The 72,089-nt window shown below is 39.2% G+C and overlaps 5 protein-coding genes across 10 annotated transcripts in view; 4 read left to right on the top strand and 1 right to left on the bottom strand.

The window, feature by feature from the left end:
* LOC311061786 (myelin-oligodendrocyte glycoprotein-like) overlaps positions 1-1,618 on the top strand; it is a gene marked incomplete at its 3' end in the record, with an annotated part of 3,449 nt that extends 1,831 nt beyond the window's left edge. The window contains exon 3 of the mRNA XM_084080483.1: positions 1,278-1,618. Within this exon, the coding sequence (XP_083936609.1) occupies positions 1,278-1,618 (341 nt within the window). The remainder of the gene's footprint in view (positions 1-1,277) is intronic.
* A 10,849-nt stretch (positions 1,619-12,467) lies between these two features.
* Positions 12,468-19,679, top strand: LOC311061937 (uncharacterized protein). Of its 2 annotated transcripts, none has more exons than XM_084080645.1 (7): positions 12,468-12,701; positions 14,124-15,278; positions 15,382-15,447; positions 15,557-15,628; positions 15,742-15,804; positions 17,209-17,286; positions 17,952-19,679. In XM_084080645.1, exons 2-7 carry the CDS (start codon positions 14,138-14,140, stop codon positions 19,277-19,279), a joined length of 2,748 nt encoding a protein of 915 aa, XP_083936771.1. In that variant the 5' UTR covers positions 12,468-12,701; positions 14,124-14,137; the 3' UTR covers positions 19,280-19,679. The 2 variants fall into 2 exon arrangements, with proteins under 2 accessions (XP_083936771.1, XP_083936770.1); XM_084080644.1 differs by having other exon boundaries at positions 15,730-15,804.
* A 3,768-nt stretch (positions 19,680-23,447) lies between these two features.
* LOC311061942 (chemerin-like receptor 1) lies at positions 23,448-32,061 on the top strand. Its single transcript, XM_084080657.1, has 3 exons — positions 23,448-23,561; positions 28,623-28,803; positions 30,180-32,061. The coding sequence occupies exons 2-3, from the start codon at positions 28,624-28,626 to the stop codon at positions 31,020-31,022; spliced, it is 1,023 nt and encodes a 340-aa protein (XP_083936783.1). The 5' UTR covers positions 23,448-23,561; position 28,623; the 3' UTR covers positions 31,023-32,061.
* Positions 32,062-36,582: 4,521 nt separating this feature from the next.
* Positions 36,583-43,158, bottom strand: LOC311061785 (uncharacterized protein; the record flags this gene model as incomplete). The annotated part of the gene is made up of 4 exons (XM_084080482.1): positions 36,583-37,532; positions 38,058-38,193; positions 41,338-41,587; positions 42,411-43,158. 4 exons carry the CDS (start codon positions 43,156-43,158, stop codon positions 36,684-36,686), a joined length of 1,983 nt encoding a protein of 660 aa, XP_083936608.1. The 3' UTR covers positions 36,583-36,683.
* A 4,012-nt stretch (positions 43,159-47,170) lies between these two features.
* LOC311061939 (B-cell receptor CD22) lies at positions 47,171-64,009 on the top strand. 5 transcript variants are annotated; one of them, XM_084080653.1, is made up of 12 exons: positions 47,171-47,279; positions 47,792-47,867; positions 48,468-48,676; positions 49,304-49,460; positions 49,945-50,111; positions 50,624-50,768; positions 52,445-52,581; positions 53,883-54,021; positions 54,690-54,789; positions 56,688-56,706; positions 59,618-59,701; positions 62,385-64,009. In XM_084080653.1, the coding sequence occupies exons 2-12, from the start codon at positions 47,819-47,821 to the stop codon at positions 62,460-62,462; spliced, it is 1,284 nt and encodes a 427-aa protein (XP_083936779.1). In that variant the 5' UTR covers positions 47,171-47,279; positions 47,792-47,818; the 3' UTR covers positions 62,463-64,009. The 5 variants fall into 5 exon arrangements, with proteins under 5 accessions (XP_083936779.1, XP_083936778.1, XP_083936777.1 ...); XM_084080652.1 differs by having other exon boundaries at positions 48,468-48,718; positions 49,304-49,430; XM_084080651.1 differs by having other exon boundaries at positions 48,468-48,718; positions 62,395-64,009.
* Positions 64,010-72,089: the final 8,080 nt, after the last annotated feature.

Here is a 72,089-nt window from a genome sequence, read left to right as displayed (position 1 = left end):
TGTACTCAGCCAATAATGAATTGCTGTAATTGGAGGTCATGTCATATAGTATCAAATCCCTTGAAGGTTTTGGCAGAAAACGTGTTAAATATATCCACTTTTCCAAAACATTCTCTGTGTGTGACAGGATGTCATTCATTAGTAGCACTCAACACATATAACCTTCCTTGAATGAGTGCAAGTCATTATAATTAACAGATGTTATTACAATTAACCCTGAACCAACACACACACACACACACACACACACACACACACACACACACACACACACACACACACACACACACACACCTGTCAGAAGCTTGATGTTGAATGATTTGCAAGATGTTGTTTATTTGTATCATTGCAATGTTATGAGAATGGAAAAACAAATGAAAAGGAAAAAAAACTCAGGCTTTCAGGACAAACAGGATATAATTTGGTATTTGGGACAACTGCTTGAAAATCGTGACTGTCCTGAATTTTCCATGATGTCTGGCCACCCTAAGTTCCAGTTGTGTGCACATCTTGTACCTGTATTTAGGCCAGGCGCTGGATAAAAAAAAAAAAAAAAAAAAAAGAAGAAATTAAAGAGAGGTCAAATATAATAAATAATAAAACACTGAGTTAAAGCTCCCAAACAAATTTAGAATAAGGGTAATGTTTTGAGCATGTAGGTCTTCATCAGGCAAATGGATTAAATGAGCACCCTAACGTCCATTAATATATCATCCCTGTTAAGTCAGAAACCTTGTATCTCCATATTTAAATTTTTTATGTTTTTTTCATAAATCAATGCCATACTTTGTCATACTACAGTGTCACACAAAGGTAGCAAAAATAATTGATGATTTACAAGCTCACAACGCGGTGCATTGTGAGCTTGTAAATCTTCTATTTTTAAGAGGGAAAGTGGTTATGTGTGTATTAACAAGAGCTTCTGACTGAATAACCACTATATTGGATTCATTGGAACACAGGTTCTTGTTTCTATTTCCTGCAAAATAACAGTTTTGGACATACAAGGTTTCTGTCCGACAGCAACAATATGAGAAGGTGCTGAGCTCCATTAGTAACTATAGCATAACTTGGTTCAAGTGTGTGTGTGTGTGTGTGTGTGTGTGTGTGTGTGTGTGTGTGTGTGTGTGTGTGTGTGTGTGTGTGTGTGTGTGTTTTGGGGGTGTCGTTGTAAAGTCTTGGTTACATCACTGCATGTCTTCTTAATTATGATTAATATGTTTAAATGAACAGTAATTATTTCATATTTCACTAACTGTGTCTTTTCTTTACTCCAGGTGACTTTAAACTCATCACTGAAGGCTGGGCTGAGGGTAGTACAGGTGGTAATGTCACCCTCCCCTGTCACCTCTCTCCTGAGACCAGCACGTCTTCCATGACAATCAGTTGGTTTAAGGAGTCAGAGTGTATTTACCTGTATAAGAATGGTCAGGTGATAGAGGGGAGGGGCTACGAGGGCAGACTGAGCCTGAACATCCAGAGGCTGGAGGAAGGCAATGTGTCTCTGACACTGAGAGACTGCACACTGAGAGATAAGGGAGTTTACATCTGTCAGGTCAAACAGGGAGAACAGGAGGAGGAGATTGCTGTGGGATTAAGAATAATACCATGTAAGTGACCTAACTGTCACTGTGCATTATCATTAACTGTGATATTGTCGCTGTCGGGTGGAAACCTTGTATGTCCAAAACTGTGAATGGAAAAAAAGTTCTAATGGATCTAATGTAGTTATTATTTAGTCACAAGCTCTTTATAATATTTTGCATTGGTTAAACATTTATAAAACCCACGGATACACATATCCACTAAAGATTAGTAAAAAAACGGAGTTAATTGGCTCTGTACTTGGACCGCTTTTTTCCCCCTCTACACAAAATGTCTTCACCAAAAATAGCTATTTTTTGAAAATAGCCGATCTACAAGCTCGTAGATCCACTATTTTGCTACTTTTGTGTAAATGTGACACTTACTATGATGAAGTAAGGCATTCATTTACGCAAAAAAAACATAAAAAGTTAAAATACGGAGATACAAGGTTTAAACCCCACAGCATATGTATATTAAGTATAATTATGTGATCATGTTTATCTCTTCATGTATAAATTACACTGTGCTTTCATATAATGGCTATAAGTGTTTACACTAATCTGAGCCTTCATTATTTTCCATATAATCAATTTCTGATATCTTATTGGTCTTTCTGATTTGATTTGAGGCATTTTGATCATAAACATAATGATCACAGTGTGATTTGGCTCCAGTTACACCTGATGATGACTTAATTGATAACATGTCATCCAATCATATTAGGAGGATGAATTAAAGCTGCACTCTGTAACTTTCATGTCTTTACATATTGCACTAACATGCGCTCCCCTTAACATATTGTATACAGAAACAAAATAGTATAGATAGTGTAGAATTGTATCTCTAAGCTTATGTTTAGTCATTTCACAAATGGAATTAGAACGTTGTAGAATGCTGAATCATTATGATTAATGAAGCAAGCTATTATTTGATATAATAATTGAGAGAGTCGATTAATTTAACTCATTCTATGAATGCATTCCATGTTTCAGGTTCCTTAACAATTAGCAAATTATTAGTAATCTTTCTGTTTGTGAAGTATCAGTTTTCTAACCATTCCAACCATGTGTTTTCTCTCTTCATGAATGATGAATGTGAACGTGAACTAGCATGTGAGTATCAAATCAATTCTACTTCATGTTCACCAATGAGTTTTAAACAATTAAACCCTCTATACTTAGTGAAACAGACCTGAGTTAACTCTGTACTTGGACCACTTTTTCCCTCTACTCCAAATCTCTTTGTTAAAAATAGCCAATCTACAAGCTCTCCGCCACTATTGTGGGCTTGCAGATCGGCTATTTGTCTACATTTTGAGTGACATTCTAGTATGAAGAAGATAGGCTTTCATTATTGACATAAAGTTAAAATACGGAGATACAAGGTTTCTGCCCGACAGCAACGATATGTATATAATTATGTGATCATGTTTATCTCTTCATGTATAAATTACACTGTGCTTTCATATAATGGCTATAAGTGTTTACTGTAATCTGAGTCTTCATTATTTTCCATATAGTCACTTTCTGATAGCTTATTGGTTTTTCTGATTAATTTGAGGCATTTTGATCATAAACATAATGATCACGGTGTGATTTGGCTCCATTTACACCTGATGATGACTTTATTGATAACACGTCATCCAATCATATTAGGAGGATGAATTAAAGCTGCACTCTGTAACTTTCATGTCTTTACATATTGCACTAACATGCGCTCTCCCTTAACATACTGTATACAGAAACAGAATAGTATAGATAGTGATAGTGTAGAATTGTATCTCTAAGTCTACGTTAAGTCACTTCACAAATGGAATTAGAACGTTGTAGAATGATGAATCATTATGATTGATGAATTATTTTCCAAGCTATTATTTTACATAATAATTGAGATAGTCAATTAATTTAACTCATTCTATTAATGCATTCCATGTTTGGGGTTCCTTAACAATTAGCAAATTATTAGTAATCTTTCTGTTTGTGAAGTATCATTTTTCTAACCATTCCAACCATGTGTTTTCTCTCTTCATGAATGATCAATGTGAACGTGAACTAGCGAGTGAGTATCAAATCAATTCTACTTCATGGCCTCCAATGAGTCTAAAACAATTAAACCCTCTATACTTAGTGAAACAGACCTGAGTTAACTCTGTACTACATTTTGAGTGACATTATAGTATGATAAAGTAAGGCATTCATTATTAACATAAAGTTAAAATACGGAGTTACAAGGTTTCTGCCCGACAGCAACAATAAGTATATAATTATGTGATCATGTTTATCTCTCCATGTATAAATTACACTGTACTTTCAAGGCTATAAGTGTTTACTGTAATCCGAGTCTTCATTATTTTCCATATAGTCACTTTCTGATAGCTTATTGGTCTTTCTGATTAATTTGAGGCATTTTGATCATAAACATAATGATCACAGTGTGATTTGTCTCTCCCTTAAATTACTATATACAGAAACAGAATAGTATAGATTGTGTAGAATTATATCTCTAAGCTTACGTTTAGTCCTTTCACAAATGAATTTAGAACGTTGTAGAATGCTGAATCATTATGATTGATGAAGCAAGCTATTATTTGATATAATAACTGAGAGAGTCGATTAATTTAACTCATTCTATGAATGCAGTCCATGTTTCAGGTTCCTTAACAATTAGCAAATTATTAGTAATCTTTCTGTTTGTGAAGTATCAGTTTTCTAACCATTCCAACCATGTGTCTTCTCTCTTCATGAATGATGAATGTGAACGTGAACTAGGGAGTGAGTATCAAATCAATTCTACTTCATGTCCACCAATGAGTTTTAAACAATTAAACCAATTTTACAATTTTACATAATAATTGAGATAGTTGATTAGTTTAACCCATTCTAATATTGCATACCATATTTCTGGTTCCTTAACAATTTGCAAATTATTAGAAATCTTTCTGTTTGTGAAATATCAGTCTTCTAACTGTGTTTTCTCTTTTCATGATTGATGAACGTGAACATGAACTAGTTGAGAGTGAGTATCAAATCAATTCTACTTCATGGCCTGCAATGTGTTTTCAGTTTTAAATCAAGTTTTCACCATAGCAGAATACAAACTGAAGGAGTCTTAACCAATTACACCCTCTATACTTAGTGAAACGGATCTGAGTTAACTCTGTTCTTGGACCCCTTTTCCATCTACATAAAATCTCTTTGTTAAAAATAGCCAATCTACAAGCTCACCGCGATGCGTTGTGAGCGTCGAGATCAGCTACTTTTCTACATGTTGAGTGACATTATAGTATGATAAAGTAAGGCATTCATTATTAACATAAAGTTAAAATACGGAGATACAAGGTTTCTGCCCGACAGCAACGATGTGTATATAATTATGTGATCATGTTTATCTCTTCATGTATAAATTACACTGTGCTTTCATATAATGGCTATAAGTGTTTACTGTAATCTGAGTCTTCATTATTTTCCATATAGTCACTTTCTGATATCTTATTGGTCTTTCTGATTAATTTGAGGCATTTTGATCATAAACATAATGATCACAGTGTGATTTGGCTCCAGTTACACCTGATGATGACTTTATTGATAACACGTCATCCAATCATATTAGGAGGATGAATTAAAGCTGCACTCTGTAACTTTCATGTCTTTACATATTGCACTAACATGCGCTCTACCTTAACATACTGTATACAGAAACAGAATAGTATAGATAGTGATAGTGTAGAATTGTATCTCTAAGTCTACGTTAAGTCACTTCACAAATGGAATTAGAACGTTGTAGAATGATGAATCATTATGATTGAGGAATTATTTTCCAAGCTATTATTTTACATAATAATTGAGATAGTCAATTCATTTAACTCATTCTATTAATGCATTCCATGTTTCGGGTTCCTTAACAATTAGCAAATTATTAGTAATCTTTCTGTTTGTGAAGTATCAGTTTTCTAACCATTCCAACCATGTGTTTTCTCTCTTCATGAATGATCAATGTGAACGTGAACTAGTGGGTGAGTATCAAATCAATTCTACTTCATGGCCTCCAATGAGTCTAAAACAATTAAACCCTCTATACTTAGTGAAAAAAAACCTGAGTTAACTCTGTACTACATTTTGAGTGACATTATAGTATGATAAAGTAAGGCATTCATTATTAACATAAAGTTAAAATACAGAGTTACAAGGTTTCTGCCCGACAGCAACAATAAGTATATAATTATGTGATCATGTTTATCTCTCCATGTATAAATTACACTGTACTTTCAAGGCTATAAGTGTTTACTGTAATCTGAGTCTGATTCTGTAAAACTGATTCTGATTCTGATTCAGATTCTGAGTCTTCATTATTTTCCATATAGTCACTTTCTGATAGCTTATTGGTCTTTCTGATTAATTTGAGGCATTTTGATCATAAACATAATTATCACAGTGTGATTTGGCTCTCCTTAAATTACTATATACAGAAACAGAATAGTATAGATTGTGTAGAATTATATCTCTAAGCTTACGTTTAGTCCTTTCACAAATGAATTTAGAACGTTGTAGAATGCTGAATCATTATGATTGATGAAGCAAGCTATTATTTTATATAATAATTGAGATAGTTGATTAATTTAACTCATTATTACTGCATTTCATGTTTCAGGTTCTTTAACAATTAGAACATTATTAGTAATATTTCTGTTTGTGAAATATCAGTTTTCTAACCATTCCAACCATGTGTTTTCTCTCTTTATGAATGATCAATGTGAACGTGAACTAGGGAGTGAGTACCAAATCAATTCTACTTCATGTCCACCAATGAGTTTTAAACAATTAAACCCTCTATACTTAGTGAAACAGACCTGAGTTAACTCTGTACTTGGACCACTTTTTCCCTCTACTCCAAATCTCTTCGTTAAAAACAGCCAATCTACAAGCTCACCACGACGCGTTGTGAGCTTGTATATCGGCTATTTTTCTAGATTTTGAGTGACATTATAGTATGATAAAGTAAGGCATTCATTATTAACATAAAGTTAAAATACGGAGTTACAAGGTTTCTGCCGGACAGCAACGATATGTATATAATTATGTGATCATGTTTATCTCTTCATGTATAAATTACACTGTGCTTTCATATCATGGCTATAAGTGTTTACTGTAATCTAAGTCTTCATTATGTTCCATATAGTCACTTTCTGATAGCTTATTGGTCTTTCTGATTTGATTTGAGGCATTTTGATCATAAACATAATGATCACGGTGTGATTTGGCTCCAGTTACACCTGATGATGACTTTATTGATAACACGTCATCCAATTAGGAGGATGCATTAAAGCTGCACTCTGTAACTTTCATGTCTTTACATATTGCACTAACATGCACTCTCCCTTAACATACTGTATACAGAAACAGAATAGTATAGATAGTGATAGTGTAGAATTGTATCTCTAAGTCTACGTTAAGTCACTTCACAAATGGAATTAGAACGTTGTAGAATGATGAATCATTATGATTGATGAATTCTTTTCCAAGCTATTATTTTACATAATAATTGAGATTAATTTAACTCATTCTATTAATGCATTCCATGTTTCGGGTTCCTTAACAATTAGCAAATTATTAGTAATCTTTCTGTTTGTGAAGTATAATTTTTCTAACCATTCCAACCATGTGTTTTCTCTCTTCATGAATGATCAATGTGAACGTGAACTAGTGAGTGACAGTGTGTATCAAATCAATTCTACTTCATGGCCTCCAATGAGTCTAAAACAATTAAACCCTCTATACTTAGTGAAACAGACCTGAGTTAACTCTGTACTACATTTTGAGTGACATTATAGTATGATAAAGTAAAGCATTCATTATTAACATAAAGTTAAAATACGGAGTTACAAGGTTTCTGCCCGACAGCAACAACAAGTATATAATTATGTGATCATGTTTATCTCTCCATGTATAAATTACACTGTACTTTCAAGGCTATAAGTGTTTACTGTAATCTGAGTCTTCATTATTTTCCATATAGTCACTTTCTGATAGCTTTTTGGTCTTTCTGATTAATTTGAGGCATTTTGATCATAAGCATAATGATCACAGTGTGATTTCATTGATAACAAGTCATCCAATCATATTAGGAGGATGCATTAAAGCTGCACTCTGTAACTTTCATGTCTTTACATATTGCACTAACATGCGCTCTACCTTAACATACTGTATATAGAAACAAAATAGAATAGTTAGTGTAGAATTGTATCTCTAAGCTAACTAAATCACTTCACAAATGGATTTAGAACGTTGTAGAATGATGAATCATTATGATTGATGAAGCAATCATTTTATATAGTAATTGAGAGATTTGATTAATTTAACTCATTCTATTAATGCATTCCATGTTTCAGGTTCCTTAACAATTAGCAAATTATTAGTAATCTTTCTGTTTGTGAAGTATCAGTTTTCTAACCATTCCAACCATGTGTTTTCTCTCTTCATGAATGATCAATGTGAACGTGAACTAGTGAAGAGTTTCTGTGAGTATCAAATCAATTCTACTTCATGGCCTCCAGACAGTGTGTTTTCAGTTTTAAATCAAGTTTTCACCATAGCAGCAGAATACAAACTGAAGGAGTCTTAACCAATTAAAACCCTCTATACTTAGTGAAACGGACCTGAGTTAGCTCTGTTCTTGGACCCCTTTTCCCATCTACATAAAATCTCTTAATTCAAAATGAGCCAATCTACAACCTCACAACGCGTCACACCACGACGCGTTGTGAGGTTATAGATTGGCTAATTTAGCAAATCATTAGTGACATTGTAGTATGATGTGGTAAGGCATTAATTTATGGGTAAAAACGTAAAAAGTTCAGATATGGAGATACAAGGTTTCTACCCGACAGCAAATATATGTAGCCTATATATAATTATGTGATCATGTTTATCTCTTCATGTATAAATTACACTGTGCGTTCATATAATGGCTATAAGTGTTTACTGTAATCTGAGTCTTCATAATTTTCCATTCAATCACTTTCTGATAGCTTATTGGTCTTTCTGATTTGATTTGAGGCATTTTGATCATAAACATAATGATCACAGTGTGATTTGGCTCCAGTTACACCTGATGATGACTTTATTGATAACAAGTCATCCAATCATATTAGGAGGATGAATTAAAGCTGCACTCTGTAACTTTCATGTCTTTACATACTGCACTAACATGCGCTCTACCTTAACATACTGTATATAGAAACAAAATAGAATAGATAGTGTAGAATTGTATCTCTAAGCTAACTAAGTCACTTCACAAATGGATTTAGAACGTTGTAGAATCATTATGATTGATGAAGCAAGCTATAATTTTATATAGTAATTGAGAGATTTGATTAATTTAACTCATTCTATTAATGCATTCCATGTTTCATGTTCCTTAAAGGGTCTACACCATGAATTTTAACTTTTTCTTCATTTTTGTGTGTTTTTGGTCTCCCCCACCTCTCTTCTGTTCCAAAAAATATCCGACTTCGAACATGCAGGCTTTCATAGGCTATCTGTGTTTTTTATGTAAATTGGTCTGAAAACAGTCCGTCAGATTTGTTCCCCCTGCCTACGTCACATCAGGGAACAATTCCTCCCGTTTTTCAGTTCCAACCAAAAAAAAAAAATCGTATTATTTATTTTTTTAATTTTTCCACACAGAACCAGGAGATAACATGCATACAAACTGGCTCAATAGCGCCCCGTGCCAAACAGGACAATGTGGTATTGCAGGTGAAAGTGCTTTATAAGCCAGAAAGAAGTTAGTTGGAATGAGTATATCTGAGGCTTGATTTAGGCTCAAACCTTTTTAAAAACGTTTGAGGGACATAAACAATATGATATTAAATATTATTATCATTTTTTAAATTCATGGTGTATACCCTTTAACAATTAGCAAATTATTAGTAATCTTTCTGTTTGTGAAGTTTCAGTTTTCTAACCATTCCAACCATGTGTTTTCTCTATTCATGAATGATGAATGTGAACGTGAACTAGTTGGTGAGTATCAAATCAATTCTTCTTCATGGCCTGCAATGTGTTTTCTGTTTTAAATCAAGTTTTCATTATAGCAGAATACAATCTGAAGGAGTCTTAACCAATTAAACCCTCTATACTTAGTGAAACGGACCTGAGTTAGCTCTGTTCTTGGACCCCTTTTTCCATCTACATCAAATCTCTTAATTAAAAATTTGCCAATGCACAACCTGTTTTGAGGTTGTGCATTGGCTAATTTATGGGTAAAAACTTAAAAAGATACAAGGTTTCTACCCGACAGCAACGATATAATTATGTGATCATGTTTATCTCTTCATGTATAAATTACACTGTGCTTTCATATAATGGCTATAGGTGTTTTTTCTGATAGCTTATTGGTCTTTCTGATTTGATTTGAGGCATTTTGATAATAAAAATAATGAGTGTGATTTGGCTCCAGTTACACCTGATGATGACAAATCATCCAATCATATTAGGAGGATACACTAAAGCTGCACTCGTCTTACCCGAGAATTGAACCCAGGTCCACCATGCAAGTGCTGACATTTTTACCACAGAGCTAATAGAGCATGCCTTCTTACACAGGAGAGAAATTTTATTTTGACCTTCAGGCAGTACCACTTGTCTAGTCTACCAGTAGGTCAGACCTTACCATTTCTCAACAAAAGAGCAGGGAGACCAAATACAACCGCCAGTCCGCCACCATTTTGGTTATAACCACCAGTTATATTGCATTAACATACTCCATACAGATTGGTCAAAAAAACAAACAAGCAAGTTACATAGTGTAGCTTACAGGTCTACATGGCAGAACATAGATCCAGCTCAGATTGTAACCATGTATCCTACAATAATGTGATCATGTTAATATCTTATGTATGTTTGAATGACACTGTTCTATAGGATCTTCCAGACCCAGTTAAATGGTAGTTAGGCTCACAAATTATCATCAAACAAAAATGATTCTAAATAATTATTGTAGCCACAAACTATAAATAAACTGTAAAATACATGCATACACACAACCTCAGGAACAAGAACACATATTTTCATGGACTCACTACGTCCCACTCACATCACTCTGTGTGTCAGAGCAGTTTCTCTTGTGGTCTGACATGTGATTACATTCCAATCATCACAATCCATCCTATGTGTTTACATATTGCATTAACATGCGCTCTACCTTAACATACTGTTTACAGAAACAGAATGCATGTTAATACCAGATATAAATGATGGCATACTGAGGAAGATTAAATGAATTGATCAGAAGATTATTATGGAGGATAACAATCTGTCATAGCAGATGAAAATGTTTCTCTCTTAATGTATACTATAGTGTAGAGTTGTATCTCTAGGCTGACATTTAGTCACTTCACAAATTAAATTAGAATGTTGTAATTAGAATGCTGAATCTTTATAATTAATGAAGAAAGCTATTATTTTACATAATAATTGAGATAGTTGATTGATTTAACCCATTCTATTATTGCATATTCCATATTTCAGGTTGCCTAATAATAAGAAAATTATTAGTAATCTTTCTGTTTGGGAATTATCAGTTTTCTAACCATTCCAACCATGTGTTTTCTCTTTCCATGAATGTGAACGTGAACTAGCTGGTGAGTATCAAATCAATTCTACTTCATGGCCTCCAGTGTGTTTCAGTTTTACTCCAAGTTTTCACCATACACACAGAAAAATAATGGTTCTTAAATGGTTCTTTTAAAAAACCTTGGTTTAAAAGGCTCTCTCTGGAATCACTCTGAAGAACCAGTTGTGGTTCCAGTTGGCAGCTTTATTTTTCTGTGTGTAGCAGAATACACACTGAAGGAGTCTTAACCAATTAAACCCTGTATACTTAGTGAAACAGACCAGAGTTAACTCTGTACTTGGACCACTGTTTCCCTCTACACCTAATCTTTGTTAAAAATTGCCAATCTACAAGCTCCCAACGCCGCAACGCGTCACACCGTTGTGAGCTTGTAGATCGGCAATTTTTTCACACTTTCTGTGCCATTGTAGTAGCCTATGATGAAGTAAGGCATTCAGGTTATACATTCTATTATTGCATATATTTCAGGTTGCCTAATAATTAGAACATTATTATTAATATTTCCGTTTGTGAAGTATCAGTTTTCTAACCATTCCAACCATGTGTTTTCTCTTTTCATGAATGTGAACGTGAACTAGGGCGTAAGTATCAAATCAATTCTTCTTCATGGCCTTCAGTGTGTTTTCAGTTTTACTTCAAGTTTTCACCATAAGCCTACACACAGAAACATAATGGTTCTTAATTGGTTCTTTAAAAAACCTTCAATCATCAAATAAAAAATATTTTAAAGGATCTACACGCATGTATTTCATTTTTTTAAATATTTAATACCATATTGTTTATATCCCTCAAACGTTTTTCAAAAGGTTTTAGCCTAAATCAAGCCTCAGATATACTCATTCCAACTAACTTCTCTCTGGCTTATAAAGTACTTTCACCTGCAATAACACATTGTCCTTATTCGGCACGTGGCACTATTGAGCCAGTTTGTATGCATGTTATCTCCTGGTTCTGTGTGGAAAAAGTAAAAAAAAAAGAAAATAGTTTTTATTTTATTTTTTATGTCGGAACTGAAGAACGGGAGGGATTATACAAAGTAGGTATCGCTTGTGACGTCACGGACGGGGGCAAATCAGTTGGCCTGTTTTGAGACCAATTTACATATATATATATATATATATATAACCCCAGATATGCTGTGAAAGCCTGAGGGCTCAGTCCAGGACCCATGGGAGAAGAGTGACATTATACACACACATCAGTAATTCAGCTTATATTATTTACACTAAGTTTATACAAAGTCTGTATTTATCTGATGTGTTCAGATTATTTGAATCTGCATGCCTGTTCTTCTTCATGTACATGTATTCAAGACTGAAGTTGATTTAATGCTAAATGTATTATCCAGTCAGTATAAACATGATGATAAAACACTTTGAAATCCCTTCATGTAGGTGTAACTGAAGCTGAAGTTAAAGCTTATCTCAGCAATGAGACAGAAGAGCAGAAGGGTAGAAGAAATCATTCAGCTCATGTACTTGGTAAGTAGGATAACAAACAGACTCAACGAAAACTATAAATTACACTTTATTATAATGTACATTTATCAATTTAAACAGTCACAATTATGATCGCGCGCGCGCGCGCACACACACACACACACACACACACACACACACACACACACACACACACACACACACACACACACACACACACACACACACACACACATTTGTATTACTATACTTGTGAGAACAATGAAGGTTTTAGGACAGTGATTTTACAAATGCCATTTTTGTTGCCATTTTTAACCCCAAAGCTGAAAATACAAGCTCACAAAGTGTCACGCTGCGACACGTTATGAGCTTGTGGATCTGATATTTTCAGTGCACGACACCGGCGTGTGATTAAGTTTAAATCTTAACCCCTAAATTTAACATAATCCTAACGTTAAACCCAATCTACATTCTTTCCTAATTGTACAGTATGCCTAGCCTGGTAAACCCTCCCTCCAGATATCTCATTTCCATTTGATTTCTGGAGTGAGTCTGGCCTGAACGCCCATTGTGGGTGTTTCTAGTGCATTACCAAATAACCGAGCCTATCAGTGTCGTCGCTCATCGTTCTGTGATTGACAGCGACAGTTGGCCAATCAGGTGGTTCAAGTGAGCCCGAACAAAAGACGAACGGTAGCCATTGTTGTTTGTGCGAGTGCCTTCACTTCTTATTTTCGTTTTTAAAACGGTCTCAAACTTATTTTTTGAGGCACGGAATTTACTATTAAGATATCGTTTGGATAGAATTTAGTTGTTTAACTTCATATATGTGGTCAATTAATCATGACAGAGCCTATTTAAAAATATAAATTTAGAAAACCGGCAGGGGCGGGGAGTGACACGCATGTATCCCAATAAGGCAACCTATTTTGGGCATGGCCGTCTCAAAAGTCCCGTTGCGTCACATAGTCTGGAGGTGGTAAAAATAAACTGCTGATTGGCTGAAGGGGAAAAACGATCATTGGCTGAAGGGGTTGTCAGTCAACGGTATTACTCCCGCCCAACTCCAGCCCACAGCCAATATTGCAGAATGGGCGATCAGGCCAGACTCACTCCAGAAATCGAATGGAAATGAGATTTCTGGAGGGAGGGTTTACCAGGCTACAGTATGCCTAGTCTAAAAAATATTTCTAACCATAAAACAACCATTTCTCTTGTGAGGACCTGGATAATGGTCCTCACAATGTCTATTTATCAAATTATACTATACTTGTGACACACACACACACACACACACACACACACACACACACACACACACACACACACACACACACACACACACACACACACACACACACACACACACACACACACACACACACACACACACACACACACACACAATGTTAAAATGGCTGCAGTTAATCTAAACGTGTATGTGTTCTATATGTTCTATAAAAGCGACACAACAGGAAATGACCCAGGATATGACCCAGGGTCAGAGACAGCTGTTCCTGGATATGACCCCGGATCAGCAGGTCCTAGTAGTCCTACTGATGGAAAAACACCAAAAACTGAAGAAAAGTAATAAACTACTGACAGAAAAAGAACAAGAATTGGATAGAAGTAATAAACAACTGACAGAAAAGGAAAACCAACTGAAGAAAAGTAATGAACTACAGACAGAAACAGACAGTCAACTGAATCAAAGAAGTAAAGAACTAACTGAAAAAGAACAAGAATTGTATAGAAGTAATAAACAACTGACAGAAAAGGATAACCAACTGAAGAAAAGTAATGAACTACAGACAGAAACAGTCAGTCAACTGAATCAAAGAAGTAAAGAACTAACTGAAAAAGAACAAGAACTGAAGAACAGTAATATAAGATTGACAGAAACAGACAGTCAACTGAAGAACAGTATTAAACTACTGACAGAAAGAGACCAAGAATTGGATAGAAGTAATACACTACTGGCAGACAAAGACAACCAACTGAAGGACTGTAAACAACTACTGACAGAAAAAGAACAAGAATTGGATAGAAGTAATACTCTACTGACAGAAAAAAACAACCAACTGAAGGAAAGAAGTAAACTACTAACTGAAAAAGAACAAGAACTGAAGAACAGTAATAAAAGACTGACAGAAACAGACAGTCAACTGAAGAAAAGTAGTAAACTACTAGCAGAAAAAGACAACCAACTGGAGGAAAGTATTAAACTACTGGCAGACAAAGACAAGCAACTGTTGGAAAGAAGTAAACAACTAACTGAAAAAGAACAAGAACTGAAGAACAGTAATAAAAGACTGACAGAAAAAGAACAAGAATTGGATAGAAGTAATACACTACTGACAGACAAAGACAACCAACTGAAGGACTGTAAACAACTACTGACAGAAAAAGAACAAGAATTGGATAGAAGTAATACTCTACTGACAGAAACAGACAGTCAACTGAAGAAAAGTAGTAAACTACTAGCAGAAAAAGACAACCAACTGGAGGAAAGTATTAAACTACTGGCAGAAAAAGACCAACAATTGAATCAGAAAGATGAAGAGCTGAAGATGAGGAAAAGGGAATGGGATGATGTCATCACTGAAAACAAACAGCTTGGTGAGAATGGGATTATTAAAAAAAAAAAACTCATCTCTCTATAATATTTTTTCAGTGGTTCATCAAAACATAAATACTGCATATCTTCAACCTGTCATTGCAGCTCAGCAGATCTGTCATATGAAGACTGAATTAGAGAAACTGAGAACTGAATCAGACAAAAAGACAGGTCAGTAATCTGATATATAATATAATATAATATAATATATTTCCTTTAATGTGTGTTGTCTACATTGATAATTAGTTGACAGTTGATAATTAGTTGTCTTGTCTTATAGAGAGTGGGTATACCTCTACAGCAGGCCCCAAGATACCAATCAGGAGATGGAGCATCAACATTCCTCCAGAAAGTTAGTAATCAAAAGTACAAAAGTACTGTAATACATTCCGGGGCATTTAATAGCCCAGTAACACCTTTATTTTCTCTATTGTCAATAAAATCACTGTGTAGGTTGTGTTGCAGAGGATGGAGAGAACACTCTTCCACTGAGGAAGACACACAGTATGGGATGGCTTCCTCCAGACAGTGAGTCCATGTTACGGTTTCATTTTGTGATTTCTATTAATTCTGGTCATTCATTCAGTTATACGTCATGACTTAAAATATGTACAAATAAATAAATAAACAAACACTAAACTTCATTATGGTTATAGATAGAACAAAGGCCACATGAGTGCTCTTTAGAGTTCATAAAGAGACAACAACCAGTCCAGGAGGTGAAGAGTTGCTCACAAAGTCAAAAACTAATCATAGATGAAAGGAAGCCTGATGGGTGAACTCCAAGAACACTACCGACGAGCAAGGACGTCCTTGTTTGGAGTGTGCTTGGAGTTTGTCTTCTTTGTCATCTTTGTATGGTTATCCATCCATGGAAATCCACCTGAAACTAAGACTAATGTCAGACTGAAAAGTTCCTATGCCTAGCAGTAGGGGGAGCGAGAGAGTAAGGAAAGAAAAGGAGAGAGGGGAAAATGAGAAGGAGAAAATGTTGTTGTTGTTGTACTGAGTTTGCCGGTTCTTTGAATGAAGATGAAGTTGATATTCTAAAGAGACTCCTCGTTCTTTATATAGCACCCGAAGTGTTATACAGTACTTATGAGGGTGTTTGAATGAACACACTTTGTTGGAAGGTCACACCTAATGACCTACAATGTAGGTCATTAGGTGTGACCTTCCATTTGGCCTTCATTTGCTGTCACCTTTTTTTTTAATCAACCTTTTAATCGATTTTACTCATTATGGATATGAAGCATCAACTGACTGTGAAAAGGTACTCATTTATCCAAAGAGTAAGAAAATTAAGGGCTGCCTACACATCGACTACAATTCTCAGACTTAAACATTATCTAACAACTACATCTGCCAATACACATGAGGCTGGCACCACTGGCGCACATAATCGGCATCATGTCGTGATGCATAGGATTTTTTTCTTTCTGTAGGACAGAGGCATTGTCAGTTCTCAGTTAAATCAAACAAACTAAATAACACACAAACAAATGTCACATCTAAGGAATCTCAAGAATGTTTTTGACGGAGCGTGATGTGCTTCATTGGAGACGGTGAATAACGTAATTTCCTAACGGTTAATTCAATTTTCTCCGAACACAGACTGTATCAAATATAAATAATTATAATAAATGATACAGAGCTATTTCACTGACTGAATCACCGGCCTAATTTTTTTCACCTATTATTATATATTATTATATTATTATTTATTCACCTTCTTACGTGATTTAACCCATGTCCAGGAGCATTAGGATTTACTGTAGGTACTCTATATGGACCATTTTACCATAATACTTTTTTTACTTTATGTTTTACTTTACTTTCATTATTGGCTACATACTGTAGCTAAATTTCTTTCCCTCTCTTTGGTTTACAGTCCAACTGGACAGTTTTATCGATGTCTGTGTTATTTTGCAGTGGGAGGAGAGCCCACAGATGAAGACTCTACTCTACCAATGAGGAAGAGAGAAAGCATGGAATGGCTCCCTCCAAATAGTGAGTCTATGATGTTTTTTCAAATAACGTTTGGCAGGGGAACATATTATGTACATATTATGTATTATTTTATGAACATTCTTAAATGGTACAATCAAATATTTTGTATATGTGTTTAACATCTTGTTTGCAACCATGTTAAAGAATCTTATTGAAGGTTTAAACATATTCAATAAAGAAAGATAAATAGATAAACTTGATGTATGGAGTAAAGTGAGTGGAATTTGTCTGCAGATGTGCCGTACTATTTGTCCCCATTTTCTCTCCCGATTTGGTTATTGCCAATTCTCCATGTGCATTGTTTTCCACATTGCTGGCAACTCCCCCGCTGTTGGTCTAGGGGTATAGACTGCCATAATCTCTCAAGACTGCAGAATCTGAAAAAAAGTATACATAAATATACATTTTTTTTAACGGACTGGGTTCCCAGATTGAGACTACCATGGTGTCTCCTCCGATACACATGGTCACCAGTCACTTCTTTACACCAGACAGGAAGGGGTTTTAAGGGTTGAGCGTAACATGCAGAGGTTCTTGCTATAACTTAAGATTTGTTTGGGGCACCTAAATCGTCTGTGATATCATGTAGTCATTGCATATAGTTACTGAATACTGTGTTATATCTGGTACAGTTTTATAATTTCTTCCATTGTTTTGTGTTTCAGTGGCAGCAGACAGCATTTTGGACTCACCAGTGTCTCCCACTGCATCTGAGCTGAGACTGGTGCTACTGGGGAGGACTGTAGCTGTGAGGAACGCAGTAGGAAACACCATCCTGGGCAGGGAGGTGTTTGGTGCTGAGGCCAGCTCCTCTGAACTGAGCCAGAGGAGTAGGAGGAGAGAGGGGGACGTCTGTGGGAGACGGTTGGTGCTGGTGGACGCTCCAGACTTCTCTGGAAGCTCACTGGAGGACACAAGGCAGGATGTGGGGCTGTGTGTACGTCTGTCCGCCCCAGGTCCCCATGCTTTCCTCCTGGTCATACCAGGAGAGTCCTCTGAAGGAGAGGTGAGAGGGATGATGGAGAAGATGCAGGAGGCATTTGGAGAGAGCTGCTGGGAACACAGCATTGTCATCATTATCCACGCTGACAGTGTGAAAAAGCAGAGTGTTGAGGAGTTTCTCCAAGCAGGAAGTCAGGAACATAAGCAGCTTGTAGAGAAATGTGGGAACAGATGCCACGTCCTCAACATTACGGACAGCAGCAATGCTGGTCAGGTTTCACAGCTGCTGGAGAAGATAGAGAGCATGGTGGCACGAAACACAGAGAGCTTCTACAGCACTCAGACCTACCAAGAGGCAGAGGCCCAGGTCAGAGAGATGGAGAGAAAGATTCAGACGGACATGGAGGAGAGGAGACACATGGAGGAGCAGGAGATGAGGGAGAGGTTTGATAAGGAGCTTAAGGACTCTCTGAGGAAGATAGAGGGATCCATTCAAGAGCACGAGGGAGACATCAGGAAGATCGACCATCGAACGAGTGAACTAGAGAGACAAATGAAGGAGGAGAGGGATGAAGAGAAGAAACGAGAGCTGGAAGGGGAGCTGAGGAGGGAGTCTGAGAGAAGAGAGGAGATGGAGAGAAAGCTGGATAGGTTTAGAGCAAAGAGAGAGAATGAGAGGAAAGAGAGGGAGGAGAGACACAAACAGGACATAGAGGAGATGAGAGAGACCTACGAAGCAGAGGCCCAAGTGGAAGCAGAGAGAAACCTGATGAAGGTTCTCCTACCTGAGATTCAGAGAAACATCATGATCTCAAACATAAAGATGCAGAGAGAGTTTAACAGACAACTGGAGGAGAAGAACAGAAAGATGACAACACTGAGACAACAGTTAAAGGAGAGCCACAGCCGTTATTCAGTGCTGGAGGAGGTGTATCACAACTCACTGGACAAACACCTGAACTTAATGGAAAAATTGCCATCAGGAAGTGTAGAAGGGAGTTTATGTGAGGGGGGAATAAATGAGAGCAGAATGGGGGTTCAGGATATTTAATTGCTGTACAGAACAGTCAGCCATGTTAATTTGGAAGAGCAAAAAAAAATCTTAAATGTGAAACTGTATTGTCTTTTAACTAAAACATTACGGTCCACCTACTGTACATAAAGGTCATGGTAACAGACATTGAGAGACATTTTTAGCTAATATATTTGGAAATTAACTATGGTGGTATGAGTAGATACCAGCTACTTGGTAACTCGAGTATATACAACTTATGTGCAACATTTCATTACATGAAGTAATGTATGGTTACATACTGTATGTAGACATACACCTTTTAATATAGTGGTGTTAATCCCTGTAGTTATGAGGGTAGCTCTCATATGCAAAGCTCACCGGCTTTATCTTTCTTTGCTAAAATGTCTAATTAAGGAAGCACGTCTATTCATTAAGTTTAAACAGTCTGTAAATATTGCTTGTAAATAGTTTTTGCAGTTTCTTCTAATTCATTTTATGATGATGATGATGATTAAACATTATCTTTCATATGAAACACTTTTTCCTAACTAGTGTTACTTTATGTTCAGTCATATATTCATTGTTTATTTATTTTTAATAGACTGTTATATTAGACATATATTACCCAGAAGGCCTGTTGATACTGTGCATCATTTTTTGTCAGATTCACTGTTATAGTCTGTACCTAATGTACAGACTAAACAACAGTGAATATGAAAACCACCAATCACAAAATCTATCACCAATTTATATATCACTGGATATATTATATCCATTGATCTAATTGGTGATAGATGTACAGTATATTCATATATATATATATATATATATATATATATATTAATTGGTGATAGATGTACAGTATAGTATGTTCATTCATATTAATTGGTGATGGCAGTACATTTAATCTATGTAATTACAACAACATAAATGTTGGATGTGATTAATGCCTGAGGCTGCTGCTTGCTGTACTTCCTGTAACAGTGGTTCCCAACTTTTTCTGGATCAGGGCCCACTTAAAAATATTCAAAGTGTTCGCAGCCCACCCATCTGACCACCTCAGAGGGGTGGGTCGCGTGCATTTTCAGAGAACCTTTATTTTAATGATCAATCAATTACAATTACTGTAATTGTGTTCCAGCTCAGTTCAATGGAAACTAGAAAAAGTGCTCCTCGGAGCACAAGTCTCCGCCAGGTCAGGTAGGTTATTATGGCCTCCTGGTGGCGCTATAATAGGCCAATGTGAAAAGGGTGCCATTTCTTCTTAGGCCTTGCATGGCACTGCATTCATGATTTGAGGCATTTTGTTCCAAAAATGTGGTTTGCTAAATTAGACCAGCTGGTGGCGCTATAACAGGCCATTGTAAAAAGGGTGGCATTTCTTCCTCAGCCTAGTGGGAATGTGTGTGCAGAATTTCACGGAAATCGCACACTGCGTTCATGATTTGAGGAATTTTGTTCAAAACGGACCTAATGTATCCTGCAAACTTTAGAAGCCAATGTTAGCCAAGTAGGATAGAATATGAAATATCGGACACATCCATCTTGATCACATGATTATAGAGATACTGTGTACCAATTTGCGTGGTTTTTCTAACATAATCTGAAGGAGTAAGAGCAAATTATTTTTTTTTACAAAACTCAGCCTCCTGGTGGCGCTCTAAAAGGCATATGTGAAAAATGCAGGGCAAAGGTTTTTCCTTGGCCTCTAAGGAGTGTGCATGCAAAGTTGCACGCAGATCGGTGCAGTTATAGCTAAAAACGTGAATCGGCCTGTTATAGCGCCACCATGAGGCTGATTTGAAAGTTTTCAAGTGACATTTCTTCCTGGGCCAAGTGGGAATGTATGTGGAAAATTGCACGGAAAGTGCATGCTGCGTTCATGATTTGAGGCATTTTGTTCAAAATGAACCAATCCTGCAAACTTTGGAAGCCAATCAGGATGGAATATGGAAAATCGGACAGATCCGTGTTGATCACATGGCTATAGAGATACTGTGTACCGATTTGCGTGTTTATTGGAGAAAATATGTAGGAGTAATATCAAAAATTTTGTTTTGCAAAAGTGGGCCTCATGGTGGCGCTATGACAGGCTGATCTGAAAAATGTGGGGCAGAGGTTCTGCTGTGTCATCCAGGGAGTGTGTGTGCGCAGTTTCACAGCGACCGGGCCAACGGTGGCGGAGATTAGCTGCTCACAGACAGAAGGACGGACGGACGGACGGACGGACACACGGAAGGACGGACGGACAGGGGGCAAAACATACTCTCTCGCTATGCCTTTCGGCCTGGCGAGGACAATAATATCGCTGTCCTATAAGATTCCTTTCAGACACTGTAAACCACTATCTCCTTACCAGGGCTGACCTACAGTATTCATTTTGATCCTTTCTTCTGTCCTCTCCTCTGGAGTCTTCCAGACATGAAGATTGAGAAGAACCAGGGTCATCTTAAACCTGGACTATAACCCCCACAGGGGAGAAACAGAAGAAAGTCTTTGTAGTATTTGCGCTCTAAATTCAGCCTTTTAAGTTTTGAATATGTATTTCTTGTAATTTTGTACATCTTCAAAATGTTTACATGAACGACAGGTTGCCTCATGTTGCTTTGATATACACTTAGTATTAATGAACACACAAACGGCTTTCTGGATGGAATTTAGTGAGGGCTATTAACCAGAAGTGTTGGTTGCAGTGCATCCTAAAGGAGAGACAAATATAGCTGTCCAATTAGTAATATTAGGCTTCTAATATAGATTTTTGTGTCATCGTTACGACCCCTCCTATAAGTGTCACCAGGTGTAACATAAAATATAGACTCCCCCCTTTCCAGTACCCAAACACAGCCAGCCATCACCAGTTTAAAATCCAAAAGACAGAATTATATATAGAGTTATATATAGAATTGACAAACATGGAGTTTAGGGCCCTCAGGGAGAGCCCTAAACTGCTGGCTGCTGACTGATATGGAATGAGGCCCAGGTGTGTCTCCAGACACCACGCCACTCCTCCTATCTCCACTCCATCCTCCAATTACCATGGGACACTGAAAACACTCAGAGGGTTAAAACATAGAATGAGGCCACATAGGGCCGTAACATATCCCAAGGGTCATAACATTCATCACTTTCAATTTCACTTATCCTGTATCAGTTCTGTCTCCCGATTGGATGACATTGGTATCCCAACCTGAAAACGTATTTTCGGTTTACTTAAGAGCTGGAGAGACGGGTAGACCCCTGTTAAAGATTACTATCAATACCGTTATTATTGTATAATTGTACCACTGTACTTTTTGCAAAGTGTTAAGTATTCAATTGATCAAAAACGATATCACAATACAGAGCTTTAACTTATTTTAACAAAAACAAACACATCCTTTAAGTGGTTTAAGTCTGTTAGGGTCAGTGGTGGACAGTAACTAAGTACATTTACTTAGTACATTAAGAGTACTGTAATTAATTATGTATTGAGCTTAAACACTGAGTGTGAGTGTGTGTGTGTGTGTGTGTGTGTGTGTGTGTGTGTGTGTGTGTGTGTGTGTGTGTGTGTGTGTGTGTGTGCGCGCGCGCGCATGTGTAAACAAAAAAGTGAAGTGAGCGGTGCTATTTAAAAACAACAGTGGTCATCACAGTGATGGAAAGACTTTTTAAGTGAGTGGTGCTATCTATGCACCAGTAATTTCATCATGCGTCTCGCTAGCCAATCACAGTACTGAGCAAAGGGTCTGAATACCAATCAGCCAATCACAGTACAGCGAAAGACACATTTTCACAACGGAAAGAAATACTTTCCCCACGGATGGGTCCCAAACCCACTTATAGGAGCGGCTACACCGCTCAAAAATGGAGAGACAAAGTGAGTGTGACAGATAGCAGAAAATAAGACAGAAAATGATGCAAACGAGGCAGAGAGAGACAAACTGTCTGAGAGAGACAGACAGACTCTCTGAGAGAGACAGAGAACTGAAATAAAGTAGAGCAGGGGAAACAGGAAGAGAGAGAGAGAGAGAGAGAGAGAGAGAGAGAGAGAGAGAGAGAGAGAGAGAGAGAGGAAGTGCAGGGATGTTGGGGTCAAAGTATTCACACACACACCCACACACATACATACATGCACGCACGCACGCACGCACGCACGCACGCACGCACGCACTCCACCACCACCATAAGCAAGCCAATAGAAACTGCATCACAACTACCTCACATTCACTTTGTATGTGCATACCCAGTATATACTGTAGAGCCTCCTATAGATGTTCTAACCGGCGAGACTAAACCACCTGACCTGTGCTGTACTGGAATAACACTGTGATACCAGCAGGTAAGGAATATACTATAAGTAGATCTACTTATTAACCTTTGTTATTTCATCTTATACTCCATATTAACAATTTTCAACCTCAGCAAATTTGTCTCTTTGATTACATTTGTTTGTTAGTATGAGCTTAAAAAACAAAGTAACACAAACAAATGGCCTTCTACAAAACACATGCATCCAGAAGAAATATAATTTTAAGGTGATATTCATGTTCATATTTTTATACAAGCATTCTGTTCATTGGCATTCATGCAATTCATGTAATCTGCAGCGATTTGTAATTTGGTTAATTGAATTGATGTTTAGTATTTGAGGTATCTCAGCTATAGCTTAATTCAGGGGTGTCAAACTCATTTCGGGGCGAGGGCTGCACTGGGCCAAAGGTACAGTAACTTGATGAGGGCCGGACCAGTTGGCGTCACCGTTTTGGGCATGTCATCATAGGCGGGGAAAAAACATATCTACACACGTGTCACATAGTTGTGAGCTTGTAGGTCACAAGTACATTTTGTAGATCTGCTATTTTCGCCTCGACACCATCATACTTCAAAGTATAAAATAGGGCATAAATGGTTAAAGGCCCAATCCGGGATTGTTTTGAACGAATACCGTAAATTAGGGTTATATTCACGTACAGTCTAAATACTAAATAGTTTTGGTTTAATTAAATGTTTACAAACACGACTAATGTGAACATACTGCCTCAAATTACAGTTTAAATGTATTATTTTCTGTAGCGGTAGTCCTATCAAGAGCTGAGTCAAACAGTCCCAACCTTTTCTAGATCAGGACCACTTGAAAATCTTGATAGTGATAGTCCACCCATCTGACCACTAAGTGTTAAGTACTCAGATGGGTGGGCCACGTGTATCAGAGCATGTTGGAATGGAACCTACTGTACATAGTATACTTTAAGTTGCTATTAATCTGAATAACAATGAAAACACATCTTTCAAGGTTTTAAAGAAAAAAAAATCCATGACATTTTGTCTGTTTTTTGTTGTATTTTTTAAAATGATAAATTAATGTTATATTATAAATAAAGAGTTCTGCAAATTATTTGGGGGCCCACTTGCAGTAATCTCAGGGCCCACTGGTTGGGAATGGCTGAACTAGAGAATCAAGTATCTCATCACTGACTCACCCTGCCTGATGCTGCAACCTCGCCCTGTACGCCCTGCTACCTATCTTCAGTGGTGGAAAAAGTACTCACGTTTTGTACTTAAGTAAAAGTATCAATACTGCAATGTAGAAATACTCTGTTACAAGTAAAAGTCCGGAATTCAAAATTCACTTGAGTAAAAGCACAAAAGTATTTGTAAAAATAATTACCAAAAGTAGAAAGTACTCATAATGCAGAATGTCCAATTTCACAAGTTTTCAAATGTATAAAAATCTTTTGAAAATAGCAGATCTACAAGCTTACAATGTGTCGCATCGTGACGCATTGTGAGCTGTAGATCGGCTATTTTCAAATGGCCGAAATGCATATAGGGCTGACGTGGTTAATGTATGTTTTGTAATAATAATCTAAATCTACAAAGTAACTAGTAACTAAAGTTTTCAAATAATTGTAGTGGAGTAAAAGTATAATATTTGCCTCTTAGATGTAATGGAGTAGAAGTAAAAGTATTGAAAATTGGAAATACTCCAGTAAAGTAAAAATAGCTCAAAATTTTACTTAAGCACAGTACTTGAGTAAATGTACTTGAGTAAGTTACTTTACACCACTGACCGCTAGCAGCCCTGACCAGCATGCAATCGCCACCCACTCCAGATAATGAGTGTAGTCGTCAGGCTGGGCTTTGGCCCCATAACGTTGACCCAGCTCCGCTCTCCAGACATGAATGCTGGCTCACTAGGCTGTCTTTTGTAGTCCACCTAAGGCTTATCATAATTATGACACAATACACCTGATCGAAATTATTTGAGATAATTGTTTCCATTCCTCGGTATAAATGAATCTGTTGAACTACTTTGGCCATATTGGTACATTGATTGATTGTATTTATATTGATTATTATTTATTTGGTGCAGGTAATTTTTACCTGTACCATTTGTATATTGAGTTATTTGTCCTGTGCAATTTTTGTTTAGGAAATCTATTTTTTCCTTTTTAAAAACGTTTTGTTTTACAGAATGGGTTCCCAGATTGATCACCCCCGTGATAGAAGCTGCTCGGGGCACACGTCTGAAAATAGAATGGTGTTCATGGCTTACATTAGATTAGGCATAATCCTGCCAAAAATGTAAAGACAAATGAATATGAATGTGGGCAGAAGACGGGATATTATACAGGAATCTGGTTGTTTTCCTAGAGATATATACGCACACACACACAGGACACCCTGTCTAATTAGTGTTTCTTATTAGTGTTCCAGTGAATGTAAATGTTAAAGGACGACTTCACCACTTTTCAACCTATCTTCATATAATAGGTCCTCACTAATGCTCATGATAAAATGATACCATTTTTTTCTACTTGGTCTGTGTCTCATAGGAGGGCTGTGGACAGTCCAGAAACCCGTCTACCAGTGACATCATCGTTAGGCAGGATTTTTCCCCCAAAAAAGATTACAATTTTTTTATTCAGATTTGTATTGAGTCGAGAACAATGGGATCTATTATCGCATTAATCTCTCAAGAACAGATTCCGACCTGCGGTGGAATCTGTCGGAGCGGTTTGTCCTAACCAGTGCGCATTGGCTACAAGTGGGCGTGTCTTCAGATCAGGAAGTGGGCCGCGCTTTACCCAATCAAATGTAGTGGGCGGGATTCACGTGTCCATCCACCATGATCCACCCCCCCCCCCCTCGAAACTAGCCGAAACTAATTTAACAATAGCGTCCTCGGAGCGGACAAAACCACGGAAAGATATTCACATTTTAAATTACTCTTTCATCATAGAAACAAGTGGGCTTATAACCAAAACCATCCATGTTCTCTGGGAGAAGTGGTGTTAGTGTTCCGTGTAGAAATATTGTTAGTGGGAATGAAAACATGGTCGCACCAACCGGAAGTGATGCGCTATAGGCAGACATGAAACCGGTGTTTCCCTGCGCTCTAGTCTAACATTATACTCCTGCCAGACTCCACAGAATATCAGAAAAGCAGAGGTCGCTGTTTTTCATTTTCTGTGGGGTCTGGCTACGCGAGACTATTATCGCATTGCAACTTTCCAGGAATACAAAGCCTGCAGTTTCTATTAGCTTGGATTCCCCATCGATGATGTCACTGGTAGAAGGGTTTCTGAACTGTCCACAGCCCTCCTCTGAGACACAGACTGATTAGAAAAAAATTGTACCATTTTATCATGAGCATTAGTGAGGACCTATTATATGAAGATATGTTGAAAAGTGGTGAAGTCGTCCTTTAATGCTGCAGCTACAGTGACATTCTAGGCAATTGTGGGCTTCTAGATTTGTGGCAACAGTTTGCAGAAGTCTATTTCCTGTTTCAGAATGACGGAATGACAGAATGAAAGATGAAAGAAATCCCCCCAATACCATATCGTTGCCTATGATTTGTTTCCATTTAGCCACAAGTAGCCTCGACTTGAGCTAATGACCACCATCATTGGATCAAACATAAGAACAAAGTCCATGCTAATACTGTCCACAGTCTCTTGGACTGTCTGTTGGACACCAGATAAGGACCACTGTTCAGAGCTCAGGGGCGTTTTGCAGACTATTCATCCATTAAGACCTGCGGCCGATTCGACAAATGCCTTCTAAATCAGTAGTTCTTATACTTTCAATATTTCTTTTTAAATGTGCAAAAATAGCAGATGTACAAGCTCGCAGTGCGGCACGAAGTGACACGCTGCTATTTTTGAATAGCCAATGCAAAAAAACTAAAATGACACAGACGCTTTAAGGCATGTTGTTCAGTGGCTGCATTGCATCCGTGGGGTGATGAAAACATGAGGTGAAAAGGGGAAGTGTGGCTATTGTTTCCTAATCATGGCTACAAATCGTTGCTGGACCCTGTAACTTAAAAAAAAAACAAAAAAAAAAAAAACATTTTAAAATAGTGAAAATAGACCATCTGCAAGCTGTGACGTGTTGTGTGATTGAGCTTGTAGATTGGCTATTTTCATTACTTTTGTACAACACTCTTGTATGATCAAGTAGGGCATTAATTTACGACAAACGTTGAAATATGGAAATACAAGGTTTCTGCCCGGCAACAACAAAACGCAAGAATGAAACCATGAGCATCCGAGCATGCAAACATTATGTGGACACTGGACACAGAGAGACTCATGCAGACACACTGACAAAACACAGCCAGACACACACACTCTCACCTGCCCTTTGACACACACTCATATAATATGTACGTATGTACGGTTATACACACACACATACTCTGTATACTCACACAGCGCGTGCGCGCACACACACACACACACACACACACACACACACACACACTCTGTATACTCACACAGCGCGCACACACACTCAGGCATACGCACGCACGCACGCACGCACGCACACTCACTCACACTCACACACTCACACACTCACACACACACACACACACACACACACACACACACACACACACACACACACACACACACACACACACACACACACACGCACAGTGTTGTTGTTCTCACTATTTCTTTCCCACATGTTTTCCAGTTTAAGCTTTTATTCATAGTTCCCATGTTCATTCATATAATCTACCAATCTATTTTGGAGGTATGAACATTGTTTGCCATCAGCTGACTCCCCTCCCCTCTGTTCAGAAAAGTTGTCTCTTTGATTTATTTTGTTGTTAGTATGTGCTTATAAGTAACACAAACTCACGCCCTTCTACAAAACACATGCATTTTATAAAAAATATATATTGTAAGGTGTTTGTGCAACTTCATGCAAGCCTTCTGTTCACTGTGTTCTTTAGTATTTCAGTTATCTCAGCTATGGCTTTACCTCTTATGTATTTTTTTTTCTTTTTACTATAAATGAGCCTGTACAGTCAGAAGAAAGTTTCTCATGGTAAGACAAATACTGTACGAGTCAAATAACTTGAACATGTCTTGTCATCCACCAGAATGTCGACCAACTCCTCCATCCCTGTCTACATCATCTCATCAAGTAAGAAGGGGCAGGACTCGTCCATGGACATCGATGACATCGTGGACAACGTCACTATCGTCATTTATACACTCACTGTTTTTCTGGGAATCACAGGCAACTCTTTAGTAATCTGGGTTGCCAGCTTCAAACTCAAGGTGGATATGAATTTTGAAACTTTTACTTTTTTAAATGCCACTCATTCATTTTATTTTGTCATCTCTTCTCATTCATTTTGTCCTCTCTCATCACATCTCCCTCCCTGTCCTTCACTCCATCTCTTGTTCTCTTTTTTTCCTCCTATCCCCTGGCCCTACACACATGTAAAGCGTCTTTGAGCACTTAGAAAAGTGCTATATAAATTCCAGGTATTAGTATTATTGTTATTATTAGTGGTGTAAAGTAACTAAGTACATTTACTCAAGTACTGTACTTAAGTACAATTTTGAGCTACTTCTTTTACTTTACTGGAGTATTTCCAATTTTCTGTACTTTTACTTCTACTCCACTACATCTCAGAGGCAAATATTATACTTTTACTCTAGTACAAGTATTTGAAAACTTTAGTTACTAGTTACTTTGTACATTTTGATTATTATTACAAAACATACATTACCCACTTCAGCCCTATATACATTTTGACAATTTGAAAATAGCCGATCTACAAGCCCACTATGTGTCACGGTGCAACGCATTGTGAGCTTGTAGATCTGCCATTTTCAAAAGATTTTTATATATTTTATACATTTGAAAACTTGTGAAATGGGACATTCTGCATAATGAGTACTTTTACCTTTGGTACTGTAAGTACATTTTGATACCAATACTTTTGTACTTTTATTGTAGGCAACATTAAGCCTAAAGTAAAAAAATATTTGTATATATATATTTTGCCTTTCCCCCCTCTATCAGCCACTATATAATGATGCTGGGGTGTTTCCTGCATTGAAACACAGTCCTCTTTCTGAAATCCGTATTTTCCCTACTGTTTATGTTTATGTTATGTTTGTCGGGATGTAAATTAATTCACGCATGTGCGCGTCCGTGCGTGTCCGTGTGAACTTTTTACTTTCGGTTTTAAAACACTCTCAAACTTCTTTTTTGAGGCACAGAATTTACTTTTAAGATAGCGTTTGGATAGAATTTAGTTGTTTAACTTCATATATGTGGTCAATTTATCATGAAAGAGCCTATTTAAAAAAAAATAATCAGAGAACCAGCAGGGGCGGGCAGTTCCACGCATTGTATCCGAATAAAGCAACCTATTTTCGGCATGGCCCGTTTAGAAGGCCCCCCTGCGTCAGCCCCTGGTGGTCTCGGAAACGAACTGCTGGAGGGGTGGTGTTTGACAACAGTTTTTTTTTTTGTTTATCTCTGAACTTGCCTACAATCGCTTTAAGTACATTTTGAATTCCAGACTTTTACTTGTATTTCTATACTAGAAGTTGCAGTATTGCAACTTTTAGTAGTAAGTAGAAAATGTGAGTACTTTTTCCACCACTGTTTATTATTATTTTCTCTCTTTCATCTCCAGCCCATGGTGACCAACGTGTGGCTGGTGAACCTGGCCGTGGCTGACCTGATCTTCAGCTTCACGCGTGCCCTTTCCCTCGTCAAGAAGCTCTTCTTCGACTACTGGCCCTATGGCGTGTTCATCTGCAAGTTCAACGGTTTCTTCAAGTACGCCAACATGTTCTGCTCCGTGTTCCTGCTGGCCGTCATCAGCATTGACCGTGCGCTGTGCGTCTGGTTCCCCATCTTCACCAAGAATCGTCGCACCTTGCGAGCAGCGCGGGTGGTAACCGCCTGCGTCTGGCTGTTGGCGTCCCTCTTGAGCGCTCCGTACTTCCATTACAGGGAAGTGTACGTGCGGAAGAACTTGACCAAGTGTAGCCTGGAGGTGAAGGAGTCCAACAACGCCGAAGACGTAGCCGCCAATCTAGCGTTAAACATCATTCGCTTCTCGTGTGGCTTTGTGCTACCTTTCATTGTTATCCTTGTCTGCTACATCCTGACGGGCATTGGCATCCGACGCACGCGCTTCTCGAAGAAGTCTCGACCGCTTCGCATCCTGGCCTCGCTGGTCATCGCTTTCTTTGTGTGCTGGGCGCCCTACCACTGCTTCCTGTTGGCTAAGATGTTTGACAGAAAAAGTCAGGCGGTGAAGATCGGACTGTCCGTGGCAAAGGCGTTCGCGTACTTCAACAGCTGTGTGAACCCGCTGCTCTACTTCTGTATGGGTCTAAACGTGAAGTCAAGGTTCAGACAGAGCTTGGCTGGGGTGTTCCGCAGGGCGCTGGATGAGGACGGGAGATCGTCAACCCAATCTCACGTGCGCACGCTGGATGACAGCTGTAGCGGGACGCAAGCATTGTGAACATGAAGAATAGGCTTTTTCAGTCTGGACGTTTGTTCAATTTGTGACACAGTTTATTTTTATTTTTGACCCCATTCTGAGCCACTGGTCATTTGTCTTCAAAGAGGGTTGCCTAAAAAGCAAAATATCTACAATGTTATAAGCTTTAAAGTGAATGTTTCACACAAAGATTTGCATTAAATACACATTCTCACATTTTACACAGATTCTTCTAAATGTAGAATTGCAATGACATACCAAAAAAGACTTTACAAAATGGCATAATTTTCTCTTGAAGAATCAAGGATGAACCATGCATGTAAACTTAAATGCAAAAGTACTTTATCATATAAAGCTTCATACTTTGTTAAAATCATGTACATTTTTTGTGATGTGTGGAGTTAACAAACTTAATTGTGTAGAAATGTAATGCACGCAGTGCAGTCTGTGGTGTATTGGAGGGTATATAGGAAGTCAAATGCCACATAGACATGTTTCACGCTGTTGTACACTGAACAGGAAAATGCTGAGAACATAACACAGACTGGCAAAGCAGAAGGAAGTGAAACTATTAAAAGGAAAGCCAGTAATAACTAGTCATGAGTCAGGGTCTTGTGGTTAGGTTTCAGGTTCAAGACAAGATGACATAAAAAACCCTAACACACTTCAAAGGGAAATTAATCTGTGCTAGCACTGCTGTTGCAATGTCATTATATTACATTTACACTGACACTTTCTTTCTCTCATCATATCATTATGGCGATATTGCAGGCATGGAGAATACAGGAAGGCAATGATTCGCCAAGATACAATCAGACATGGGAATTGGTTGATGTTGCACCACATGTGAATAGTATCCCAGCCCCAGACAGCGGCAATAGTGTATAAGCATGATCTATTCTAGCATGATACCAAGATCTCAACACAACCAAATACAAATGGCTAAAGACAATTTCTAAAAACAGCCATTGACGATTGTGTTGCATGTTGAAATTGAATGAAATGTATTATTGATTTCATTTTTTTGTTTTTGAGAAAAGGAGGACAACTGAAAAAACAACAAATACAGTAGCACTCATTTTACGCACTCAAAGGACCACAATGGAAATAAGCCATCAAGCTTTTGGGTGTTTTAGCCTATACAAATGTAATTGTCATGTTTTGTTCTATTTGTGTCAATAAAAACATGAAACATCAATGAATCAAATGGAATAAACTGACCTGTTTTCAACTGGTGAGTGTACTTAGGTATATTTGTGCTAGTGGTGATTGGGTGCTTTAAATCACTATTTAGTTCTATGCAGTATTTACTTAAAAGTTCAAAATGATTAGTTCAGTACTGCAACATGGCACAATCGCTCATCTCTTATCTGTTATGGTTCAAATATAAGCTCACAGGGGGGTGGGGTGTAAATGTGAAGTGGAAAAAATTAAGTAAGTAGTTTGTTTATTATTTCAATTTGCATTTATGCAGTGCTGCTAGGATAATATGGCTCTGATGCTTCATATGATATGCAAATAAATTCTCTTGATTTCAGGTTTTTATGTTGTTCTTGGCTCGTCATTACAACTCATTGTTGACCTTCTGTTCTACAGTATGCCTAAGGAGGGACTCATTTTTGAAAGAGGATTTTGCTCTCCTGCTATAGATTACATTCACAAACACAATTGACAGAAGTGCAAATATGGGATTAATGGGTTGAATTAAAAGCATTGGATTGACATGGATATCACTGTACAATGCTGTATAGATGCATGACAGATGCAGGATTAATGACCCTCATGGGTCCATTTGGTTCCATTCATACACTCTCCGAGTTACGGGGGTTCCTTAAAGGGTTCATTCGGATTTTTGGATTTAAAGCTGTGAGAAATACTTGCCATTAATATAGTTGTTGCAAAGGTATTAATTGATTGCCCGAGTCCCGTGGTGGTCGGGTTCTAACCAATGATCTAGAACAGTGATTCCATCTGACCAACCGGGAGGCAACCGTTTTAAGTAAGTAAGTAAGTAGGTCAGAGAGGCGAGCTTGTACATCTGCTTTTTAAATGTATGAAAAATCTTTCCAAAGTGTTCGAAAAATGTTTTTTTTTTCTTCTAAATTTTGATCCCACGATTTTGTAACCCATTTTTTTCACCCAGTGCCAATTGCCTAAGCATGTAATCCTGGACACTACTTAATAATAATTTAGCATTTTTTGAACACATCTTTTCTAATGGGGGATCCCTGGCACAAAACAAAACATTTCAAATGGGGGAGGGGGGGTCCTTGGCAGGAAAAAAGTTTGAGGGCTACTGATTTAGAAAGCATTTGTAGAAGCGGCCTCAGGTCTTAATGGGTTAAAGGGATATGGTTTGTATCAGATCCTCTGGACATGAGGAACCATGCTGGGAATGTGGTCAGAGACGGGGAGAAGTGGTGAAAACCCCTCACACCGGATGCTAATGCAATGGTAGAAAAAAATCGTTTTAACTAGTAATACCACAAATGTGTCAGATAAGTCCAAGTAAAAGGCATGTATTCAAATTTTTACTTGGGTGAAAATACAAAAGTATTGGCATCAAAATAGTACTTACAGTACCAAAGTAAAAGTGCTTATCACTCATTATGTGTTTTTGTTTGTTTGTTGTTAAAATGTGTGTCAATTACACACCCATGAAGCCTTGAATTCATGGCGATTTTTTTGTTTTTGTCGCATTCCTAAGCCAATAATGATGACCGGCAGAAAGATGCTAATGTCTCCGGTATATGAGACTTAAAGTTTACACTTTGAGTCTCCTACCAGAGCCGGCGCTGGTCATCAAATTATTGGCTTAGGAATGCGACAAAAACGAAAAAATATCCATGAATTCAAGGCTTCATGGGGTGTGTAATCGATGAAAAAAAGTCATTTTCGGGGTGAACTATCCCTTTAAAGTTGTTAAATGGCTGTACAATGTTCCACATTCATTGAATGACACTTATTGGTATGCCTCCAGTGAGGTGATGTGTCAGATGATGTCCAGGATAGATAGTAATAGTTGGTTCTGTTTAAATCCTATAAGCTCTAGCAGCTGCTGCTGCCGCGGACCCTTTGACACTGTTGGTGCTGCTGATTGCATAACACACAGCAACGTCATTCTGGGAGTGACCTAATGAGGGAATGCACACACTGGTTGTTGTTGCACACACAGAGTGCCGTGCTATGAGCTTGTGGATCTGCTATTTTTTTTTTTTTTTATCGTGAAAATGTGTTCAAATCTTTGAATATATATACATTTTTAACTACAATTTTTAACTAAAAGCTTCTGGGGGTCCCTGGAACCAAATGTTTTCAGATGGGGTCCGTGGACAAATACATATCATTTTGGGGGTCCTTGACATGAAAAAGTTTAAGAACCACTGATAAATAGCAACATAAGTTTACAAATATATATATATATTAAAAGATTTGCACAAATGTTCATTTTTTTTTTTTAAATAGCAGATCTACAAGCTCATAGATATACTATGAGCTTGTATATCTGCTATTTTTGAATAGCCAAAGGAATCTAAGAATGACACACAGATGCGTTCCCGGTCTTATTGGGATAATGTCTTACTGTACCACAGGCTGTTTACATGACTAATAAAGTATTCAGTCAATCAATCCATACAACCGGAGCAGTTTGTTGTAGTGTTTCGGGCACTGTTGTGTATCACACAATAATGTGGGGGAAATATAAACGACACAGAGAAGCAAAATAAAAAAAAACTATGATGCCTACTTTATTAGGAGGCAGGTGAACAACTTATGCACTTGAGCACTGACTATTCTAAAAACACATTTAGCACCCTCTTCAGGCAACAAATTGTAATATCAGTACATAATTCTCATTGTCATGCATTCTACTTGCTTTTCTTTTATTCAACACTTTGACCTTCTGTTTATATTGTGTTACTGGATCATGAAGGGGCTGTCCACACCAAGCAAGTAGAAGTAACAAAATGTAGAAGAACAAACGGTAACACTTAACTTAACGGTCGGTTCTATAATGCATTATAAGTGCATTTATAATGCATTATAATGCACTTATAAGGCATTATAACACTCGTTATAAGTGTTTATAATAATGTATGACAACATATAAACAATGTTTATGACGTATTATAAGTGCTGGTCATAATGCATTATAAGCTCAGTGGAACAGCACATTATAACTTAGTTATAACGTGTCTTTGTTATAGTTGCTAAGTTGCTATGCATATTTATAAACATTTAGAATGAGTGTTATGAAGTATTATAAGTGCATTATAATGCATTATGATACATTAGAATACATTATAAATGTGATTATAATTAATTACAGACCCAACCTTTAACAACACATTCACTGCCAGTGCCAGGTACTATGCACTATGCTTTCTGTTGCTGCTGCCAGGGTTTTTTCGATTTTTCTAACGTTTTTAAGTAGTCATAGAATATTTATCTCCAGTATGATCGATCCCCTGATGGTTGCTAATCACAGAGGGTTTCACTGTGCTTCCGCAAAAAGATTTTTTTTTTTACGTAGATTCACGTGATTGGTAGTGAACGGTTGGATTTGCATTCACGTAGATCTACGTGATTGGCAGGGAATGTGTGAAGTGTCACCTGGTAGTTATAATGTGCTGTTCCACTGAGTTTATAATGCATTATGACCAGCATTTACAAATGATGTTATTTTAAATTATAATACTTCATAAACGTTGTTATAAGTAGTTATGCATAATTACAAACATTTTTAACAAGTGCTGTAATGCCTTATAAGTACATTATAATGCATTATAAAAGTAGTTAAAACACATTATAGACCCGACCTTAATATAAAGTTTTACCGAACAAACTTTAAACAAACGTATGAGATTACAGTAGAATAACTATGTTGCTTCATTCAGCTTCATATTTCTGAAAACATCTGCTTCACTGAGATAAGCTGGTGTGCGTGCGTGCGTGCGTGCGTGCGTGCGTGCGTGCGTGCGCGCGCGCGCGTGTGTGTGTGTGTGTGTGTGTGTGTGTGTAGTGTACAGTATGTGTTCATGCACTGTGCTTTGTCACTTTGAGTTACAGATTCAACACATTGATAACGATAGTAGTGAGATAACCTCTTCCAGGATTATTCTTTACTTCTGTTGAAACTTACAGTACAGTGGTACAGTGTAATTGTCAAACCACAAAAGGTCAAATCCCAGTGTTCACTGTGACTTAAATAATGTATGGTGACATATAACATAGTTGTTCAAAGCTTCAGCCAGATCTGATTTCCATTAATAGATTCATTTAAATATTTAAAACATAATATAAAACATATGTGTAAAAATAAATGATGGAGTCACTTCCTTGTTACTTCCTACAGTAGTATCGGTCCAGGGCTTTTTTTTTAAGATGAACAGACACCACACCTAGGTCCTACAGAGATGTCAGAGCCATGCCATCTAATAACCGCCCTGCCCAGTCAGTACATCTGGAGGTGTGTGTGGAACCCTGATATTTGGGCAAGACTAACGTAATATTGATGACGTGTCATTCCATATTTGGGCAGAACTTCCGTATTTGTAGGGACATACAGTAGATTCATACATACAGTACAAACAGTCAGACAGACACACTTTAGTGTCATGCCATGGGAACATAAATTGAACAAATGTCAGGAAATGAAATTGACTATGCTTCACGTTGCTGTTAGGTATTGGCTTGCGTCTCGCTACAGCTGTCATCCAGGGTGCAAGCGTGAGATTGGGCGGATGACGTCCTGTCCTCATCCTCGGCCAGGGCCCTACGGAACACCCCCGCCAGGCTCTGTCTCTCCTTCACGTCCAGACCCATACAGAAGTAGAGCAGCGGGTTCACACAGCTGTTGAAGTACGCAAACGCCTTTGCCACTGGCAGCCCGATCTTTACCACTAGACTTTTTCTGTCAAACATCTTGACCAGCTGGAAGCAGTGGTAGGGCGCCCAGCACAGGAAGAAAGCGATGACCAGCGACGCCAAGATGCGAAGCGGTCGAGACTTCTTCGAGAGGCTCGTGCGTCGGATTCCAATGCCCGTCAGGATGTAGCAGACAAGGATAACGACGAAAGGCAGCACGAAGCCACACGAGAAGCGAATGATGTTTAACGCCAGTGTGGCAGCTTTGTCATTGGTGTGGTTCGAGTCCTTCCCCTCCAGGCTACATTTAGTCGCGTTGTTCTTCCCCACGTACACTTCTCGGTAATAGAAGTACGGGCCGCTCAAGACGGACGCCAACAGCCAGACGCAGGCGCTTGCCACCCGCGCTGCTCGCAAGGTGCGACGATTCTTGGTAAAGACGGGAAACCAGACGCACAGCGCACGGTCGATGCTGATGACGGCCAGCAGGAAGACGGAGCAGAACATGTTGGCGTACTTGAAGTATCCGTTGAACTTGCAGACCAACATGCTGATGGGCAAGTGGTTGAAGAAGAGCTTCTTGACGAGGGAAAGGACACGCGTGAAGCAGAAGATCAGGTCTGCCACGGCCAGGTTCACCAGCCACACGTTGTTCACAGAGGGCTGGAGATGAATGATAAAGGAGATGGAGAGGAATGGAGAGGGGAGGAGATGCGATGAGAGAAAAGAGAAGAGAAGAAGACAAAAAAAAGAGGAAGTACATTTGTTAGGCACTTACAGTTCATTGAAACCAGTAAGTAAGGGATTACACAGCTGTCACACGTCACATGTTCACATGTAGAATTTGTGAATTCTATTCCAAAATCAGTATCTTACTAATTTAAAAAAAGGTTTACAAACCATTAACACAAAACATGGTACTTTTCAAAGCAACTTTTTTATAGGCATCCAACTAACTAATTCCTATGAAGTTCATCAACATAGTACAGACATGACCTTTGACAAGATCTAAATGTCTCAACAGAAGAGCAGGGAGACAAAATACAACCACCGCAATTGTATAAGTTCTATTGTATTAACATATACCATACAGATTGGACAAAAGGTAATTGTTTTCATTATTAAGAAAAGGTTACATAGTACCGCTTCAATAAAGCAAAGCATTTTAAGTGAAGATTTCATATCCACCTTGAGTTTGAAGCTGGCTACCCAGATCACAATAGAGTTGCCTGTGACTCCCAGGAAAACTGTGATTGTATAGATCACGATAGTGATCTTGTCCATGATGGCATTGATATCCATCGTCATGTCTTGTCCCTTCTTACTAGATGGGGAGATAAAGAGAGGGACGGTGTTAGATGACATCCTGTACTTCGGAAGGGAAGAACACCAGTGGATGATTTTCATCCACGTCATTTTAACTCTGACAGTTTTTGGCTTACCGGTAAAAAAAAGTAGTTTCCAGTCATATTTACACACAATGTGAACACAATGTGAAAAGTGGCTGTTTCAATTCATAATTCATTTGTATGTACAAATGAATTATGAATTGAACCAGTGACTTTTCACTGGCAGACAAAAATTGTTTCTTGTTCTCAGAATTCTTACTGATAGCATGGTAATGAATAGACTGCTTGAAATCAGCACACTAAGTTTGAATAAGTAATTTGAAGGCAGTTAGCAAATAAACTGATGAAGTTGTAGTATTAGAACATGTTTATAAAACATGTCTATCTGTTATACTATATCTAATCTATTGTACTAACTGAACCATTATGCTGCAGATTACACTGAAGGACGTACCTGAATAGCAATGAATGAAGTTGCCGTTGAAGGAAAATGTATGTCACCTCAGATCCAGATGGTTACTGGATCAAATGCATGTGTTTTGTAGAAAAAGGGGGTGTGTTTGTTACTTCCTTTTATTTTTACTAAAAACAAAAAAACAGTCAACTTTTCTGAGCAGAGGGGAATCAGCTGATGGCACACAGTGGTCATATGACATCTCCAAAATAGATCATATGAACATGACAGCTCCAAAAAAGACAGTTTCAAAATAGACTGGTAGGTTATATGAACTAGACCATACCCGGTGAAGTGCGCAGGCGAAAGTAGTTGCAAACGTGGGGTTATTGCAAGTCCTGTCGCGCCCCCCCCCCCCCCCCCCCCCCCCCAATTTTATGTTGCTACAAGCGTTTATGTTGCTACAGCAACATAAACGCTAATAATAAGCTGAGATTTGAAGAAATTGAAGTCGCAGTTGAGTTCAGATAATTCAGATCAATTGCTTCAGCCACTGAGGAGAACCGGGCACACATTTTTGCTGTGTGTGTGTGCGTGCGTGCGTGTGTGCGTGCGTGCGTGTGTGCGTGCCCCTTCTTTTCTTTTTCTGTAGAAAGAATGCTACACAGTGCATAATTGCCACTTAATATGAACATACCCTATGGTAGATATGATAAAAAAATAAATAAAAAAAAATCACTCTTTAGCAGTTATGGGTATGGGATGGTAATGACAATGATAATGAATTTATTTATATAGCGCTTTTCCAAACAAGGTTACAAAGTGCTATACATATAAAAGAGTGGTAGTATCACCATTGAATGTGCAGAAGGCATAGGCTATAGACATCAATTTATTTTGAGTAGGATGTTTACAGATTGAATGCAATTTTTGAATTTATGAATCTTTGTTCATTTTAGTTGTTTTGTGCTTGTTCTTGTTCAGGGCTATGACATCTTTCTGAGCCTTGAGCCCTAAGGGCTACGAGACACATCAAGGCTTTCCAGTATGTAGTATGTTGTCTGTAGTCCATATCATCCATTCACTACAGTCCATATCATCCATTCACTGCAGTCCATATCATCCATTCACTACAGTCCATATCATCCATTCACTACAGTCCATATCATCCATTCACTGCAGTCCATATCATCCATTCACTACAGTCCATATCATCCATTCACTACAGTCCATATCATCCATTCACTACAGTCCATATCATCCATTCACTACAGTCCATATCATCCATTCACTACAGTCCATATCATCCATTCACTACAGTCCATATCATCCATTCACTACAGTCCATATCATCCATTCACTACAGTCCATATCATCCATTCACTACAGTCCATATCATCTATTCACTACAGTCCATATCATCTATTCACTACAGTCCATATCATCTATTCACTACAGTCCATATCATCTATTCACTACAGTCCATATCATCCATTCACTACAGTCCATATCATCTATTCACTACAGTCCATATCATCTATTCACTACAGTCCATATCATCCATTCACTACAGTCCATATCATCCATTCACTACAGTCCATATCATCTATTCACTACAGTCCATATCATCCATTCACTACAGTCCATATCATCTATTCACTACAGTCCATATCATCCATTCACTACAGTCCATATCATCCATTCACTACAGTCCATATCATCCATTCACTACAGTCCATATCATCCATTCACTACAGTCCATATCATCCATTCACTACAGTCCATATCATCTATTCACTACAGTCCATATCATCTATTCACTACAGTCCATATCATCTATTCACTACAGTCCATATCATCTATTCACTACAGTCCATATCATCCATTCACTACAGTCCATATCATCTATTCACTACAGTCCATATCATCTATTCACTACAGTCCATATCATCCATTCACTACAGTCCATATCATCCATTCACTACAGTCCATATCATCTATTCACTACAGTCCATATCATCCATTCACTACAGTCCATATCATCTATTCACTACAGTCCATATCATCCATTCACTACAGTCCATATCATCCATTCACTACAGTCCATATCATCCATTCACTACAGTCCATATCATCCATTCACTACAGTCCATATCATCCATTCACTACACTACATTTCCCATGTCCTTCAGTCCCATTTTCTAAACGTCTACACCTCCAGGTTCACAGTCACCATACTCTCCTCCTCCTCTCATCCTCCTCCTCACCTGACTTTGTCCTTTCTTGATCAAACAACAGAATAGAGACTAACCCTGTGAATGAAACGGACAAATGCAGCGGTTGCCAACCGTTTATGGAATCGGGCTTGCCTGGGAAAATATTGACAGTGTTCGCGGCCCACCCATCTGACCACTAGATGGGTGGCTATATGAGGTCTATTTTCAGCGTATGTTTATTTTAATGATCAAGAATCAACCGATTGTGTTCCGGCTTGGATCAATGGAACTAACACAGTATACTTTATCGGTATCACAATGAAAATGCATTTTTCAAAGTTTAAAAGAAAACATACCATGAATTGTTTTTACATTCTATATTGTTTTATGTTATAATTATATTTACAACATATATATTATTACACTATTATATATACAATATAAAAAAACTAGATTTTATTGAAATATTATATAAATAAAATCTTATTTATATACTATTTCCCTTCCACCCTTCCATGGCCGTCTGTGACCCTTCCACGGCCATCCCCTGGACATTCTCCTGACACTCGCAGCAGAGGATCTGTCTGAAGGTGGCTCTCATCTCCTGGAAACGGCAGGAATAGATGATGGGGTTCATGGCCGAGTTGAACACGGCGAGAAGCAAGAAGGACTTCTCGAAGGTCAGGACGTTGCAGCTGGTGCAGAAGACGTCGAGGAGGAGAAGGACCAGGCCAGGAGTCCAGCAGACAATGAAAGACCCTGAAGGGGAGAGAGAGAGAGAGATACATAAATAAATAATAAAAGGCAGATTGTCAATACAGTATGTCACTGTGCTATGGTGCCAAGGAAGATTTTTCTTCCTGCAGTTCCACCAACTTGGAACTTGATTGCACAGGAGGGTGCACAGGCAGGCAGGCAGGCAGGCAGACAGACAAGTTTGCAGGAGTGGCTTGTTTTGAACAAAATTAAACTTTGCACGTACATTCCCACTAGGCCGAGGAAGACATGCCACCCTTTTCACATTGTCCTGTCATAACCTACCTGACTTGGCGGAGACCTGTGCTCCAAGGAGCACTTTTTCTAGTTGACTAAAGGCCTTTGCAGACAGGGTGCGATTTTTCGCACGGAAAAAAGGAAAATATAATTTTTTAAAGAGGTGGTGCCATGGTTTTGCACTTTTTCTGTTTTTCATGTGTCTATGAGGTTGATGGAACTTCATTAAGCCCCCTGGTGGTGTTTGTATGGTGTTTTATGTCTTCTCTGACTATTTTGAGTTTCTAACTGGAGGCTGAAACCTTGAGGGTCAAACGTGCCAATAGAAAAACAGCCCTTTAGTGACATAGTAAAAATATACCCTCCCCCTCATTATCATAACACAACAGGTGTGGGCATGAGGTGGAGGAGGGACTAGGACAGGTGGGTGGTGCTAAGGTATTGGAGGAGGTGCTAAGGTGAGAACCAGGTATACTTAATGAAAAATCACTGAGACCAATCGCACCCTGTCTGCAAAGGCCTTAATTCATTAATGAATTGATCAATTAATCAATTCATTCATTCATTCATTAGATCTCCTTTTTCTTACCCAGTATAATCACGACAGTTTTCAGCAGAGGCATGGTTGTGTCCTGGTCGCGGACACCTGAGCTGATGTATGGGTTGGTCCTCTTGCGCACGTACATGAAGATGTGGGCATACAATGTCACCATGACAACGAAGGTAACCAGGCTGAAGACAGCCCAAAAGACCAAGTAGGAGTTACTGTAAAGGGGTGCCACGGTGGAACACGAGTCCAGGCTGCAGATGCAATTCCAGCCGGCACTGGGCATGAATCCCATGACGATGGACATGGTCCAGATGAGGACGATCAGCACTAAGACGCGGCAGTTGCCCATGCGCGTGTACAACTGCATGCGGCGCACTGTGATGTGGCGCTCGATGGCGATGGCCAGCAGGTTGGCCACGGATGCAGTCAAGCTAGTCTCGAACAGACCCTGGTGGAGGAGCCACGTCCACACGTTCAGGCGCCTGAGGTTTGGCCCCGTGTAGAAAATCAGGAAGTACGCAAGCCCCGCGAAGAGGTCTGCGGCCGCGAGGTTCGCTATCAGGTAGTAGATGGGGAAGTGGAACCTCTGGTTAACAAAAATGGCGATCATCACCAGCAGGTTGGCGAGCATGATGAAGATGCTCACGCTGACACCCAGGCCCATCACCAGATTGCCGTCGGAGTTCCAATCTTTGGCGAGGTCTTTCCCACTGCGATTGTAGAAGAACGCAATGGTCTCATTGTAATAGCAATGAGACCATTGCGTTCCATTGCGTTCATTATCCATGGTTGAGTTTTCAATTGAAGGTTTTCTAAAAGACAAGGGTGAGAAAAACACATTAACAAACTGTTGCTGATGGATTTTTTAAGTGACATTTATTTTCTTGACATTATCAAGGACCCTGTCTGACACACGCACGCACGCACGCACGGGCAGCTGTGCACGCACAATCACAAAAAAATGTGCAAACATCTTCACACACATGCTTCAATTACGAAGGCAGGACCTATACTACAGCACACACATCCAGTAGCATCCCACAACTACCTACTGTTTTTAAATTACAAAAAATGTTTACTGTCCTGAATGTTATACGTACACTTCTCCTTATTGTTAGCATGATGATGAATAGATTGCTTGAAACAAGGTATGGAATGAGCACATTACTACAGTCTACTACACATTACATAATGATCAAAATGGTATTTTTAAGGCAAACTCACTGAAATGTCAAAAAAAGTGCAAATACCAGCTGAAAAACACGGATGAAGATACTGTGTGTGTATTACACACACACACACACACACACACACACACACACACACACACACACACACACACACACACACACACACACACACACACACACACACACACACACACACACACACACACACACACACACACACATTACCCTGAAGGACGTACCTGAATAGCAGTGAATTCTTGCATGAAGTTGCAGTCAAAGGAACAAATATCACCTCACAGTTGAAGTGCTTCTCAGTTCACTGTTTGTACAGTATGCTGGATTTAGACAAACTAATGTACAGTAGATTAGAAACCAAAAGTAACAGTTTCACTATTTGTAGTACTATTGCAGCATCCCTGGCTGGGTTCCAACTCGCATGCACGTTTATTGTGCTTGCAACACTGGGCTGAGGTAGCCATAAGGCGGCTCTCCTCGAGGATGGGGCACGTTACCGGCCCCTCACCCAGGCACAGAAGAGGTGGAGAGACCCTCCAAATAGTTGTCCCGCACTCTAGGACACCAAGCCTCGGGCCAAGTTTATTTTAGTTACGTTTTTCGTTGGTTCAGGCCAGGTTTTTTTTGTAGTTTCAGTTCATTTGAACTAGCTTTGAAAGTGGGTTTTTGATAATTTAGTTTTTGTGATATTTTTTGTTTTTGTTAGTGAAAAAAGCTTTTTAACAAACAAACCTGTGTTCTAACATTAAAAAACAAGGTCACATACACTAACTTTACTGTCATATCCTTCATTACATATAAATGTGTTAATTATGGTGGGAGACCGTGGCTAATGGTTTAGTAGCTGTAAGCACCCCCTCCCTACTGTAATAAACCTGTTCTAACAAGTCTCTGTTTCTTGTGAATCTTCACCCACCCTGGATTCAGGCAAACAAATACAGAAACCAAAAGTAAGAATTTAGAATTTAAGAATTTAGAGATACATGTAAGTAGATCATGTATAACTTTAGAAGTAGGAACCTTTCACACAGCACCTTCAAGCCCCTCAAGGGCACTGGGACTAACATTTTGTTATCCTGTCTTACTATTGCAGCTATTCTCAGATTATTCCTTTTTTATTTCTTGATGCCAACCTTTGTGTAACAGTCCATAGTGCAATATAACAAACACATTTTAGAGGCTTTAAAGTTGAGTAAAAAAAGAAAACACTGTCACCCAGACAAAGATCACTTTAGGGATAGATGAGCAATAAGCAAAATGCTCTGATCAGCGAGTCCCTCGATGACTGGCCGGCTGGACCATTTGTTTTATGTCACTCCCCTTTTCTCTCCATAATTCCCGTCTCTCCGCTACCTCTATCAAATAAAGTCTTAAAGTGCAAAAATAAAAAAAGATATAGCCTATTAAAACAAAACAAATCTGTGTTGTAACTGTAGCATGCTGCTACTGTGAGTTGCTGCGACCCAATTGATGACAAAAAAATTAAATAATTGAGACTATGAGACTATGAGACTATGAGATGAGACTATGTTGTAATCATAGCTGCTGTGCATTGACCACACACACACATACAGTATATGCTACATGTAGCACGCTGCTCGTTATGCCTTTGGAATTTAAAAAAAAGTGTGAGGACAGAGGTTTCCTCATTTTAAAGTGGGATAGTAGGATAGTAGGATGAACAAAACAGCTAAAAAAAACCACTGGCAGGTTACATAAATGCACACGACAGCTTGATCTTTGAATAAAAACTGTAAACTGTTGACCTGGAAAATGAAAGTCCAACAGAGAGTGTGTGTGTGTGTGTGTGTGTGTGTGTGTGTGTGTGTGTGTGTGTGTGTGTGTGTGTGTGTGTGTGTGTGTGTGTGTGTGTGTGTGTGTGTGTGTGTGTGTGTGTGTGTGTGTGTGTACAGTGCATAACATAGATGAGTCAATCGGATTTGAGTCATTCTAGTCTCGCCTAAGAATGTACAGTATGTGAGATAGTGTGTGTGTGTGTGTGTGTGTGTGTGTGTGTGTGTGTGTGTGTGTGTGTGTGTGTGTGTGTGTGTGTGTGTGTGTGTGTGTGTGTGTGTGTGTGTGTGTGTGTGTGTGTGTGTTGTGTGTGTGCGCACACACATATTTTGTAATGTCAACATATGCAGTTAGTGTAAGAGGGTAGGTGAGTGTCTGTGTGTGTCTGACTGTTTTGTCAATGTGTCTGCATGTGTGTGTCTATGTGTTTGCACAATGGGCCTCTTGTATAGTCATTAGTTTAGCTGCAGTTTAGAGTTCAACGTGAGTTTAAACCTTTGTTGTCCAGAAGATGTCACACTGTTCTCTTAACCCAGTTTAGACCTGGCCTTCTAACTTTAGTTACTACACTGTAGTTACTTAGTAGATTTTGATTATTATTACAAAACATACATTAATCACTAATTTTGTCCATTTGAAAATATTCCCTTATTTTTAAAAGATTCTTATACATTTTATACATTTGAAAACTTGTGAAATGGACCTTATGCATAATGAGTACTTTCTACTTTTGGTACTTTAAGCACATTTTGATGCCAATACTTTTCTACTTTTACTCAAGTGAATTTTTAATTCCAGACTTGTACTTGTAACAGAGCATTTCTACATTGCAGTATACTTTTAAATTTACACAAGTAAAAACTGATAGCTTGTGACTTCCTGATGAATCCCTTGAGGATATACTAAACATCAAGACCAAATTGGGTGGCAGAGAAGCAACAGCTTGGGGAAATCTGGCAGGAAGAAGGGATTGCTGCAAACGTTAGAGTGTTGACCGTGAGAATGAGATGTTGTCCTCTCACCACAGGGTTAATCAAACAAATTGTGAAAGAACGGGTGACAGTGTCAGATACATGTCAGATAACGATCCCGATGATATATGTGTTTATGTCCTCCTGTTTGAATCGTGAGAAGAATAGAACAAAATATGGAGTAACAAATAAGGGTATTGTCTATCTGATGTAATGTGGGACCGAGAGACAGAAGAGAGAGAATTGGATAGAATGCTGATGTGCTGCTTATGCTGGCTTGCTGTATACCTAACTGCATTTGAATAAATCTACTACTATTAAATATATACAACGGACTTGGCTGCATCAATTTACACCTGGTGAAGATAATGCTATGGGTCAGCAGATAATCACCCACAGGCGCCATGTTTTGGAGCTAAATTGAGAACAAAGTGCTCTGTCACTTGGGTGAAATAACTTATATAACTAGGCTCTCAAGTGCATTTCAACAAGTTCCAAGTACACACCTCCCCTCCCTTTCCTTTGCTCCCATTGCAAGCAAAATGAAAGATGCTATCAAAGACCACTTTCTGGACACAGATGCTCCGTTTACCAGTTTTCATTTTCATTGAAATGACATTTAGAGAAATCTCCTGTTGTTTTTACCACCAATAGCCTAAAGAACAATAGGCCTATGCCAGGATCTGGGATGTCGGACAGAAAAGCCTGCCACCAGGGACATTAAATGTTGATGCTTTGTGTAACACCTACAGTACATTTGAGAAATAGGAAGGCGGCATTTTGCTTGTTGTGCAAATGTTTTACTCAACTTCCCTTATAAATTTTATGAGCATCACTCTCAGCTACAATTATCTGCATTGTACAGTCTAGTAGTCTTGCTCCAGTCTTCCAATCTCGTTCCAATCTTCCAGTTTTTGGACATACTGTACACTTTAAAGGTAACTGATCTTTCTATTTCTTATTTTTCTTCTTGCCTCAAATGAATGGGTCTTCCTGACACTAGGAGGCTAATGAATACTAGTAAACTACTAACATAGAAGGCAGGACAATGTGACAAGGCAGAGTAAAAAGAATGATACAAAGTAAAAACGATGAATCTGTTAGCAGAACAATGAAAAGATCTTGACATCCCACTATCAATCTCAACACAGACACATTTTGTTATTGAAACAAAACTTGACCCCATCAACAGAGCTTCATACAACTGTAGGTACTGTACTTACTTTGTCACTATGTAAAAACTATGATACAAAGATTTGTAGTTTAGATACTACTTTTGAGCTGAAAAATCACATATACAGTTTCCATATTTATGTATGAGTCCTGTTGCTCGTAAAGCTCTTTTAAGTAAGATATTCTGTGTATGAAATGTGATTATACTGTACATGTAAGTGTATGATGATGATTATGATGACGACGTATTATTATTATTATTATTTGCCCTTGGCAGACCTGGTAGCCGGTGCATACCCAAGAGATGGCTGTGATTGTGACGCATGTTGCTTTCTTCATGTATCTGATGCAAGGTTAGTGGTTCCCAGACTGTGCAACAGCTGGAACACCAGGGTTGTGCGGTTGACATTTCCTTCAAAAAGCTTCCCCTTTTTCAATTGTTCACTTCATCTGCACAATGAGAGGGTTCTCTTATTGAGTTTAGTAGAACATATACACGTGTGCAACTGTGCGTGCGTGCGTGCATGTGCAACTGTGCGTGTGCAACTGTGCATGTGTCTGTCTTTATAACCAGTCAGAATCTATATAGCAGGTCAGTGGTTTTCAAAGTTGGGTCCAGGTGCCCTGCAGGGTTCCTTGCAGGGGGGGGGTTCTGTTTTTTTCTGTTTTTCTTTTTTTGGAAGGACTTAAATTTGTTTTCTTTGTTTGTCATGAGGTAACCAAACTGTCGAAAATGTGTTTTTTTCAGCCTATACCTGTTTTAGTCAAAACTATGTAATATAATTTAATATTGTTGTTCTCTGTTTTAGTACTGCTATGTTTTATGCACATGGTGTGTATCGTTTAAATGGTTGAACTGATGACCAAAATAAAATTGCAAAGTGAAGTGAAGTGAAAAAGGTTCGAGAACCACTGCACTAGAACGTGTCCTTCTACATGCCATCACCTTTTAGGTGTGCTGTGTAACCAGTGGAACCTGGTTCTGCCCGGAAGAATCAGGGCTATAAGGGAGTCCTGTGTCACTGTCCCCTGTCGCTTCCAGTACCCCTCCTCCTTTGACGGGCGCATACAACCTAACTGCAGCGCCATCTGGCTTAAGGGCAGTACGATTGGCTCAGTCGTGTTTAACTCCACAAAACCAGAAATCAGGAACGGTATAAAGGTCAGAATCACAATCACATCATTACCGTCTCAGCAGTGCATGGTAGGGTGATGATGTAATCGATCCTGTCTGTCTGTCTGTCTGTCTGTCATTGGTGTGGCCAGGGTTCACACAACCATGTGTATTAGTTTATTTACAAAGAGGCAACCATGGTACTGTAGTTGTACAACATTAGTCATAGTAGGCTAGTAATAGTAGTAGTAGTAGTAGTAGTTTACTGGCCTGAAAAAGTATCTATCAGGAAACTACAAGTGGAGTTAGATATGAATCCCCATTGAAATGAGGGGTCATACACTGCTGCCGTTTTTCCTTTTTCTCTTCTATAAATATAGCTATTTGTATTTGTTGATGACATGTATTAATGCGTTAATATTCTATGCTCTGTTGATGAATTGAATTACATGGGACCACAATGGAAACAAGTCCCCAGGACTTTCTTGTGAACATCCTTTTAGCCTAAACGTTTACATTTTGTGACTAACAACAGTATTCTATGGATCAAAAGTAGTAAAAGCAATTGTAGTCTAATAGGAGGAGGGGCTACAGTAGGAGAACTGTAATGTTTATTAATAAATAATAGTACTAGTACTGTATCATCCTCTAACTGTGCTTCCGGTTGGCTTCCAGGGGGAGTTCACGGGAGACCTGAGGATGAAGAACTGTACCACAGTTTTCCATAACTTCCCGGAAAACCACAACGATACTTACTTCTTCAGACTGGAATGTCCCAGTGGAGATATGAAGTACACATTCGGTACAGGAGTCTACATTAGCTCACATGCAGGTGCACACAAACATTTTGGATGCCAGTTAAGACCTGCACCTCTGTGCCCCCTCTTTACTGTATCTCTCTTAGCTTCTCTCTACAAATTCACAAGTGTGTTCTCCGGTATGAAGCTAGCTTAAATTGGCTATTTTCAGTGCATGACAATGTCTTACAATGAAGCATAAATGAATGAATGCTAAATTAATTCATGCTCCGTCGCACGACGGTGTCACGTGTCGGAAATAGCAGATCTACAAGCTCACAAAGCGTTGCATCTGACACCGTCGTGCACCAAAGTATGAATCAGGCTTGAATCGGGCTTTAAAGCTCCCCATTGTAGGAATGCGGGGGATCTTTGAAGCGAGCCTGAACTAGTGGCCAAATCTGGTATTGCAATCTTAGCACATAGACACTCGACAAAGCTGGTCACCACGGTCAGGAGGGCCGACTTCTAGCTTTTATATAAGTCTATGGGCTTCACCTCTCACCATCTCCTCTATAGACCCGCCACCTCCTGAGTTGACCACCTCCCCCAGAAGGGACCTGGTGGACGGGGAGAGCGTGAGGCTCCAGTGTAAAGCCCCAGTACCGTGCCATGGCCAGGTCCCTGCTATCTCCTGGATGCCTCCGATGGAAGGGATGAACGTAGGGGAGGGACGAATGGACACGGTGACTATAACTGTTATTAGTTTTTTTTTTCTCATGGTTCACTAATTGACTAAATAATACATTAATGAATATGTATAGCCTTCTAACTAATTAGCTAATGGTTTTAATTGTTTGTTTGATTGATTCATTTGCATTGGGTTATCAATTTCAAAATTGTTGCTGGAATAATTCTTAGATAATTAAGCATAAACACGCTAGAGCCTGACCAATCGGATGTTTGAGATCGATACAATACAAATATTATTTTAGAGGGTGGGTGGGGGCGGGGGGATTCACCGATTACCGATATGACATGATGGGATATTTTCCTACACTTTATGACAGTGGTTCCCAAAGTTTTTAGCTCAAGACCCAAAAGAGAAATTATAAGTTTGCCCGGGAGCCAAACTAGTGAGCTTGTAGATCTGCTATTTAAATGTAGGAAACGGGGGAAAAAAACTGCGACATTTATTTGCTAATTATTTGGGAAACATTACAAGGTTTAAACTGTCCTTCCTGCTTTGAACAAACAGGCGGCGGATGGACAGATCACATTGACCTCCACCCTGACCTTCAAAGCCACGCCCAGCTACCACGACAGCACCATCACCTGCTCCGTCAGATACCCACTGGACCAGGGCTTCAGCAGCGTCCAAACGCAGGCGCTCACAGTCCAATGTGAGAAGAGGTGGTTGGGTGGTTGGGTAGTTGGGTATTTTAATTTATGGTTATTGATTTGTTTGTTTGCTTAACTGATGGATCTTGTTCGCCTGGTTCATTCAGACACACATTTTTCGCCTCCGTCTGTCTGTCTGTCACTTAGCAGAATATGTCAAACAGTTAGTTAGTTTGCGCACAACAGATTTGCACAAAACTTTGATTGGTCAAATATGGGCATTGGGCGTGACAGTTGGCATGACCTGTCACAAAAAAAATACTTTTATAATAAGGTTTATCATGGCCGCATGGGAAGAAGTGATTAACTGGTCACAGTTAATCCTGGTCACAGTTAATCACAGTTGTCCCTCAAAAGGGGACGTGGAACCAAAAGGTCCCACAAACATACCACCTGCTTGGCATAGATGCTGTGCTCCTCTCTGAGCACATTTTCTATTTCCTTTTGCATTCACATATTTTCTATCAAGTACACACCCCATGAAGCCTTGAATTCATGGAGATTATTTTGTTTTTGTTGCAATAGATCCAATAATTTGATGACTGTGTCATCGGTCAGTATACTGTAGGAGACTCAGTACTCAGTAGATGAATTATTGCCAAAAACGAAAAAACTCCATGAATTCAAGGCTTCATGGGATGTGTCATTGATAACACACACACACACACACACACACACACACACACACACACACACACACACACACACACACACACACACACACACACACACACACACACACACACACACACACACACACACACACACACACACACACACACACACACACACACACACACACACACCTTTGACTTGTCTGGACATGACCAGATTTGTCATACAGGAACCTTTCTGTACCCCTGCCAGTGTTCAGAAAGTGCTGAGCTTGTCAGAACATGGCTGTGTCTTTCCTCAAACTCTTATTACAGTTACAGGAGAGGTAGGACACACACATTCTTTATTGTTGGCAGTTCATTGCCAACAGAGGTATCCCGGGTGGTGGAGCATGCATGGGCACTCCCCCTGGCACAGAGAATACTGATGCCTCTTCCAGGAAGTTGACAAATAGAAAAACCCAGAGGGATAGCATTCCTTGGCCCTCGTGGCACAGCAAGGAGTGCCTGTACCTTTCCAGGAAGGTGTCAAATTAAGATAAACCCCTTGTTATTATGTACTTTGCAATGGACACATTATATCCCAGATGCACCTGAACCTTTTCTAAAGCAGTGGTTCTCAAAGTGGCGTTGGAGCCGGCGGGGACCCCAGGGGTCCTAGAAGGGGTTCCAGGGCGTCCCCAGGCCAGCTAAATATGTCAAATATACAGTAGCATCAAAATCAGTTTAACCACTTTAGTCATACATGCATACAGTAGGTTAGCTTAGCTGATCTACAAGCACTTTTATTTTCAAGAAATCTTGGAAATGGAATGTTTGGAATTATAACGTCACAAGTCTTGTATGGGGGTCCCAGGAAGAAACTATTCTCCACTTGCCAAATACATGGCAATTTGGGGGTCCTTGACATGAAAAAAGTTTGAGAACCTATCTGTTCCAAATGGTCTCTATAGTCTGCAAAAAGGTCTGTTTGTCTTGCAGTCTTGTTTTGGAAGATATGCTACTTTATTTTTTAAAGGCACCCTGATTTGTTTTTGTTTTTTTGTACGCTGTCTGTTTCGCAGTTGCCCCTCAATTCACCACAGCCACCCAGACTCCACCTGGTCCCATTCGTATTGGCCAAGCTGTGACCCTAACCTGTTCTAGTGAGGCCAACCCACCTGTGGAGCGATACAGCTGGTTCATAGACGACAGAGGACAGGTGGGATCCACACACACACACACACACACACACACACACACACACACACACACACACACACACACACACACACACACACACACACACACACACACACACACACACACACACACACACACACACACACACACACAGTGGATTAGGGTCCCAATCCACAGGTTGAGAAACACTGATGTACAGAGTCCACTGACACTGGAGCTAAAGATGCCAGAAATGGTGCTTTGGTTCAGTCGTGGTTTGTAACCCCCTCTATGGGACAACATGTGAACTGCAACTAACCTCCCAGCACCCTGTGTGTTGTGCATTCTGTGTCGTTTTACAATGTCAGCTCTCCTGCCGTCTGACTCACTGTTTTCATTGAAATGGATTAAGCTTTAAATGACAATGACTAAGACAACCAGAGAATCAGGAATTTCTAATTCGAAGGCAAGGAAGTCATTCAACATTTACCATAATAAGCAGATATAGCCTACTGTACAAGTACGAGTGACCTTGTAGATCTGCTATTTTCGGCGCACAACAGCATCGTATGATGGATAGGGCTGAGAAATTAAACAAAAATATATCGAAACCGATATATAGAAACAAGAACTGACTTAAAATGAATAATCAAAAAGAAAATTCTTATATATCAACGAATCGCTAAATCGATTAGTCTGATTAACCACTTAACAATGTATTGGAGGACTCCCAAATTGATATATATTTGGCCGCGGACACCCCCATCTGAAAAGATTTTGTACCACGCTGTGAGCTTGTAGATCTGCTATTTTTAATAGCCAATGCTAAAATCTAAAACAACACTTTTAATGGGGTTAATTGTAATCAATCAAACCTTGAAACAATCTTGATATTTGAAGTCAGTGGTGTGAAGTAAAGTAACTAAGTACAGTTACTTAGGTATTTGTACCTTACTTGACAATTTCCAATTTCCAATACTTTTACTTTTACTTCTACTCCACTACATCTAGGATCCAAATATTGTACTTTTTTACTCCAGTACATTTATTTGAAAACTTTAGTTACTTTGTAGTTTGTAGATTTTGATTATTATTACAAAACATACATAAGCCCTATTCATTTCGGCCATTTGAAATCTTGTGAAATGGGACATTCTGCATAATGAGTACTTTCTACTGTTGGTACTTTTACTTGTAACAGATATTATCAACAATATTGATACTTTTAATTAAAAAGAGTACTTTTTCCACCACTTTTGAGAAGTGAAGTGATTATCACCCAGCCCTAAAGATGGTGGTGCATAAAAATGAAGCTTCTTACATCCCCCTCCTCCACACCAGTTGAGGAGGACGGCTGAGGGGGAGAGACTCCTGCTGTTGGCCAGCTTGGAGGCCAGTCAGGTGTACGTGTGTGAAGCCCGAAACAACAGAGGGTCCCACCGCTCCCGTCCCATCGCCCTGGAGCTCGACCTCACTCCGGGTAAAACGCAGAGCAAATAACACCCTTCTACCCATAACGTCTGACAGTCATTTGGAATAATAATCAACTTAATGTACAGCAGTTCATTTTTTCTGAAAGCAGAGAAAGTTATTGCTAACGTGGAGATAATGTATGCGTGTGTGTGTGTGTGTGTGTGTGTGTGTGCGTGCGTACGTGTGCATTAAGTCTTGTAATATCATAACTCATTACACAGGAGTGCATGTGCTCTCACTGTCCCCAGTTATCAGTAAGCAATACTTTTTTTTTTTTTTTTAATATGTCTAATGTGAAATATTGTAATGTTATAGATTATGTCGGTGCATCATTCTAACCTTGTCCGTAGCCATTTCCACAAATAAAGTAGCTCATTGTGATTGTACTACAGTGTCTACTAAAGTGTCAGTGGACTCAATAGTTAAATAAACATTTGACCTTTTACTGTGTATGATCTCTATTGATTTGCATGGTGGACAGACACGTTAAGTGCCTAACTGTATACAGTAGGTCTCTACTATTCAACACTTGCGTGTGTGTGTGGGTGTGGGTGTGTGTGTGTGTGTGTGTGTGTGTGTGTGTGTGTGTGTGTGTGTGTGTGTGTGTGTGTGTGTGTGTGTGTGTGTGTGTGTGTGTGTGTGTGTGTGTGTGTGTGTGTGTTTCTTATCTTCCAGACAGCGGTGAGTGTTTCTCCATAGTGCCCTACATTCTGTGTGGAGTTCTGCTGGTCCTCTACACTCTGACTGTCGTGGTGGCTATGGGCAAGTGTCACAGGTAAGGCCAGTGGTGGAAAAAAGTACACTTTTTCTACTTGAGTAAAAGCATCAATACTGCAATGTAAAAGTACAACAGTATTGGTATCAAAATGTACTTAAAGTACCAAAAGTAGAAAGCACTAATTATACAGAAGGTCCCATTTCAAGTTTTCAAATGTATAACAATATTTTGAAAATAGCAGATCTACAAGCTCATAATGCGTCGCATTCGCGACGCATTGTGAGCTTGTAGATGGACTATTTTCAATGGCCGAAATGTTTACAGGGCTGAAGTGGTTAATGCATGTTTGGTAATAATATTCAAAATCTACAATGTAACTAGTAACTAAAGTTTTCAAATAATGGTAGTGGAGTAAAAGTATAATATTTGCCTCTGAGATGTAATGGAGTAGAAGTAAAAGTATTGAGAATTGGAAATACTCCAGTAAAGTAAAAAATGCCTCGAAATTGTACTTAAGTACCCTAACCCTAGCTTGAATAAATGTACTTAGTTACTTTACACCACTGCAGGTAAGGCTGTGTGTGGGATTGCATGGCCAAACAGCTTCCTTATACTGTGTTTCTATCACACAATCCATATACCTCTGTTGTCTTAACCTTCCCTTCATCATCCTCCCATCATCGACTGAGGTTGATTGGACAGCAATCCAAGGCCATGATCCTGTATTGATTGACCTTCTCAAATCAATAAAGGATCATAGCTTTTACCGGCATTCAGTATTTTACACTATTAAAGCAGACGGTCCATTACAGTATTTTAACATTTCTTATACAGTGAACACATACATACTGTAAATATAATTTACACACTTGATACACGCTTCTTATTATTATTATTAATATTATTATAGCTACTACGGTTTTACTCGTACTACACCAAGTGTTTATTATATCTGGTTTTGAATGTCCCATTTTACACGTTTTAAAAATGTATAAAAATCTCTGTAATAGCAGATCTACAAGCTCACAATGTGACACGTAGATCTGCTACTTTCAAATAGCCGAAGTATATATACGGCTTATGTTGTTAATGTATGTTTTGCAACAATAATGATCTAAATCTACAAAGTAACTACTGTAGTTAAAGTTTTCAAATAATAAGTAGTGGAGTAAAAGTACAATATTTGCCTCTGAGATGTAGTGGAGTAGAAGTAAAAGTACTGACAATTGTATAAATATGTACATTTTCTCTTCTACCCCGTATTTGAAACCGGTTTGCTGCGCAAGTGCTGACATTTTTACCATTGAGCTAATAGAGCCTGCCTGCTTGCTCAGGGGATCCATTTAATCTTGACCATCAGGTCAAAATTTGTGTCCTGTGTCTAGGTGAGACATGACCTTTGACACAATCTAAATGTCTCAATAGAAGAGCAGGGAGACAAAATACAACAGCCCCAAGTTATATTGTATTAACATACTCTACCATACAGATTGGACAACATTAAATTTGATTCATTAAAAAAGGTTACATAGTGCCGCTTTAAGTGCAGTACTGGAGTAAATGTACTTAGTTACTTTCCACCTCTGCATTTGGTTCCATTTGTACACTCTCAGAGTTGAATGAACACTGAGGTTGTGACTGTTTATTATAATCTGGAGATGTGCAGATTTGAGCAGCGTGGCCCATCGTTGACCTTGATAATTGACCTCAAAATGATGTCATATACCGAGTTAGAAGTGTGATGATGATGCAGTGCATTGAGTCACCATGGAGAGAGTGACATACAGACAGACAGACAGACAGACACACACACACACTCATTTGTACAATAGTTTTGCAATCGCTTCACAACTCAAACTCATAACATCATTGACCTAGTACAGAGTATTATGTCAGCGTTCACTAAAAGTTATTCATAAATGTCTTTGTGGGTTGTTTTTTCCCTCTCCGTCAAGGCTTTCCAGAAGACTGAAGGTATGTGGAAAGTTTTTATTCAGAGAAAGAGACGCGCGAGCGCACGCACGCACGCACGCACGCACGCACACACACACACACACACACACACACACACACACACACACACACACACACACACACACACACACACACACACACACACACACACACACACACACTTAACATCTGTATTTGCGTTCACATTTAACAAGATATTCTTGAACACAAACAGTAGTAGATGCACACACTTGGGAAACTCAACAATAAGTGTTTCAGGACACAGATCATGGATACAGAAGCATCGTCTCCTCCATAATATGTGGCGACTATTATCACTGACACTGAACAGAATGTAGCCAATGCCTTATCAGCTCTTGGCTTGGGCATTCCTGCAATCTGCAGGCCTCTCACATCGAATGTATGGACATTACAGAGGCTTCCAAATATGAACACAAGCAGTTTACATTTGTAACCAAGCTGTAAAAACAAACACTTATTTATCAAATATATAATCTATTTTTACAGTTTACTTATTAATGTATTCATCAGACCCCACACTGTACATTCACTGTGACGCCAGGCTGATAAGATCTGCAGATTCATGCTACGTCACGCTCTACTCACACACACACACACACACACACACACACACACACACACACACACACACACACACACACACAGTGGTGTCTGGCTGGCATCCTCGTCTTCCTGGTTAAGCAACAGTAGCACCACCATGACTAACACACACACACACACACACACACACACACACACACACACACACACACACACACACACACACACACACACACACACACACACACACACACACACACACACACACACACACACACACACACACACACACACTCCTTTACTGTAGCATGACTACGTAATGCAACAGGGACCTCTGCTGACGCTTTGCCTTGCTCACACAGCCAGTAGTAGGAAAGTTGAGACACAGGACAGCGTAGACTCACAGAGTCACTACTGATGTGGGTCCTCCTCATCGGGAATTATGTGTTTCTCTGGTGTTTTAAGTGGGAATGGAATTGGTATCGCATCAAGACCTGAGGCCGATTCTACAAATGCCTTCTAAATCTGTAGTTCTCAAACTTTTTTGTGCCAAGGAGCACCAAAATTATACTGTATGTATTTGGCCGCGGACCCGCCCATCTGAAAACGTTTTGTGCCAGGGACCCCCCAGAAGAGAAGATTTGTGTTAAAAAAATCAAAATTATTCAACACTTTTTCAAACACTTTCAAGATTTTTCAAATATGTTCAAAAATAGCAGGTGTACAAGCTCTCGGTGCGGCACAAAGCTTGTAGATCTGCTATTTTTGAATAGCCAACGCTTAATACAACTAATGTGGCTTAAAGGGATAGTTCACCCAAAAGCAATCTTTGCATTCTATCGATTAGTCACCCCATGGAGACTAAAATTCATGGATATTTATTTGTTTTGGTGGCATTTCTAAGCCAATAATTTGATGACCAGTGGACCGGTAGGCAGCGGTTCCGGTAGGAGACACAAAGGAGACTCTTTGTGTCTCCTATACCGGAAACCGCTGCCGGTCATCAAATTATTGGCTTAGGAATGCGACAAAAACAAAACAATATCCATGAATTCAAGTCTCCATGGGGTGACTAATCAATCCCTTTAAGCATTAGCTTGATAGACATAACAAGGTTAAGACAGCTCACTGGTAAAGATAGGAAAAAGGTGAAAATCAACATTTTGGCTATGACGTATACTGTGGCATTTGTCTTTCATTTCGGAATAACAATTCCTTATTCTTTGAATTCTGCCATCTGAGATTATCAGAATATATAGGCCTATTCTGAGAGCATGTATACTGTATGTATGCAGTGGCTTAGTATCTCCTCAACAATGTAATCAGAATGTAGCAACAAATTGGCAACAAGCATGCCAAAAATAACATTCCTTCATCCTTTACTTTAACACTGATCTTCCACCTTTAGTGTAAATTCTATATGAACCGATGCGAGCTGAAAAGGCTCACCAGTAATTCCACAAAGAGTGAAACAGGCCTGAGTTCTGTCAAAAAAAGAATCTGTAGTCAATTTATATGGTATTTAGAGCCAATCAACATCGATGCAAACATCAACTCCTCTCGCGACCAGGAAACATGCTGTTTGTAGTACTCTGTAATGTATTTACACACGCCCGCTCCTGCACGGCTCTGTTTGAACAAGACGGAATGTTCAACTCACACTTTTTTGGTCAATGTCCAAGTACAAGCAGAGGGAAAAGAGGTTTACAGGCAATATTTGACACATCAATGTCACCTATATAAAATGCTCCTCTGTCCTCTCCAGGGTCATCATTTGGGGTCCAAGGGGAGGCCGACTGCCACCCCCTAGCGTTCACATTTAACCTCAAATTCAGTTATTTTGTGCATATTTTCTCCTCCTCTGATTTTTTTTGGCAGATTAAGTTGATTTTAAATCAGTGCTTAGAGCATCAATCCATGCCCGTACATTACGGGACGTGACATTATGTCATAGACCTGTTGTATTGGCGCGCATTTTTAAAAGGTTTCGTTTATTTGTTTGCTATTTTTAAATAGGGCTTAAAAACGACTTATTTTCTATCAATTACACAACCCATGAGATTTTTTTGTTTTTTGTCGCATTAATTTGTTCGCATTAGTTTTGGGCAATAATTTGATGACCGGGTCATCGGTCGATAGGAGACTTGGCCGGTCATCAAATTATTGGCTTAGGAAAGGGACAAAAACTAAATAAATCTCCATGAATTCAAGGCTTCATGGGGTGTGCAATTGATAAGTCATTTTTTGGGTGAACTACTCCTTTAAGAACAGTAATTGGTTACGTTGTTTTGCCACCCGCTAGTTTATTTTTTTTCTGAATTGACTCCTCTTTTCCTCTCCCGTCTCTCAGCACCTGGAGCTGAAAGGAAAAGAGGAACACACCTACAGTGCCCTGAGGGCCTCCAGCGTAGCCCCGGACTACGACACAATCCAGGTACTCACATCCAGTGGTGGAAAAAAGTACTCAAATGTTTTACTTAAGTAAAAGTATCAATACTGCAATGTAGAAGTACTCTTTTACAAGTAAAAGTCCGGAATTAAAAATTTACTTGAGTGAAAGTACAAAAGTATTGGCATCAAAATTTACTTAAAGTACCAAAAGTAAAAGTCCTAAAGTCGCTTCGCGACGCGTTGTGAGCTTGTAGATCGGCTATTTTCAAATAGCCTAGGTATAGAATAGGGCAAAATGTTTCATAATATAATCACTTATATCTGAAAAGTAACTAAACTTTTCGAATAATTGTATTGGAGTAAAAGTACAATATTTGCCTCTGAGGTGTAGTGGAGCAGAAGTAAAAGTATTGAAAATGGGAAATACTCCAGTAAAGTAAAAATTCCTCAAAAGTGTACTTAAGTACAGTACTTGTACTAGTAAATGTACTTTGTTACTTTCCACCACTGCTCACATCTTCACCTACATATCGCCTCATAAAAACATATTATGTCCATAACTGTATACTTTTCAGGATTCAAATTCAAAAGCAGAAAAAGTAGCAGATGTACCAGCTCAATGGCTTGTGGATCTGGTACTTTTGATGCCTTTGCGTGACGCTGTAGTATGATCAAGTAGGGCGTTAATTTACTAAAGAAATAACACAAAAAAGTCAGAATATGAAGATAAGAGGTATAATATCTGGCCCGGCAGATTAGTTTGTAAATCATTTACAATATCTGCCTGTCAGTCCCTCATTTAGGATATATATTATAATATGAGAGTTAACCTGTACTGGGAGAACGCTTATTATAATGCTTTTATCCATGTGAAAATTACATTTATTTCACGTCATGCCTTAAACAATGTAGTGTTTCTCTCTGAAGAGACCTTGAACTATCTAAGAGCTCCTGTTCTATGAAAGAGCTCTTGTTTATTATCTCTGTTCGAAAAGGAGTATGACGAACCGTCTCCAGATAAAAATGGTATTTTTAAAGCTTTTTAATTGCGAACGCGGAAGGAGGCGCCTCCGCCCAAGTGGAGCATACAATTGGCCCAATTCCAAACCACCCCCTCACTGACTCATTGACTTGGGTGCGCGTTCATGTGAGCTCCGTAAGGGCTTGAGGGTTGTTCCAAATGAAATCGGAAAGTCAGCCTGAAGTCAGCGAGGGCTCGGGAACGCCCCTTTCTGCACCCTTTCCGTAAGTCAGCACTTTGGCAAAGACATTGCCCACAATACATTGCGTAGTGGGAGTTACCAGAGGACGCCGATACCCACGGTGCCCGGATTTAAAAGGGAAAGAGGCCTTTCTTCTGCGACGTCGCTGGCCGAGAAATAAATGCAGAATTAATATGTCTTTTTACCACCGGTCTCAGTAGCGGGGGGGCGGGGGGGCGGAGGGCGGGGGGGGGGGGGGGATTCATGTCATGGCATCAGGCCAGGGTTCATTAGTGAGGAGAATGGAATAAAAAAAATAAAAAGAAGTTCAGTTGAACGTTTGAGAACCTTCAAAAAGCAGGTTTTTGAGGGATTATTTTTATTTATTATTTATTTTATTTCTAAAGGAAAAATTGTAATGGATTTTTTATTATCAAATAAATTGATTAAACACTTTAATCAACCCTATTTTATACTTCGTTGTACTAAGTTGTTGTGCAAAATAGCAACGTGTCCCAGAAATATAAAGTTACTCCTAAGGCTATCATATAATTTACTTATATTGACTGTATCGATAGCTGTTTCACTCATGATACAATGTCTCTTTTTTATAATATTTTATAATATAAAAGTTTATAATATTTAGAGAAATTCGAAGTTTCAAACAGGGAGGCAAGTGTCAGTCGAATCTTTGGTTGTCACGGCAACGTTGTCATCTGTCGTCAAGGTAACGTGGGACGTCACAAAGGGCTGTTCCATTGCTTTTGTACCCTTTTGGAACCCTTAAACCCTCCCACACTCAGGCACTTACCAGCTGACTTACCTTAAGCTAATGAGGGTGCAGGGCTTGGGGGCTTAGGGTGGAGTTTGGAATTGGGCCTATGAAACTCTGCTCTCATTGTGTCTCTGTCTGTGTGCAGTATGTGTGCACTGCACTGCCTGTGTGCAACCAACAGATTGGCGCCAGAGTGCAGTCAAAACACACACACACACACACACACACACACACACACACACACACACACACACACACACACACACACACACAGAGTCCGTAAATGCACAATATTTTCGAGCTGCGTTCGCTTCCAGCGTTCGCGCGTCTTACTTGTTGAGTAAAATGTGTGTGTGTGTGTGTGTGTGTGTGTGTGTGTGTGTGTGTGTGTGTGTGTGTGTGTGTGTGTGTGTGTGTGTGTGTGTGTTTTTTGTTGTTGTTGATGAGGACAGTAGAGAAGTGACCATTTTAGAATTAGGTTGTACATTCGACCACAGTCTGGAAGAGGCATTCCAACGTTTTAAGGGTGCTATTATACAGCTTGGTTACAAATGTAAACTGCTTGTGTTCACATTTGGAAGCCTCTGTAATGTCCATACATTTGTTGTGAGAGGCCTGCAGATTGCAGGAATGCCCTAATAAGGCATTGGCTACATTCTGTTCAGTGTCTGTGATAATAGTCGCCACACATGGAGGACACGATGCTTCCTGTATCCATGATGTGTGTGTGTTTGTCTTTCCATTGATAGCGTCAAGCAGCACCCCAAACTGAAGGTCCCTGTTATGAGAATCCCATCACCACCCTGGGCTTGAGTGACAGACCCTGATGGCAGACAAGGACCCTTCCTCAACACACTGGATATGCAGCTATAGGCCTACTACTACACTAGTGGTTCTCAAAGTGGGGTCCGGGGACCCCCAGGGGGTTCCTCGAGGGGGTTCCAGAGGGTCCCCCAGATAAACGATTGATAATATAGGAACCAAATGGACGCTTATTAATTCTGTAGCCATTTTGGTTCCATTTGTACACTCTAGATTGGGGTCCCAGAGATTAAAAATGGAGATTTTCGAACATGGAATATAATTTAAGGATGATGTAAAAATGACTTTGGCGCTGTTTTTTTTTAAATCCCCTTTTTTTTCTTTGTTTTTTTCTCATTTATATTTTTTGTTGTTCGGGGGGGAAAATTTGTAAAACAAAAATTAAAAATATTTTTTAAAAGAACATTTAAAAAATCGTATGAAATGGGGGTCCGTGGCCTAATGCATACCAAACTGTGGGTCCTTGAAAAAAAAAGGTTAAGAATCACTGAACTACACGGTAAATGTTCACGTCCTTCAGCCTGCATGTACATCATCTATTCTGCACATGAGTCATCTCTCTATTAGGGACGGCTTAGATGTCAGATTTTCGCACGTCCTCCTCACAATACAATTAAGATTCAGGTTGAAATGCAGTGACCTTGCCCATGTAACTCAAAAGTCACATAGACCATTGGTTCTCAAAGTGGGGCCTGGGGACCCCCAGGGGTCCTTGGGTGGGTACCGGGGGGTCCCCAGCAAAAATGTGTTTTTAAAGCGTCACAATCATTTCAACCCGTTTATCCATATTTCATACTTTGGCTATTCCAAAATAGCAGATCTACAAGCCGTGCCACGAGCCTGTAGATCTGCTATTTTTTTGGAAAAATCTTGAAAATGTGTGCAAATCTTTGAATATACATATCTTTTAAAGTGAACATTTGTAAAATATTTTGTTCCCCCAGCAGCAAAGATTTGAATGTTCGTTTTGAAAAATATATATATATTCAAAGACTTGCACACATTTTCACGATTTTTTCTAAAATAGCCAAAGTATAATATAATAGTTATAGCTCAAATTCTAAAATGACACAGTAGGCTATATGCGTTCCCGGATTGAAAGGGTTATGGCTGGCCAGATGCACCATAGATAATATGGCCTTGGATCTTATGACTAGAGACATTCCCCACATGGGCTTCCCCTTCCCTCCAATCCCTGTCTCATTACAAACTATAAATATACTGTATATAAAGGGGAGTGGACTCACAATCTGTTTTTTTCTTTTTTTCCCCAAGTATTGAGCAATTAATAGAAGATAAAAAATAAATTCCCTGAAATGGAGGGTTTCCAATGACGTCAATGTTGCTCCTTTCCTGTTTTTTTTAATCTATTCTCTATCTGGTGTTATCAAAACATTCGATTTGGGTGTTTTGCATTCTTACGTGTTTTGTAATAGGAAAACGCAATAAAGAGTCAGTGTGAACCGATTTGATTATTTTTATCTGGTCATTTGTCAATTTAGTGTTTCTCTCCCAGCTCACCGCTGAAAATAATGTCCTGGACAGGGTCAATGAATATACATATTTAAAGCGGCACTATGTTACTTTGTTTTAATGAATAAAATGTAATTTTGTCCAATCTGTATGGTAGAGTATGTTAATAAAATATAACTTATACAATCTGTATGGTAGAGTATGTTAATACAATATAACTTATACAATCAGGGTGGTTGTATTTTGTCTCCCTGCTCTTCTGTGGTTCTCAACCTTTTCAGGCCGTGACCCCCCAAAATAATCATATTTGAACTGGGGACCCCCCATTTCGTTTGACTCCGTTCCACAGATAAATATTGTGAAAATAGCGGATCTACAAGCTCACAACGCCTCGCAACGAGGCGTTGTGAGCTTGTAGATCTGCCATTTTTCACAATTATTGCCTTTTTCTTATGTTATTTGACAATTTGGCCAATGTTTTATAGTATAGTTTGTTGATTACTTTTGATGCAGTAAATGGTCTTTTCTTTTTAGGTATTAAAAAGGTCTTAAAAGTCCTTACATTTTCACTTCACTATCATCTGGGGACCCCCCCAAAATCATGTGGGGACCCCCCTGGGGGTCCCGACCCACAGGTTGAGAACCACTCTTCTATTGAGACATTTAGATTGTGTCAAAGGTCATGTCTCACCTTGACACAGGATCTGACACACGAATTTTGACCTGATGGTCAAGATTCAATTTATCCCCTGAGCAAGCAGGCAGGCTCCATTAGCTCAATGGTAAAACATGTCAGCACTTGCGCAGGAAACTGGGTTCAAATGCGGGGTATAGTTCAGCTTTCATCTACGACAATATACGTATGGTCTTTTGATGTCACGGTGCACAGTGAAACCCCCGGTGTTCATTTATCAATTTTGTGTCTCTCAAGACAGTGGTGGAAAAAGTACTTCTACTTAAGTAAAGGTATCAATACTGCAATGTAGAAATACTCTGTTACAAGTAAAAGTCCAGAATTCAAAAGTATTGGTATCAAAAATGTACTTAAAGTACCAAAAGTAGAAAGTACTCATTATGCAGAATGTCCCATTTCACAAATGTATGAAAATAGCAGATCAACAAGCACACAATGTGTTGCGATGCGACCAGGCCTGGAATTTCGTCATTTTAGGGGCAAGGCCACTTGGCCTTTGGTGTTGTAATTTTTTGGAGGGCACAAAGGCCAAATGCCAGGGCAGGAAGGCCATCCAAAAAAAAAAAGAAAAAAAAAAAGATTTTTAAGTCCCCGGAAATAATGCATTTAACTTGAAGGTTAAGGATGATTGTATTTTAATATATTATAAGAATTGTATAACTACCTGTGAAATATAACCCATTTATTTCACATAATAATGTGTTGGCAAATGACCAATATTTAGTTATATAGGTCTCAATATGTCACATTCAGCCCTGGACTTCACTGACTGAAGTAGGGGTCACATTAATCACATTAGATTCACAGAATAATTAGGGGTCTTCAACCTTTTCAGGCCAGGGACCCCCAAACTGATGGGGTGATGGAGCAGGGACCCCCTTCCTCGTAGGGTAGGGGGTAGGCTACTATATATATCATATATTTATGTATAAAATTGTGTTTTATATAAATAAACATGAAAAAATTGCCTGCTCCTACGCACAGGTTGACCCAGTAGGTGTGCAAAAGGACCTTTCTCAGGGGCGTCAATTGGGTATGGCAAGGCATGGCAGGTGCCATACCTTGGCTCCAGAAAAAAAAGAGAAAAAAAATCATGAATAGTAGCCTAATGCAGGTGTAAGACCATTGTGTTATAGGTATAACGCATAGTTTCTATGCATTTCACGGGTTTTGGGGGGGTTCACCCCCTAAAAAATGGATAGATGTCCCTTATTTTAATCTCTGGGAGTTGGCAACCCTAACCTTGCCATACCTTAGCTTTTGCTGAACTGACACCACTGATATTTCTCTACAAAATATGTATAAACATACCATGTTATTGTGCATTCATTACTAAGCTATTAAAATATGTCATGTTATGTTTAAAGACAAATTTACATTTTTGGGAAAAAAAAGAAAAAAAAGTTTTTAAAGTTTTTAAAAACATTTTTTTTAATCAAACAACAATTTCGCGGACCCCCTGCAGTACCTTCGCGGACCCCCTAGGGGTCGCGGACCCCCTGCAGTACCTTCGCGGACCCCCTGTTGAAGACCTCTGAGAGATTTTATGTATTTTCCCCACAAGTTATTTTCATTCAAATGAAATGTGATTGAACTTGCACTAATAATGACTTTAGTTGATTTTCTCTCTCTTTAAAATATAGTATTTCTTAATTTTACAACTTGTAGATTGGCTATTTTCATGATTTTAAATTGTTTTTAAATAATGATAAAAAAGGAACATACAAGATTTCCACCCAACAGCCATAATATATAGCCAATATATGGTTCTGTATCAGTGTATTAGTCTGTTTTTGCAGATTTCATTCTAATTGGCTACTATGCCTGCATATGAATTTCATGGCCCTGGGTAGGTCACCCTGGCTTGGCGGAGATATGCCCTGTTGCGCACAAGCTCCGCACACTGCAGCAGCAGGTGAAAGCAATTCACTAACGAGGGCTGTGTTGCGCACCAAAAACGAAACTGTCACATTCTAGATGCTGAAATAAACTTCCCAATTAGAACATTGTTGACAAACGAACAGATATAATGGATGTGGTTTGCAAAAGGATAATTTATTTCTTGTCCATCAGAGCGGTGAGGTCACTCTTTTGTATGATATTGATAGCCTAAACTTTTAATTTGTTTGCAGTTATTCTGTTGCTTGCTTTATATTAAGACTCATAATTTGGGGATTTTGCTGTATTTTATTAGATGTATTCATCTATATTTTGCTGTTGAAAAAAACATCGGGGCACATCGGTCTGTAGGACTAGGCTACTACGGAATCCTCTCTCTCTCTCTCTCAGGCTAGAAATCAAACCTACCCTTGATTAGTTCAGGGTGCGTTAGATTTATCTCCTGTTTGGCCCGGTAATGCTTTTGTGTCTATTACACTGTGTTGCGGGATTCCGAGGGTTCATAGGAGGCTCAAAATCAAACCTACCAACCACTGTGTATGTTGTAGCTGCGCAGCTCAACCAAAGGGACTGGTGTCTAAAAAAAAAACGTATTGACAGGAAAATCGCGCAGAGGAAAAACTGTGAAATCAGTTGCTGGGCGCAGCTGGGGCACCACGGCCACTGTGGCCGTCAAGGCATGTCATTATTCGAGGGGCACACGGCCAATGAGAGGGGCAACGACGGCCATGGCCGTCGTGGCCGCCGTGAAATTCCTGCCCTGGATGCGACGCATTGTGAGCTTGTAGATCGGCTATTTTCAAATGGCCAAAATGTATATAGGGCTTAAGTGGGTAATGTGTGTTTTGTAATGATAGTAACTAAAGCTGTCAAGTAATTGTAGTGGAGTAAAAAGTACAATATTTGCCTCTGAGATGTATGGTGGAGTAAAAGTATTGGTACATGTACTTATAGTTACTTCCCACCACTGATCTCAGAGTTAAACTAACACTGTGAGAGGATTCAGTGCATGAAACGGGTCGGTCAGTTGCAGCTGTCAGTCAGTCAGTCCCTCTGTGTGTGTGTGTGTGTGTGTGTGTGTGTGTGTGTGTGTGTGTGTGTGTGTGTGTGTGTGTGTGTGTGTGTGTGTGTGTGTGTGTGTGTGTGCGCGCACCGCGCCTCTCCCCAATTCTCCGACGCATTCCTCGCATTCCTCCAGAGGAGATGGAACAGGGGAGAGAAAGAGAGAGAGAGAGAGAGAGAGAGAGAGAGAGGGAGGGTGGGTGGTAAAGGGGTGTCAGGAGGGAGAGATACCGCAGAGTGGCGGAAAAAGGAAGTGACACAGAAAGAGAGAGACACAAAACAAACTAATGAGGGTGAGATGAAAGGATATAGTACGTAAAGAGGGAGAAAGTGCAAGAGAGAGAGAGAGAGAGAGATCAGATGCGTGGGTGGCTCGGGAAATGATGAAACTAGTTACGGCCAAGAGTAAAGCTGTTTGTGGGACGTGACCCCCCCCCCCCCCCCCGACCCCTCCCCCCCCCTGCATCGCACCATATTTGGGGGGGAAGCCGGCATGGCTTTATCTTTGATGTCAAACGCTATGACGTTATAATGACTGTGTTGCCTCCGCTCTGCAGAATTCAAGACCTATATATCGTCTCTGTCGGGTGGAAACCTCATAATGTCCACAACTGTTACTTTCCAGTATTCAAATTCAAAAATAGCAAAATAAGTAGATCTATAAGCTCGAAACTTGTCACTTCGTGCCACGTTTCGAGCTTGTCAATCTGCTACTACTTTTGATGCTTTTATGTGACGCTAGATGATCAAGTAGGGCGTTAATTTATGAAAAAAACTCAAAATGTTGAAATATGGAGATAAGAGGTTTCTGCCCGACAGCAACAATATATATATATACAGTATAGGGTAACGTACAATAGTAGACATCCTCACACGTGTGCTTATATGCACACACTGATGTGTGCACAAGCACACGGTTGCACATACAGCATGTATACAGTACGTATGCATGAACATGTACAGTAAAGAATAGAAATGTAATTCAGTTTAAAATTTTACATCTACAGTACAAATGAAAAGCAATGCACAACAGTAACACTGTCTAAAACTCTTGCCAAAGTGTTTAGGTATAAAACTGTGATTTACTGTGGGCTGCTCTCTCTCTCTCTCTCTCACCAAATTGTCAAATATTACATAAGAAAGAAGCAAACAGAAAATAGCCGATCTAAAAGCTCACAACGCCTCGCATTTTGCTCTTTTAGTTCGTCTATTTTCACAATATTTATCTGTGGAACCAACTAAGTCAAACTAGATTTAATGCCTCAACTCCTACAGTTCCAAGTGCTTGTCAGGGTGGGAAGTCCCCAGTTAAAAAAATATTATTTTGGGGGGTCATGGCCTGAAAAGTTTGGGAACCCTTGCTCTAGTCTAGATGAGGTGCTGTGCACGTGCGTACTTGTACGTGCATGCATGTGCGTGGTTGTTGAACAGCAGTGTGCGTCAGTTAGGCCTACACATAATGTGACGGCAGTTCAAGCAGGCGCTGCTGCTGTGACATAGTTCACTGGTAGTCTGGAGGAAACTGCTGAGTTCTTGGAAGCCAGCCAGCTTCATTAACTCCTCATGGTACAGCAAGGAACCATTTTGCTGGCAAACCCTTTTTTCCCCCCCTGCAGGAAGGTTGATAGAGGTTGTCAATCAGCATTCTCCTAATTTCAAGAGTACAAAAAAAGAAAGAAAACGCATGACATCTTTCGCTTTCTATTCCCTCCAACTTAGCAGGAATTGCAGTGTGCGTGCATGCTTGCGCATGGCTGCCTGCGTGCACATGCCTGCCTGCATGCATGCGTTCCTGCAAGCGTGTGCAGATGTTTTACCTTTAATAGCAAATCTTCTTAAGACTAGCCTAATAAGTGTGTTCCACCAAATAAATGTTTAATTCAGCCTTGTAGGAAGAAAAACACTATTCCTTCAACACAAAATTAACCACTTAGACCATCTAGACTTAATAAAACGGACCGGAGTTGCACTGTACTTGGTGTTCTCTTTTTTTTCCCCTTTACGCTAAATCTCTAAGATTTGCTATTTTCGGCAAGCGTTCCACCCAAAATAGGGATGCTAGGTCTCAAGTGCTTAATTCAGCGTTGTAGGAACAAAAACACTTTTCCAAGAATACTGAATTAAATACTTTTTGCACTGTAAAAGTAATCAGTGTGCACCCAGCTAGTGCTTTGAATTTAGGAGATAATGTAATAATACCCAAATTGTACGGTCTAAAACCTCCATTCCAAAGTCAAACTATTATTATTACTATGCATAATTTCCCAGCTATCATAGATTGTGGGATGACCACAATTTCCAGACAACTCGTGGGGTTTGTTGATATGGCGTCACCTTTTGCAACACTTTGGCAAGGATATGGGCTCGCCAGGAAATGGAAAAGACACAAGAGACAAACTCATTTCCACAACTCATTTTCTCTAATGTAACACTGACTGCATTCACCTCAGTGTTCATTTATACATTTGTAAGTACATGAGATACTGTACTCTCAGTCTCAGGGAAAAATTAACACTAACAGGATTTTACTGTGAACTCGATGTGCCAGGTTTCAATTAATGCCCCATACGATGGCTGTATAGCATTGGTTCTCAAAGTGGGGTCCGGGGACCCCCAGGGGGTCCTTGGGGGGGATACCAGGGGGTCCCCAGCAAAATGTGTTAACACAACATCACAATCATTTTTAATGGTTCATGTTGGCTATTCAAAAATAGCAGATGTACAAGCAAGGGCACAGTGTGCCACACTTGCCACTCTGCGAGCTTGTACATCTGCATTTTTTTTTAGAATAAAACTATTATAATCTTGAAAGTATTTGGAAAATTCTGAATAATTTGTCCATTTTATAACACAAATCTTCTCTTCTGGGGGTCCCTGGCACAAAACCTTTCCAGATTGGGGGGGGGGGGGTGCAAATACATATCAATTTGGCGGTCCTTGGCATGAAAAGGTTTGAAAACCACTGCTGTATAGAAAGCCAGCAATGCAGTGGGCTTATCCCAGGGCCTGAGTTGAGAAGCTCTGTTCTCTTATTGTCAGTGTTGTTTATTTATATCATTATGATCATTCTCTTTGCCACGGTGCAGGGAATATCCAATACCACCAAAATACAACCAAAAGAAAACCAAAACGAATGCCCACACACACTGATCACGTCTGTGTATATGTATATATATATATATATATATATATATATAGCATTAAAAGCATTAAAAAGCGCTTCTGACAAAACCAGCTATACTGTAACTCCATTGGATCCTCAAACTTTCTGCTAAACCATATAAGACCACCGGAGTTAGCTGGTTTTGCTGACTCCAGGCTCCACCCCCTTTTGACCTCCCACCTCATTGCGAGCTTGGAGGTCCATTCAGCTGTTCTTATCAATGATGAAAAAAACAACATTTCCTGAAAAAAATGTCATTTTTTACTCTTAGCTGTACACAAGATGCAACAATAAAGAACCTTGACCTTACTGTAGTTAAGTAAATAAATGAATGCACTGACATGTCCGTCACAACTCAAGGACCTTCCTCGAGATGTGTTTAATGTATGGGCGTTTTAGAAGGAGGTGAAGAATTTAGTGAAGTGAAGGTTGTTGTCATTGTTGAATGGGAGAGAAGCTTGTGAATGAATGGTGGGAGGAGGAGGGGATGGGAAGAGGGGGATAGTGGGAGGGCGAGGAGGGGTGACTATACTGAAAAAGAAAGAAAACATCTCCATTTCGAACCATGTCACCTTATCATTTAACTGCAGTGGTGGGAAAAGTATTTTTTTTTTTCAACTTAAGTAAAAGTATCAATACTTCAATGTAGAAGTACTCTTTTACAAGTAGTCCAGAATTCAAAATGTTCTTGAGTAAAAGTACAAAAGTATGGTATCAAAATGTACTTAAAGTACCAAAAGTAGAAAGTACTCATTATGCAGAATTTCATTTCACAAGTTTTCAAATGTATACAAATCTTTTGAAAATAGGAGATCTACAAGCTCACAATGCGTCGCATCGCGACGCATTGTGAGCTTGTAGATCGGCTATTTTCAAATGGCCGAAATGTATATAGGGCTGAAGTGGTTCATGCATGTTTTGTGATAATAATTTAAATCTACTAAGTAACTAGTAACCAAAAGCTGTCAAATAATTGTAGTGGGGTGAAAGTACAATATTTGCCTCTGAGATGTAGTGGAGTAGAAGTAAAAGTACTGAAAATGGGAAATACTCCAGTAAAGTAAAAAATCCTCAAAAGTGTACCTAAGTACAGTACTTGAGTACATGTACTTAGTTACTTTACACCACCGTTTAAGTGACGTATCATTTGCGCTCTTGCACTGTTGACTAGTTGATCGATCATACAGTGTGACCTCACACTTAATCAGCTGGTCAAATTACAAAATGTAATGACACCAAACAAAGGGAGAAAGTGAAGCTTTTGTGAGGGGGGAAGAGGGTAGGGTTAAGAGGGGGAGAGAGAGAGAGAGGGATGGGATGGTGGGGGGGGGATAGTCCAGG

The sequence above is a fragment of the Gymnoscopelus microlampas genome, assembly GCF_963454915.1.
Source record: "Gymnoscopelus microlampas genome assembly, chromosome: 15".
NCBI classification, from domain to species: Eukaryota; Metazoa; Chordata; class Actinopteri; order Myctophiformes; family Myctophidae; genus Gymnoscopelus; species Gymnoscopelus microlampas.
Note: the sequence above shows the minus strand (reverse complement) of the source record. Positions and strands in the feature narration are given on the sequence as shown.

What these genes read in the sequence shown, in the direction of transcription:
- LOC311061937 (XM_084080644.1), top strand. Translation starts at nt 14,138, where the DNA reads ATGACCCAGGATATGACCCAGGGTCAGAGACAGCTGTTCCTGGATATG. An exon ending in CATCAACATTCCTCCAGAAA is followed by an intron (nt 15,629 to 15,729) that starts GTTAGTAATCAA and finishes ATCACTGTGTAG; the next exon opens with GTTGTGTTGCAGAGGATGGA. An exon ending in GGAATGGCTCCCTCCAAATA is followed by an intron (nt 17,287 to 17,951) that starts GTGAGTCTATGA and finishes TTTGTGTTTCAG; the next exon opens with TGGCAGCAGACAGCATTTTG.
- LOC311061939 (XM_084080649.1), top strand. Translation starts at nt 47,819, where the DNA reads ATGGCTGTGATTGTGACGCATGTTGCTTTCTTCATGTATCTGATGCAA. An exon ending in TCATAGACGACAGAGGACAG is followed by an intron (nt 52,582 to 53,882) that starts GTGGGATCCACA and finishes CCTCCACACCAG; the next exon opens with TTGAGGAGGACGGCTGAGGG. An exon ending in GGAGCTCGACCTCACTCCGG is followed by an intron (nt 54,022 to 54,689) that starts GTAAAACGCAGA and finishes CTTATCTTCCAG; the next exon opens with ACAGCGGTGAGTGTTTCTCC.
- LOC311061942 (XM_084080657.1), top strand. Translation starts at nt 28,624, where the DNA reads ATGTCGACCAACTCCTCCATCCCTGTCTACATCATCTCATCAAGTAAG. An exon ending in TTGCCAGCTTCAAACTCAAG is followed by an intron (nt 28,804 to 30,179) that starts GTGGATATGAAT and finishes TTTCATCTCCAG; the next exon opens with CCCATGGTGACCAACGTGTG.